The following is a 60,948-nucleotide window of genomic DNA, read 5'->3' on the forward strand; positions in this document are numbered from 1 at the left end:
ATTAAGAAAAAGAACAATTTATAATTTTTGAAAAATATATCAGAAACATGTAATAAAAAAGATAGAGTTTTTTGACTTGTTCTTGTGAGGCAGTTCCCATATGAAATGCATAGAAACACATACAAGTTTTTTGTGGGATCAATAAGGACAGGCTGGAAGGATCCAAACACAACCCCACTCACCATTATTGTCAGACAAGAAACAATACACTCTCTGATAAAGTGTATTTCTACACAGAACTGTTTACCAAAGGTACCACTAACATATATACACAATAAAATAACATAACAAAAAAAAAAAAAGCCTTACAAAAAGCAGAAAAAGGAGGCTTGGTTTTCTTTTCCTTCAGGCTTCTGCTAAGCAAGCATCTTCTTTCCCTCACTTTTTCTCCCTAGTGTTCTTCCTTTCCTTGCTTTTTCTTCTTCTTTTTTCACTAAATTCTCTCCATTATTCAATCTCAATAACCTTCACTTCTCTTTCAATTCTCTCAGATTTCCACTTCTCATCCCTCAAGAACCCTATCCTCTTACCCAAATCTTTCCCTTCTTTTCATTCCAGAAATTTCCCTCATTCATATTTTCTGGGTTTCATTCATCAACCCCACAAGAAAATTCAGTTCCTCTCTCTCTCTCTCTCTGTCTCTCTTGCTTTCTCTCTCTACATATATATAGTACATAACTCATTTTCTTTTAACCTTTGAATTTTTTCAATTATCTATATTTGAGCTTCAAAAGACTCTGAATTTGACACTACCCTGATCTCAAGTTTTGAACTTTGCTGAAATCTTTATTTCTACTTCTTTTTTTTTTATTTTTTGAAGAAATTCTGCACACAGCCACTTTTCTCTCTCTTACAGTAAATAACACTTTTTTTTACTGCGTAATATCTGAGCTTCAAAATGCTCTGAATTGGGGACTTCCCTGATCTCGAATTTCGCTCTGGTGAAATATTTTTGTTTTTTCTCCTTGCTATCATTGTTCGTTGAAGTAATTTGATGGGAATCTGCCATGGAAAACCCATCGAGACCCAGCAGAGTGAGAGAGAAAACCCAGAATTCCCGAGCGAAGTTCCGTCATCAACAAACCCCAAACCCTCGAAATTCCCATTCTACAGCCCGAGCCCTTTGCAGAGTTGGTTTAAAAACTCGCCGGCGAACTCAAACCCTAGCAGCGTGAGTTCCACACCGTTGAGGATCTTCAAGCGCCCCTTCCCTCCTCCGTCTCCGGCCAAGCACATTCGCGCTCTCCTCGCTCGGCGCCACGGCTCCGTGAAGCCGAACGAAGCCTCCATACCTGAAGGCAGCGAGTGTGAGATTGGGCTGGATAAGAGCTTCGGCTTCGCCAAACAGTTCTCGGCCCATTACGAGCTCGGCGAAGAAGTGGGCCGCGGCCATTTCGGCTACACCTGCTCCGCCAAGCCCAAGAAGGGCCCCCTCAAAGGCATCGACGTTGCCGTCAAAGTCATTCCGAAATCCAAGGTCTCATCTCATACTAATAATATTTTCAATTCTTTATATATATATATATATATATATATATATATATATATATATATATATATAATTTTAAAGAAATTTCTGCAAATGCAACTTCCAAAATTAATTTTCATAATAATAATACACTTGTTTCGTAGAGCTAAATTCGAAACGTGAAATAGCATGCCGGAATTTGGTTTCACGAGAGTGTAATAGCATTTTTTTAAATTTATTTCTCTAAATTCTTTATCTTTTTTAATTAATTGTTTGAAAAGAAAGTGGAAAACTTCTAGAATTCGACTCCGGATACCAAATTCTGAAAAAATTTCCGGCGTAAGACGACATTTTTGAAAATTTGGTTAATTAAATTCTGTGATTGAATTGAATCGAAACAGTTTGTTTTTTTTTTGTTTTTTTTGTGTGTGTTTTCACTCGTTTCATTTATGTTAGTTATTTAATTTTGCTATAGTATAGAAATTGGTTAATTTAGTTGAAAATAAATTTGTTGATAGTTTATATTTTATTATTTAATTAATATTTTTTCACTTTTGTTAACGTCTTCCCTCCAAAATACCGAAATACCTGCTTATAGCATCCTGAGACTGTATAATAAAATTTATTGGAGAAAACTCATGTAAGTGTGTTCATGGGGATGGGTCGGGTTAGTGAATGACCCAATTCAATCCGATCCAATTAAATTAAGTTGGGTTTTATTTAATCCACTCTTGTATGAGTTAAGTAACCAATTTAGTATGCATGATCCAAATATTTGAGTTATGAAAAAACAATGTTATGTTTTTTTTTTTTTGTCTTGAAATAGTTTGAACAAACTTGCTATAAGTTAACTTATATAAACAATGAACCTGTTTTCCTCTAATTATATTTGGAGTTTCACCTTAATATATATTTTATTATATGTATTGCATATTAAGAGGAAATTATGAATAGATGGGAGGAACACCTAAAATACCTATATTACTATGTATAAGTTTTGGCCAAAACTTATTACTAGATTAAATAAGGTGACATTATTTACATATATACAGTACTTTCATAGGTAAATGACCCTTGATAACAAAATCAAACGAAGAATTAATAGAGAAAATATTGGCTGAAATTGGAAATATTAGCTTGAAGTTAAGTAGAAAGAGTTGAATGATGAAAAACTAGCCGAAAGTTGAAAAGATAAACTAAAGTGTTTCATAACATTAGTTGTTTAACAAAATTTTATATAAATTAATTTCAAGTAATATTTGTGTAAAAGATTATTCTTCACTATAACTTGAAATAATTACCATTTCTCAAGAAAAAATAAATACATTAAATAACGTAGTATTGAAAAAAAAATAATATTCCATAAAAATAACAATATAAGTAGACGTTAGGGTTTTTTTTTTAAGTAAGATGGTAAAATATAAGTTCATCTACGTAGATTATCTTAAAACACTAATATGAACAACTTATTAGAATAAGCTAAAAGCTATTAAAAAACTACCTGGCCAAACATAGATGAAATAACTTTATCAAAATTTATTAAAAACACTGATATGAAGAACTTATAAAAATAAGCTAAAAGCTATTAAAAATGTTACCTTGCCAAACATGGATGAAATAACTTTATCAAAATTTCATCTATGCAGAATAAGAATATGTACAAGAGAGCTTCTGCAAATTAGCATGTGCCTAAGCTAATTTTAACTGATGGAGAAGTTCATGTAATTTTTTCTTTCTACTTTTCTCTCCTACAAGCCCTTAGAGAGAAACTTGTCCAAACCTGAATACACTTGTTTGTAAATATTAAAGATTGTGAGGAAGCTGCTTCCTTGTTCCTGAGTGTGGTTTAATACCCTGGTTGTGTTAGTTACATGCACCACAGAAAAAGAGTGTGCTCTTTTGTTTATTATGCAAGTGGGTGTGATTGGCAGATGACTACAGCAATTGCCATAGAGGATGTAAGGAGAGAAGTGAAGATATTGCGGGCTCTAACTGGACATAAGAATCTGGTGCAATTCTATGAAGCCTATGAAGATGATGAAAATGTTTTTATAGTTATGGAGTAAGTTGATACTGTACTAGTACCATTTTTCTAACAATGTTGTGAATCCCGTTTACAAACTTGATTTTTTTTTTTTACCTTTCAACGTTGAAATTATTAAGCAAGAAGCTTTAAGTTGTTAATTTGGGTTAAGACATTAAGAGCTTACATTCTTATGTGTCTTGTGCTACTCAGGTTGTGCAAAGGAGGGGAATTGCTAGATAGGATTCTTTCCAGGTAATGATGTTTGTCAATACAAAGAGACATGCTGAGATTTAATTAGTTTACCTTTGCATAGCATACATTAACATTCAACCATTTACAAGTTCAATTGTCGAATGTAGGGGTGGAAAGTACCCAGAAAACGATGCCAGAGTAGTTATGATCCAAATATTAAGTGTTGTAGCATTTTGTCATCTGCAGGGTGTTGTTCACCGTGATCTCAAGCCAGAGGTGAGCAAGTTATGAAGTTTCTTAACTTTAACTTTTATGTAAGCTGAGAAACTTAGGCATCTAGGTATTCTTGTTTTTTGGGATTAATTGCATTATAGATTTATATTTTAGATGACCCGAATGTTAGTTTCGTCTCAGTTTGGGTATCCTATTAGCATATGTCTCAACAATAGGTATAATGTTTTCAAACGTAACTTTTCACTCTAGAAGAAGCAAGTCTTTTTGTGCCACTTCCAGTTCTGGAAATAATAGTTATGGAGTGAATATGAATGGATGACATATACGGGAGTTCATTTCATTTTCATTCTTTATAGTTTAATAACAATTCTGAACGACAACTGTTTGTGTTAATGTTAATTATGAAACAAATAACAAATGCAGATGAATATTTCTTTACATGGGTGTATATATTCCTTCACTTTAGATTGTTCTGCTGTTTTTCTAACCTTGAATATTGGTTTATGCTTCAGAATTTTCTTTTCACTTCTAAGGATGAAAATTCCACGTTGAAGGCCATTGATTTTGGATTGTCTGACTATGTGAAGCCAGGTCGGGCATATTCTCTGCTTTCATATTTCTGTTGTTTTATTGACAGAGATTATAACAACTAGTGGTAACAATCTGAAATTATTTTCAGATGAGAGGTTGAATGATATTGTTGGAAGTGCTTATTATGTAGCTCCAGAAGTTTTGCATAGATCTTACGGGACAGAAGCAGATATGTGGAGCATTGGTGTCATTGCTTATATTCTTTTATGTGGGAGCCGTCCCTTTTGGGCTCGGACTGAATCAGGTATATTTCGGGCTGTACTCAAGGCAGATCCAAGTTTTGATGAAGCTCCTTGGCCTTCTTTATCTGCTGATGCTAAAGATTTTGTAAAGAGGTTGTTGAACAAGGATTATCGTAAAAGGTTGACAGCAGCTCAGGCACTAAGTATGTCTTTCCATTTCCCATGGTGGTGCATGTATGGTATTAGTATTCTTACTTTTTTATCTCATTGATTCTCATGCTTATAGCATTGTTTTATGCACAGGTCATCCATGGCTGGTGAATCATCATGATGATATGAGGATACCTTTGGATATGATAATCCACAAGCTTGTTAAAGCTTACATTTGCTCATCTTCTTTACGTAAATCTGCTTTACGGGTATGTGGTACTGATATTTTTGTTATGGTTTTGGGTTTTTTAGTTGTACAGGTTTTTTATGGTACTATCTAATCATGCATTATCACATGTTAAATTAGTTTATTACAACTACTTGAAAAGTCAACAAGTTTCAATAAATGATTTGATGCTACTGTCACTGAAAACTACTCTCTTCTCCCTTGTCCTTTCTCAATATTGAGACTTAGTGTCTCTTATTGATCTAGGTAGGAACATTCACAAAAGCTATCCAAACAAGTTGATTTTTTTTTCCAATATAATAGTAGTGCTGAAGCATCACAGTGTTAATTGCCATCCCAACTATCTTGACACTATAATTAACAACTATCATCTGTAGCGCCCAAAGCTATAAAATATAGGAGAAATAAAGGTGGGTGGACTAGACAAAAATCCACTGGGAAAATCTGTAACAAGGGAATTGAAATCTATCTCTGAAAAATATCAGAATTAACAAAAGAAGGTTGTCCCATCTTTTATAGCATTGTGAACCAATACCAAAATTGCCTAACTTTATCTGCTCGTGAATCCTCGTGTTTTTTGTCTTCTCCATGCAATTAAGCCATCTATTATGCAATCTCCTAGGAACAATATTGAATCTTTAAAAGCTTGGATAACTAATTGAGAATCACATGCCATTATCCAACGAATGGAATTCCTACTTTTCCATATTCATGCTATTACACTAAAAATGGCTGCTGCAGTACTGTTCTAGCATGTATTCTCCAACTTCCATTCACAATAATCAAGCCATATATCAAGATGAGGTGGGTATGTAGATCATATGATGACATTCAAATTGGTTAGAGTACAATGTTTCAGAGATATTATTTACCATTAGATTCCTCTTGACCACTTCCTCTAGTTTCCTTGGTCCCCTCTTTTCTTTTTCACAGAACTAAAATCTGTGCAATCTACTCTTCTCACTAGTGTCTCTTGTTTCCTTCATTTTACGTGTCTAAACCAACTTAACCAATTTTCTTCAATTGGTATGACACCAATCTCCTAAAATAATTCCCTAAAAACCATCTTATGTTTCTCTTTTCTACTTCTTCTACCGTCCTACCTTTCCATTTTTTTATCCCTTTAAAGCCCAGCATTCACTACCCTAGAGTATGGCTGAATATATAACAATGTAAAACTTTTGAATTTGATAACTGTTTTGCGATCACAACTAACCTCCTATGCATTTCTCTATTTTAGCCATTCTATTTATATCGGCATTCTAGTTTATTTCCCCCTTATATTGTACTGTGGAATCTAGATAGCTATATTTATATCAATATTCTAGTTAGATTTCCCCCTTATAATGGTAAGTTAATTAAATGACTGGCTGAGGAATCATAGAAATCTCTGCACTGATCAATTAATGGTAAGTTAATTAAATGACTTGCTGAGGAATCATAGAAATCTCTGCACTGATCAATTAATGATAAGTTAATTAAATGACCGGTTGAGAGAGAGTTTTTGAGAACTTGCCTGTCATCATTTGCATGTTTAATAAATTATTTCATGTTTCTTGAAGTAACAGTTTGCAATTTGTCTTAGAAACGTGATATTTATTGTTTAAAATTGTCAATTTGTCAGGCTCTTGCAAAGACATTAACAGTAGCTCAGCTAGCTTATCTCAGAGATCAATTTACTCTGTTAGGACCAAACAAGAGTGGATTAATCTCTATGCAGAACTTTAAGACGGTCAGCACATATCTGAAGTTAAAATCTATTGTTCCTTTTCCAAATTTCTTTGAGGCATTAACGGTTATTTTGGCAGGCTGTTCTGAGGAGCTCCACAGATGCTTCAAAGGATTCAAGGGTCTTAGATTACGTGAATATGGTAAGTTTGGGGGATTGTCAGTCATTCCTCATTGACTGTTTTAACAAATCAGCTTCACTGAAAAGTTAATTTGTTATCCTTGTTGCAGGTTAGTTCTATCCAATATAGGAAACTAGATTTTGAGGAATTTTGTGCTGCCGCTATAAGTATGCACCAACTAGAGGGAATGGAGAGCTGGGAGCAGCATGCAAGGCGAGCCTATGAGCTTTTTGAAAAGGAAGGAAATAGACCAATTATGATTGAGGAACTTGCTTCGGTAATTTCACATCCCATGGTATCTAATACCAATATGTTTTTCAAATGATTAAATGTGCTGCAATGCCTAAGGTGCTAGCGTTTCTCTTACTGTCTTTCAATTTGGGACCCTGATTAACTTATTCCCTAGTACTTAGTATCTGCATGTGTTTAATTGTCTTCTTCATTCATCAACATGACAGATACCTCAAATGAGATTCTTGATCAGTTGCATTTGATATAATCCTTCATCACATGTATATTAAACTCTTCATGTTTGACATATTTCAGGAACTTGGGCTTAGTCCATCAGTACCTGTTCATGTAGTACTTCAAGATTGGATAAGGCACTCAGATGGGAAGCTTAGTTTCTTGGGGTTTGTCAGGCTTCTGCATGGGGTTTCTTCCCGTGCATTTCAGAAGGCTTGAACGAATAGTTGCTATTATTTTTTCTTGCCCGTTACCTTTAAATATTTTGATAGGATAATGCTTTAGCTACCCTCCATCAGCAGACCTCAATGATGGCTTCTGCAAGTTGAAGGCAGTGGCTGATAGGAATTTGTTGCTGATGAAGCTGTATGCAACATCTTCATGTATCAATCCCACTTTTCCAAAATTTACCAACACAACCTTCTCCCCACCTTGTTCTCACTCACTTTAGGTTGGTGGTTCTGAAGTTAGAGGCTTGTACAGATGAAAACTAGACCACAAATTGTACCTAGAACCATCAGAACCTCTGAAAAATGATGATTCTCTTCGCATGTTACCCATGGCACCTTTCAATAAACCTTCTTATCACGTGAACTCCTTGATAGTTGACAGTTTTTTTAGCTTTTTTGTTGTTGTATTTACATGTTATTATTCCAGGCCACAAGTGATGGTACCTTTTATATACAATAGCTTTATGGAGTTTTCAATCTATAACTTATTCCAAACTATGCACACACAAAGTTCATTTGCTCTGACATGGGTGGCTTTTGGTTAATCAGCTATGCACACTATCTTTAGATGATTCCAAGCTTCTAACGATATCAGTGTAAAGTTTTGCACTCACTCAAGCTTCTGGATTTCAATTTTCAGCATGTTGGTGATTGACTTTTCATTTTATAGGATATCAATTTCAGTTTTCTGGCATTAAAATTCTAACTGGTATAGTTAGAAGACCATTCTTTTCCCTATTTTAAAATATTTTCCTTCTTTAGATCTCTATATTCCAAAGGAGAATACCTTCTGTTAGTGTACAATTGTGGTCTAGATTCCTATATATCTTCCATGTAATCCTCCATCTTTCATAATAGAATTCAAATTTGTTTCCCTGTATGATATTAGAATTTGATTTAAACCTTTCTTGTTTTAGACACACTATCATCACCTCTCACATGAAGAGCAACAAACCAGAGGGCATTTCATCCAATGGAAAAGGATCGGTTTAAACCATTCTCTAAGTAAAGAAAGACTAAGGGTTATTGTTTCATCTAGTTCCATTTTTCTTCTATTACATTCGATAGTATAAAAGATGAATTATATTTAGAATATAATTCTGATTAATAATATTTAGAACACACACACACACATATATATATATATATATATATCATCTTATAAACATATCATTTCACAAAATCATATTATAAATAATTCAAAAAAAGTTATTATAAAATTAATAAAGACAAATTCATAAACATATCATTTCTTAATATTTATTTGCGTTTCTTATTTTTAATAAATAAAAAAAAAATTATTTCGGTTAAACTTCTTTATTCAAGAAGTCAATAACATGTATGATTCACACACACAATGAATAGTCTTATCTTATTCAATGAATTCAAGATTACAAGAGTATCGAAAACACTCAAGGAAGCTCAAATCTTCCTCCACTGGACTAAGTTCCAGTAACTCAACAAACAAAGAAAATATAGAACGAATCCTGCCTTTTATAACTAACTCTTTATTTATACTTCTATATTCCTCTAACTAACTCCTAACAGAACTCATTGCTTCTCGCCTTTATTCTTTCTCACATATACTTTTAATCCTCTATCAATACCCCTTCCTCAACAACCTTGCCCTCAAGGTTCAAATCTTGGAATTGTTGCCTGATGTACCCCTCATCCTCCCAGGTAGCCTTTTCTATTTCTCCCTCCTTCCATTGAACCAGAACCCGAGATATCTCCTCTCCTTGTGGGTTTCTGTCTCTCCCTTGTAACACTCTTAAAGGTATGTACAATGGACCTTCCACCTGCAATTCCAATGGCAACTCTCCTTCCACTGTATTCTTTCCCACAACTTTCTTCAATTGTGACACATAAAACATTGGGTGTATTCTCGTAGTTGCAGGAAGCTGCAATTTGAAAGCCACTAGACCCAATTGTTTATCAACCAAGAAAGGTTCGTAGTAATGAGCAGACACTTTAGGATGTAGCCTAGTAGGCATTGATACTTGCCTATGGGGTCTAATCTTAAGAAAGACCAATCCCCTTCTTTTATACTAGACTCCCTCCTCTTCCTGTTTGCATACTGCACCATCCTCTCCTGTGCTTTAGTTAAATGATGTTGCAGCTGTTTGATAGCTTTGCCCCGCATCTCCAATCTTGTGCCACTACTTCCACCAATGCTTTTCTTGGAATAAACCTGGTTAATGCAGGTGGCGGTCTTCCATAAACTGTTTCAAATGGAGTGCACTTCGAAGCCCCTTGATAACTAGTATTATACCAGTATTCAGCCCATGGTAACACCGAACTCCAAGCCTTGGGCTGTTTTGAACAAAAACACCTTAGATAGGTCTCAAGTATCCTATTCAACACCTCCATTTTTTAATTGGGTACCCTATATTCTAAAAATTTCCTTCCAAAATGTACTAATGAAGATGGGATCCCTGTCACTAACAATTGATACTGGAATCCCATGCAAAAGCACCACCTCCTTTACGAAAATTTCTGTAATTACCCTTAGGTTTAATCCTTTTCGACATCCCTATTTATGTACGAATGTCTCAATTGGGTCCTCGTTTTCTAAAGTGTATCAAAATGGTCCCTAATTTTGAAAATTGATATCAATTGAGTCATTTCCGTTAAGTTGGCTGGACGGCGTTAAAAAAATTAATGAGTGGATGCTGAGATGACGAACGAACGCTCGTCCACCAGCGAACGAACGCTCGTCCATCAGCGAACGAACGATCGTCCAGTGTGGAACGAACGGTCGTCCAGCAGTAAGAGGTCGACGAGCGTTCGTTCTCTGGTGGACGAGCGTTCGTTCGCTGGTGGACGAACGTTCGTTCGTCATCTCAGCATCCACTCATCAATTTTTTTAACGCCGTCCAGCCAACTTAACGGAAAGGACTCAATTGATATCAATTTTCAAAATTAGGGACCATTTTGATACACTTTAAAAAACAAGGACCCAATTGAGACATTCGTACATAAATAGGGATGTCGAAAAGGATTAAACCTTACCCTTATTGTATGAGGATGTTTTATGGGTATGAAATGCCCATACTTACTCAGCCTATCCACCACCACTATTATCGAGAAACCCTTGAGATCTTGGCAACTTGACCACAAAGTCCATACTCACTTCTTCCCAGATTGTCCTGGGAATAGGCAATGGCTGTAGAAATCCCTGTGGAGATGATGTCATGTATTTATGTTGTTGACAAACCAAACAGGAAGCTACGTAGTCTGTCACCCTCTTCTTCATACCTATCCAGTGAAAGGCCTGGGCAAGTCTTCTATAAGTCCTGTACACCCCCAAGTGACCTCCTATAGTAGTATCATGAAATTCTGCTAGAATTCTCGGTATCCACTCTGATTTCGCTGACAACACCAACCTTCCCTTATAATGTAGCCTCTCATTCTCCAACGTATAGGCAGGGTGTGAGTCACGGTCCTTCTTTACTTCCTCCATTATCTTCTTTAACCCAATATCTTTCTTCACTTCCTCTATTATCTCCTGGAAATTAAGCCAATATGGCCTGATTATCATCAATAGAGTTCTGTCCCCTTCTTCTCCTTTCTTGGACAACCTATCAGCCACTCTATTTGAAGCTCTGGTCTTGTAGTATATATCAAACTCATATCCCATAAGTTTTGCCAGCCAATTTTGCTAATTTTGGGTCGTTATACACTGCTCTATCAAGTACTTCAAGCTCTTCTGGTCTGTATAAACACTGAATCTTTTTCCTAGTAGATAGGGACGTTAATGTTGAATGGCTACCAGTGCCATCAGCTCCTTCTCATAAACAAACTTACCCATCGAACCCTCCGACAACGCCTTATTGTAATAAGCAATAAGTCTCCTATTTTGCGACAACACAACCCCTATTCCCTTCCCCAAAGCATCACATTCAACTTGAAAAGGTTGTGAAAAATCTGGCAAAGCGAGAATAGGGGCAGTGGTTACTGCCTTCTTAAGGGCTTGCATGGCCTTCTCTCCTGTTGTTATCCACTCAAACTTCCCCTTTTTCAAAATATTTGTGAGGGGTCTAACGATTTTTCCATAATTCCTTACAAATCTCTTGTAATAACCGGTGAGCCCCAAAAACCCCCTTAACTCTTTAATGCAACTGGGTGTCAGCCACTCTGTCACTACAGGCACATTATCTCCATCCATCTCCACCCCCTGTTCTGATATCATGTGGCCTAAATACCTAATCTACCTCTTGCCAAACTTGCACTTTTTCTTGTTAGCGAATAGCTTATGTTGGTCCAGCACCTCCAGCACCTGTCTAAGGTGTTTCTCATGATCCCCCACGACTTGTTGCACACTAGGATATCATCAAAGAAGACCAGCATGCTCTCCCTCAAGAATGGTTTCAACAACGAATTCATCATATCTTGAAAGGTGGTCGGAGCATTCGTGAGGCCAAAGGGCATTACTAAGAACTCGTAATGTCCTAAGTGAGTCCTAAAAGCTGTTTTGGGAATGTCATCCTCCTTCATCCTTATCTGGTGGTATCCCGATTTAAGATCCACCTTAGAAAAGTAAGCGGCCTCGTGTAATTCGTCCAGAAGCTCTTCAATCACGGGAATAAGATATTTATTGGAGACGATGACTCTGTTTAAAGCTCTGTAATCCACACAAAAACGCCAGCTCCCATATTTTTTTTAACCAAAATTACTGGACTAGAAAATGGGCTGTTATTGGGCCTAATAATGCCCAAGCCCAACATCTCCTAGACCTGCTTCTTTATTTCAATCTTCATTAAGTGGGGATACCTATAGGGCCTCACGTTCACTGGTTTTGTGCCCTCTTTAATGGTTATCTAGTGGTTGACTCTTCTGACAGGAGGAAGTCCTTGCGGTTCCTTAAACACCTTCTCGAACTCCCCTAATATCTTCTCTAAAATCGCCTCCTGCATGGGGGTTAATCCTTCTGCCCTTGGATTTTCCTCTGTTGTTTCTGATTGATTCAGATCCCACACCACCGCTAGTATCTCAATCCCTGTCTCCTTTTGCAACGCCTCCGGAGTAATCATTTTCCTTATCGATCTGCTATCACCCGTTATCACTACCTCCGCTTTTGTTGGCCCATATTTCATGGTCATCTTCTTCCAATCCACCCTAATCTCTCCCAACTTCGCCAGCCACTCGATTCCCAGCACAACATCAACTCCCCCCAATTCAAAGAGATAAAAATTCTCTTTAATCTCAACTCCCTCCAATGTTAAGGACATCTCCATACAAAGACCCCGCGTTTCCTTTCTCTGGCCGCCCCCCAAGCATACTCGATATGACAATGTTTCTTCCCTTTCTAAACCCAACTCCTCAAGTAGACTCGTCGAGATGAAGTTGTGGCTCGCCCCACTATCTATCAGCACGACTATTTGTCGGTCCCGAATCCAACCCGACAGCTTCATGGTGTTGGATTGAGTTATTCCCCTAGCTGATTATACTTACAATTCCATGCACCTTTGTTGAACCTCGTCTTTCGCCTCAACCTCCTCTTCTTCATCGTCCTCTCCCATGATCATCACTTTTAAGTTTCTCTCAGTGCATCGGTGCCCTGGGTTGTAAGGCCCCCCATAGTGGAAACAATGTCCCTCTTCTCTTCTCTTGAGGTATTCTTGATATGGCAATGTTCGCACTCCGCGATTCTGCCTTCCGCCCCTATCGTGCTTTCGACTTTGGAATTGGCGGTCCTCGACGTCACATCTTTCTACTGTATGAGACCTCCGCCTATACTCCCATGTCCATCTGATGGCTCGCGATAGGTTTTTGTCCTCGTCATAGTGCCCGTACTGGTCGTATATCGCCCCACGCCGATCCTCCCTTAGACGCTACGCCACCTCCAATCATCCTCGGCACAAGCCCCGCTTGCTCCACGTCTTGAGCTTTCTCCATCGCGGTTAACAAATCGTGCAGATCGTGAGAACTGATGAGATCCCTGAGCCCCTCGTGTTGTCTCGCAAAAAAATACCCAAGAAGTTGTTCTTCCGTCACTCCCGTTGCCTGAGCCACTAAAACTTCGAATTCCTGCACATATTCCTCCACCATTCCTTTATGTCGCACCACCGCCAACTTTTCAAAGATTGTTTCTCGATGCCTCCCTCCAAACCTTCTAACCATCACTTCTGTCAACATCGCCCAGGTTGGGTTCTTGAATTTCTTCCGCCAGAAGTGGAACTAGTAATTCGCTCCCCCTTCCATGCATATGTAAACTAATTTCATTTTTTCCTTCTTCGTCACGTTCTACAATTCGAAAAACTTTTCCACCCTCGCGATCCACCCCATGGGATCGGTGCCTTCAAAAGTGGGTAATTCCACTCTTTTCATCCAGCTTCTCTGAACGTCACCGTGCTCTTCCTCCAGTTCATCTTCCTATTCCTCCTCATCTCCCTCCCGACCTCCATTAACGGAACTACGACTGCCTCAGAACTCCTCCCCTGGTTCCCTCCTCGTCTCCGAAGGACGCGACCCACGTCTCGAGCCATCCCTCGCATCTCGGCTTGGAATTCCTCCATCGTCGCTTCCATGGCGTCGAACCTTTCCTCCAAGGCACTCACCTTGCTCTCCATCTCGTCTCTTCTCTGATTGTGATCCAGTAGGTCGGACCAATATTGTTAGACTTCTTTATTCAAGAAGTCAATAACGCGTATGACTCACACAAAACAGACCCATACACAATGAATAACCTCGTTTTATTCAATGAATTCAAGAATACAAGAGTATCGAAAACACCCAAGGAAGCCCAAATCTCCCTCCACTGGACTATGTTCCAGTAACTCAACAAACAAAGAAAATATAGAATGAATCCTGTCTTTTACAACTAACTCTTTATTTATACTTTCATATTCCTCTAACTAACTCCTAACAGAACTCACTGTTTCCCGCCTTTATTCTTTCTCACATATACTTGTAATCCTCTGTCAATTTCAAAAGTATAATTTAACAAATTTGAAACATATTAATACATATTTTCTCATTAAAAAAATTATAATTTCTTTATCCTTATCCTTTTAGTTTAATAAAATTCAAAATAAAAATAAAAATAAAAAACTAGATCAGAATTTGGTTTTTCGAAAATAGAACTTTTATTGGTATTTTGACTATTATTACAAAAAAAGTCTGAATTCGGTTCGAATCGAATTCTAAACTAAAATCAAAAGTGCGTTATGTGTAAATATGGTGGACAAGATAATTTTAAATTGAATGTGTTAAGGTGAAAAAAAAATCGTATGATGTTTTCTCCGTGTTATCTAGTGCAAAATTTGTCTGGTTCTAATTTGTCTGGTACCATTCACGAAGATACTTTTACCAAAACTCAAATTACCATTCTAGAATACTCATTTCAAAATTAGATGATGGGAACAAAACTTAGAATTAGAAAACCATGTTATAAAATAGAAAGGACAAAGGGGCCATTTTAAAATAAACTAGGGGTAGGAAACAAAAACTGGTCATAAGTAGACAAGAGTATCATATAAAAAAAAGTAGGCAGCTGACATGAATTTAAATGTGCTACAAAGCATTATCTTATCAACTGGATTTTGCATGATGAGTAAATAACCAACATCAGCCCCAACGCATTAATCACACATTCTTGAACTATGAGGATACTAAAGTAATCGATCCAGAAATATATGCTTTCCTTCATATTTGCACACCCCAAGTTCTAGTTTGTGACTGTGACAGCTCCCAGATTGGCCTTATTTCTTTAGAAAGGTGAGCATACAGAAAAATGCTACTGTCCGAGAAATTACACCCATGAGAATGAGGATAGATATGCACAAACCCCAATCATGAAGATTATACCCACTTTTCAGTAGTGAACCACAACGAGTTAAGAGCCACACCCCGTGATACCTGCAGTATAGAAGTGATTATCACAAATAGTAGCCATTTTCAAACTAAAAATTAATATGGAAGCAAATTCCTACTAGAAAGTGCTGATATCAAGTACACAGCAAAAATATATTAAAGAGTATATCATAAAGCTTATGGATTATGTGACCTTCTCATTCTCTAACATTCACTTGATGCAAATGCACTTCAATTTAGTCATAATTTATGATTCGCCTGGGATATGTGCTAAACCACTTCTGCTTACCATGAGAATCTATGTTAGTTCAACAAATGTATATGGATTGTTATAAACCTTTTGATACCTGTGTTTAGGTTATGTTGAAAATCCTATATTGACTATAAATAAAATTAAATTACACTATATAAATGGAGATACCTTATCTTATTAAACTAATTTTATAGGATTGAGTTATGCTGAAACTCACTACCTTAATATGGTATTAGTCATAAGAGTCCAAGATGAGTCCATACCAGCTAAGATTTAAACCTATTGTGCCACCTGTTATTGGAACCCCTCTGGGTTCCCACACTCAATGTCTTTAGTATCCCATCTCTTACAAAATTGGACCCTTCTATCTTCTAGTAATTTTTTCTACAAATTCTACCACTTGGCTTCTTAACCATAATTATACTATGCTGTTGATTAAACATTCCCAAGGCATCACGTTACAATCATTTGATAATTTTTTTGTCATCCGTCATTATTTCATGCAAATAATGAATTTTGTTTTTCTCCCTGCCTATTGGTTAAAGAATTTTGTTGATATAGTCAAACAATGTTTCCATTTCTAATGACAACAAAGTACTAACTCCTTTTCTTTCAAGGAATTAGGACATCAAATTTTAGGCTCACATGCAATTTCCAAAGTAGTTTTTCCTCCTCATATTGTTCTAAAACCTTACACCCACCGTGGGCTCTCCTATAATTTTCTTTTTCTCTTTCAACATGCTTGTTTAGGTAATTTATTCTTCTAATGAATTGGTTAAGAGCACCCCCTCTAAATCCACTCAAAAACACTTCATCCAAGCATACTTCAATGAACTAGGTTTATGACAATGATCAGATCATACTTCCTTTTCAACTGTACTCTTTCTTCCACAAGAGAGCCACGAAAGATGATACCCGTTCAAGTCCTTTTGTAATCTCTTTGTGGGAACCACAACTTAAAAACTGAAAGAAAGAATAATGTGCATTACTCTCCAACCTGTTATTTTGTTTGCTGACATAATATATTTATCCTTCTTCTAATAATTGCATCCTCCATCTCCATAGCCATTCCCATTAATGTCCCAAATGGTACAAGTTTACCACTTCCATCTCTTAGCTCTCAGAGGTACTGCATTTGGGCCTAGCAAGCAGCTCATCTGTTACTGGGGATGTCCAGTACAGCAACCCTTGTTTATTTTGCAGAGGGTACCGTCACCCATGGAGATGTAGTAACCTACTTACTTCTCTATAGATTCAGGCATTTAGAAATTCACTTCAAGGGAACAAAACTCAAAAACTAGTGTGGAGTTTAATACCAATTATAATTAGCAGTAAATTACCTTTCAGCATTTGCAATTATGAACGCTTCTAAAGCCCACCTAGGGTAGCAAAAATAAGCTATATCCTTCAAAAATTTACTATCTTTTGGCTGTGTCGCAATGAGAGTAAAAACAACTGGAAGAAGTACCGACCACTGCAAGAAACAGTATCATGTCAGGGGAAATGAAAATATGATGAGTAGTAAAATTTGAATTGGGAGTTAGTAAAAGGTTTTATTATTTGCTTCTAATACTCACTAGCTGGGCTGCACCGGGTTCAAAGAGTATGGCAAATGCATATGCTATGCCAGTCACACAATATACAAGACAAAGCAGCACAATGTAATTATCTGCAAAAGTTGATCTTGGATAGGTAAAAAAGTAGAACATTGACAGGTAAACCACAGGTTTGATCACTGAATTGAAATGATCGATTGTGTCTTTGGAGAGGAAATACGCCAAGCTGCTCATGCCAGAATCACTCTCCCTCCAGTAGTGTAATTTGTCTAGAGAAAAGGATCTCAGGGCAGATATTTTGCATAAAAGAGCTGAAATTAACAATAATAATAAATTAGAATAAAGCACGACACAAATGGATTCTAAAAGTCTATTAGCAATAGCAATAAATTTCTATTAAGTCCAAAACGAAAATCCTATTGAAAATCTTCCATTACTTACCCCGGGTTTCAAATAAAAAAACGGTGAAAGCTTACATGTTTGTTGGAAGAAATGAAAATATAGGTTAAACAATCATGAGCAGTTTAAAATCTCTGTAGTTTGATGATGAATTTTATTAATTATTTGTGGTGAAAATAGTGACATTAACTATTATTTGAGGAGGAAGTAGTGACGTTAACTTATATAATGTAAATGATCTAATTTCTAATCGATGTGTGATCTCCGATAATTATTATAAAAGTGAAAAGCATGTGTATCATCGCAGACTGTATTTCCATCATAAATTAAGTACATAGCAAAGAAAAATTATATAACATGAAGAGCATTACGTAGCTTGATTTAGAATTCAATTGTTTTGGAAAAATGATATAAAGCATCAAGACTGTGTACTAGAATCAATCAACTTACATACAGCAATCACTGTATAGGTGTATCCAGCTGCACCAAAGGTCTGATCGCTAGCTTTGGTAAGTGATCCTAAACAGGCTCCAGCGAGTAATAATATTAAATAATCTATAGCTTGGATCTTAGATTCTCGTAATCTCTGTTTACCAACCCTGAAACAGTACCGCCAATTAACAAAAGAAAATTCAGACACCAGAATGAGTAGACATGTTCATCATTAAAAGGTTATTTACTACTCTCCCTCGCTCTCTAATCAATAGAAAATGATACTTGGTGAACTTCAATAGAGAAAAGACATGGTAGCATTTAATTTCATTTTGTTTCCCAAAACACTAAGACGGCAGTGGAGCAAGGCAATGACACTCGTACTTCCAGTTCTTCAGGTCTCCCTTGATCAACAGAGAAATTCGGACCACCAAAATTCAAATACAATTGTTCAATCTGCCGCATCAAAAAAATCTACTGACATTATACATGCTACATTCTTTTAAGGGTTTTTGGTCCTTTAATTTTCAATGAAAATTGGAATTAGTTCATTTTCAAAACTTTGGCCTAATTTAGTCTCCCAACTTTTAACTGAATTTTGTTAGGTTTATTTGACGTTTCAAATGCGTTTCATGATAACATTTGTGTTGTTTATATCTTTTGACACATTTTTGTTTCAATATTTACTGAGAAACACATTTGAAAGAACTAAATTCACACAATTCTAAAGATGAGTGACTAAATTGATCCAAAGTTTGGAAGAAGAACTAATTTTAATTTTCATTAAAAAAAATTAAGGGACCAAAAACATATTTAACCATTCTTTTAAAAACACTATTTTGAGAAGAAAATTGTAATAATCCAGGGAAAAAAAAACAAACTATGGAAGATATGCGTGACCAAAAGAGTTAAATGTTGAAGTTAACAAATAATTGAAGTCATTGGATGGTTTACCGTATAAGGAAGTACTTGTATTGCTTGAATATACCAGGAGTTTTACGTTCAGATAAATCCTTCGATTTAAAAAAATTGAGTCTTATTTTCTCCCCCTTTAGTTCCATAGCATTTCTCACATCATGCCATAGTTCTCCAGCAAAGCTTCTTTCTTCATGGCTAGAGTCATCCGGATCTTTTTCTCTAGCTGGGTTTGCAGTTTCAAACATACCAAGTTGTGCTGCATTCTGCTGCATATCAGGAGGTATTGGGTATCCATTATGAAGCATCCATCTAAGTGGCAGCTCCTTATAACTGACTTCTGAACTTCCACTAGGTACTGCTATGCCTTCCAAAATGTCAATGAAGTAATCAGGAGGATTAATTCGTTTTGGTATATTTATCCCGAGGTCTGCAAAGTATTCTTCAACTTTCTTGACTGATCCATGATATACAGTAAGGCCGCCTTTTGCCAGGAGTATCAAGTCATCGAACATATTAAACAAAGCGTAGCTACAGAAAAAAGGTTAAGTCATTAAATAATCAAAGGGAAAGAAGTTAGATTGTTCACAATTACAAATTAAAGCAAGGAAACATGAGATCAATTTTCTTTATTCAGTGTCCATGCAGGTAAACAGAGGTATGCAATGAAACTGGATCACAATCACATAAAAAAGCACAGAAACAGAGGTACGTATCTCCCCTTCTATTCACCAAAAGAAAAAAAAATGTTTTTGTTCCAAAATCAATATGATTTCACTAGGGTTTAGTAAGTGTATACAGGTATTGAAAACTTGGAAAGTAAAAAAAAAAACACAAAGAAAAACCAAACACTCAAGGTTCTGGTTCTCCCCCATCAATTTCCATAGTGTTTCTTAGAAGAATCCTCTCCAGCGATGTCGTTCTTTGACCATCATCCTATTTCTTTCAGACCCCACTTATCCAAACAAATATTCAGGTAACAAGTCCTGAATTTCCCCCACAGTACTGGCATATTTTACGCTACGCCCCCACCAAACCAGAACAATAAACCCTAACCCTGGGTCTAAACTTTCTGAACCAGCAAGATTCTATCAGTTGAATGAAATTTCTTTACTCCAGACATGTGACAATGAATAAAAAATTTAGCATTCTATATGTTGGAACCTACTATTTGCTGAGAAAATATTCCCTAATTTTACATTAGAAAAATATAAAATCAACTGAAAGATAAATCCCCATGACGCAGAAGACATGGAATTAAAAGTCACCTGGGTTGGTGAACCACTATGCAAATGTTCACTCCTTCAAGAGCTTCCCGTCTTAGTGCTCTAAGAAGGAGTTGAGATGATGCACTGTCCAACCCAGAAGTGGGTTCATCCAAGATCATGAGTGAAGGTTCCATGACCATTTCCAATCCAACATTTACACGTTTCCTTTGGCCTCCAGAGATTCCTCGCTTTTCTACAGTTCCAACCAAAGAATTCCGCACAGATTGAAGCCCCAAGAATTCAATAACTCTTTCAACAATCAGAACTTTTTCTGGTTTTGGCAAGTCAGCAGGTAGCCTTTCAAAGTAATAAATTTTCATTTTATTACAGAAATATTCAAACTTAGAAAAGCTACAGAAAACAATAATATGTACACAAGTAATAGAAGAAAAAGTATGGAATTAAAGCTCGGTATATTGGAGAGTTTTACATTGGCTATAGAGGGAAAAGTGTTCAAGTTATGGTTTTGAACGCAGTATTCCATGCTTTAACAGAGCGCATTCGAACTACTAGGATACTTTGTTTGGTATATAGGGGGCATGATATTGCATCCAGACAAAGAAAACTGATATAGAGACAATTGCAATAAGTAATAAGTTTAAAAATCCTCCTTCTTTGCACACTACTTAAAAATAGAGAAGAAAACATAAGGGGGCATCTGCTAGATCTTTCATTTTCTGTTTTCAGTTTTTCATACAGAACTGACTCTTTTTTTCAGTCTGTTTGCTGTTATCAAATATTTGTCCAAGAAACATTGAAAACACCTCTGTGTTCAATGTTTCCTATACAAATCATTGAAGAAAAAAAACTGATTGTAAACGAGGTAGCAGTTTTGTAATTAGAAAGTAAAAACAAAAAATACTATTTAATGACAGAACTTAAGTATTCCATTTATGCAATATAGGCTCAAATAGAATTATAATCATTGTGCCACCAATGCTTAAAGCATGCGGCAAATAGTGATCAAGAAACCCATATTGTTCCTCTATTCAAAAAATTAACGGCTTCAATTTCTCCATTTTCCCACCTAATGCAATGTATTACCAAGAATTTAAGATACAATTATAATAAAGTTGCATATAAACTATTTCAGTCTCTTGTATTTAAACTAGGATAAGTCAAGCGGTCAGAAAAAAGGACAATGAAAGAGTCTCAATGGAGCTGAAATTCGATCCAGGATTAAATAGGAAAGGAGGAGAGTCGATCAAATATAAATCAGATGACACCGAGTTTAAGCACATAACATGAATTAAATAAATGAACTATATAATGGCAGGAATTTCTAATCGTGTGGTTTACCTGCACAGTGCACTGAACCGGAAGTTTTCTTCCACAGTCAGGTTTCCATGAACTATATCATCTTGTGGCACAAAACCAATAATTTTCTTAAATGAGTGGATTGATTCATTCTTTTCATTTACAAAAATCGAACCAGTCACCTTGCACCCAAATGCCTTCCCAGCTATTGCAGAAAGAAAAGTTGTCTTTCCAGCACCTGATGGACCCATGACAGCAGTGATGCGTCCAGGTTTAATCTTCCCCGTGACACATCTCAATATAAGTTTATTGTGTGCTTTCAAAGTAAGAGTCAGATCTTTGAAAGATATTTCAATCAAAGGCCTTTTCCTTTGTTCACTTTTGGTAGCCATACTAATTACTCCTGAGAAGGTAAGGTTCTTGTTTTCTTCTTGTTGAGCCTTTTCTTTCTCAAGTTGAGCGTATGCATACTTAAAAATTTGGCTATGTGTATTCGGATGTTTTTCCTTAGGCACTTTTGCTGTAACATTTTTTACTCGAATTTCTGTTTCTGCAAGAATGTTGCTCCTAACATTTGCATCCTTTTCCACTTGATTCATTGTCTGCATCAAATCACTAGGTTCTTTTCCCTTTCTCTTTGGCCCAGCATATGAGCTACCAATCATAGGTGAGGTAATAGGATGTGAATGTGAAAACAATTCTATCTTTGTTTCAGTAGTTGGTTGATTCAAAATTCTAATTTCTTCCGGATCTATGTCCTTTTTCCGAGTAAATGTTCGAGATAGTTGAGCTTGCAGTCCACTTGCACTCTTTTTAGCAGCATCTTTTGCATCTTTCCATCTTTGGCGAGCATTTGCAGTCTTTCTTACACTTGTGGCTGCTGCTTCTCTGGACTTTGCCATTCTCCTTTCTCTAGTAGTCAGAACTTGGTCAGAACAGCTGTAGATAATGAGTAACAAAGTACTTAAAGCAACCTGCATAAACAGTTAAAGACTGTTGTTAATTAACTTTCTATCAACACAGTGTGCATGGGTGAGCTTGGATATTTTACATCTGTGTATATGACAAGGACTTAAGCATTAGGCATAATTCCAAGATCATCCATGCTCATGACGGAAAAGTAACAGAAAGCAGGAAGCATAAAATATAAAAAATTCTTTTTCTGGACAAGTATCTATATGACCAAATTAGTTAAAATTTGTTAGTATGTGGAACTGATTCCTCCATAACCAATGGAAAATACAAGGCAAAGGTCTAAATAATCCAATGGGTATGGGACTGATAGGTCACCCAGTAAGAAGCTAATAATAAAGAAGAGAAGAGCAAAGGGCAGGCTGAGAAATTGGAGGGATTGGTAGAGGTGGCAAGTCATGAGTGGAGAGAGATGGAAACAGTCTATATAGTGGGAAGGTGGGGGGCAGAGAGAGGTCCCAAGAAGTTTGTGTTATTGGTTTCTTTTCTACTATTAATCTTGTAACAGAGATTTATACTTTTGAGATTACTCTAATTCGGTGTCAATATCATTTTTAGTTTTACTTGTCTACTCCTGTTTCTACCAGGGACAAAAAATTGGAAATTAGAATCTAAAAGGGAGAGTTAAAGGGAGAGAAATATGAAACAGGTTATAGTTACGGATGGAGAAGCAGATAGAAGTGTAGGAAGATTTTCATTCTTAATTTCCTAGCTTACGTCTCTAAAACTCAGTACAGACTCATCCTTATGTATGCAGACCCAGATTTATAATTAACCAATTCTATATATTTGAAACAGACTGGACCTGACTAACTCCAAAAAGATGGCTCAGGGGAGACATATTGTGTAGGCTCGACTCCATATTATAAACAGACTAGACCTAACTTACTCTCAAAGTATTCTGGCCAATGTCTGACATGTTTAACTCTAATTACTGAAAGCCCTAATAAACCCCAATTTATAAAATTACACACCGAAATAAAAATAGAAATCTAGGATCTGAATAAATGCACATATATACCTATTTCATACTCCATCAAATTAAGAGGCAACAACTTACAATGAGCATGATTCCATAGGCTTGAATATTTTGGGTCACGGTGTTTGAATCACATGAACTCAACTTGAAGCAACCTACAAGAAAATCAGGAAATGGTCATATATACTCTCGAAATATTTGGTCAGAAGCTCACGAGAGAAACTGAGGCTGAAACACAGATGTGTTATTGCCATAATTCACAACACAATCCATGACATCTTACTTTGCTCAGATGTGGAACCCATCCTACAGTAATGCCTGGAATTACAAGAGAGAAATTTCAAGGAATCAGGATAATAAATAAAAAGGTACCATAATATTATAGCCATTATACTTGTAAACTAAAGTGCAACTATGAAAGGTCATGCCATCCAATATCTTCAATACTTTGGATTACTTCATCAAGGATCCAACTTTTGAAGTTTATTGAGTAACCACAGGTTGGAATAAAACAATACCCACTACTACAAGGAATTTTTTTTGTAATGGTGGAGCAATATGATCCTGCCGAACAAAATATTTCACTACTGCTACTAATATCTGCCCAAATATTTGCTCCTCCACAGGTATGATTTGGCTGCATTGGAGGCAGTTGATAAAGATATCTGCAAAAATATATCAAATCAATAAATATTCTACACAAAAGCATGCAAGTAATAACCGTAACATAAATAGAGCAACAAATCATAGAGCAAGAATTAGAACTCACGGTTCACAAACACCAGTTGTTTTATTGAGTACAGCAGTAGGGCAATAAGATCCAAGAGGGCAAGCTTCAAGAAAAATATTTCAAATACCACAAAAAGATGAAAGAATTAGAGACATCATTTTCATAGAAACTAGTAATAAGAATGGTTATAATACTTGCTTTACTCTTGCTACAGATATCATTGCTGAAAAGGCATTGAAATTTGTTTTATTTTATTGACTAGCATAATAACCAAATTTAATTACTCAGTAATCAAAATTTCTGATGGTTCTTTCAAGAGGGATTCACTAAATAAGAGATTGACACCACCTCCAACCCAAAACCTTAAAACAATAAGTTTGTGGATATTCTTTTTTATGTGATACTCAACTTTTTTATTTTTACTCAATGTGGGTCTGATTCACACTTGAATTCTCAACAATTTAACTAGATACGGATCTTTACTACAGGAAAAGAAATCTAGTAGTTTTTTGTCAGGGTGTCTAGCTAGAATGAATTGGCCTTGTTGTAGACATTTGGATAGATAAGTGGTTCCCACTACTTTGACTTAACAACCACCCTTGAACTTTGTCAATTCTCACTGAATAATGTCATTTTTTTTGGTTGTGTATTCCTACTCCTTTATAATAATAGACTTATGAAAAGCAGGAAGATGCTAATGTGTTGAATTAAAAGTTGGTATATGGTCATACAGCAGGTATTTGCAGTTCAGTAATGAAGAAAAACATATTGAAGTTATACTTACGTATCATGCATGTGATACCATGGGGACAGAAGAACCCATCACAACATGCTTCGCAGTTTAGAGTTCTGGCAGGCATCTCCTGTGAATTTACAAGGTCAACTTGCTGGCTTGTGGGAACACTACATGCCCATCCTGGCTCACAACCTGATACCCATGAGTTTAAATTGCAGTTCCTGTTAGGCTTCAAATAGTTGGCACTCCTAGTGCTAGACCTCTCCAATAAGCTATTTAAGTAAAATTTTATTTCTGCTGCTGTACAAAACCGTTGCAAAATATCTCCTGTGTTTCCATGAGGTTCCAGATCATAAGAATAAAATTAGAATTAAAACAGTGGGAAAGAAAAGAAGTTCAGAACACTGGAATGAGTACATTCAGAGTTTCTAAGAAAATACGGTAAACATGTTTAGCTGGGCGCTGGGGAACAAAAAAAAAAGGAATAATGAATGAGAAAAGAGAAAATTTGAGTAATCTATTTTATTCACTTCTTTAAAAAATGAAATGAACAACTCGCATCATTTCTTTTTAGTTTTTGGAGTTCATACCTTTAGTCTTCCGAATGCAAGTAGACACAAAGTCCAAATCAGAAGAAAAATTAAATGCTTTATTCCAATCAGCTTCCCTAAAATAAGAAAATTAAACTTCATGATCACATCAGGTTCCATGTCTACACAATATTATGTGTCCATTTTAATGCATCACGTCTGTTATACTTCATAAGTTGTATTTACCATTTTATTAAAAGGAAAAAGTTTGATTTACTTGAAACTAAACCTGAAGCCACAACTTTTAAATTCATCATCATTACTAATTCAGTGGACTAACAGACAACTATAACCTTCAAATGTGAAATAATTATTCCACAACCTCAATCAGAGACCCTAGCATAACTAGTAAGAAATTCAAAATAAAATATTAAAAAGCAACAAAGAAGAACCATCTTCATCGGTATAACTTATCGAACTTCTTTATCAATCATCACGAAATTACTTTTTCCTTCTGCTCATAATTTTGAAGACATAATGGTTTTAATGCTTTAATTTAGTCCGACAAAAACCCTCCACATTTCTATCTTTCAGGCCTTGTTCACTTGAGTGGATTTGAGGGAGAGTAATTGAGGGGATTTGAGAGGATTTGAAAATAAATTTTTTTGTTGATTATTTGAGTGAATTTGGAGGTAAATAAGATTGGATTTGGAAGTAAATTTTTTTAATCTGTCACGTCAATCAAATCCTACACTAATTCTCACAAACTTTACTTCCAAATTCATTCTCACTTACCTCCAAATTGACTCAAATAAACAACAAAAAAATTTATTTTCAAATCTTCTCAAATCCCCTCAATTACTCTCCCTCAAATCCACTCAAGTGAACAAGGCCTCAAAGACGAAAGTTGTGATTGTTTTATCTTTGAAGGCTAATATCTCCGATCTAAGATCTTTAGAAATGAAATAATATTTCCATGCCCAGTTTTTTCTATCAGCTTCAGGCGTCCAAATAAACTGAACACAGTTGAAGTTCTATTATTAAGCTGTGTTGTTTCTCTAAACTACAATTATATATATTAAAAAAGGTTAAAATAAAGAGAAACTAATATAACATTGATTTACAGAGTAGTTTATGAATTTATTTAGTTAGAAACTAAAAGTGTTTTTCAGAGCTTTGTTTAATTTAGATAGAAAACTAAGAGTGTTCATGAGAGTTTCTTGCTGATTTTAGAAGAGAAACTCTAACAAGTAGTCCCAACTCAGTTCTAATCAGAAAAAAAAACGTAATTTTGGAACGCCGATCACAAAAAAACACACGTAATTTTGGAAGTAAATTTTATGATTTCAAATTTGGAAAGATAGAAAATAAAGAAACATATTTACAGAGATTGAAACAAAAAATTCATAATTTATAAGAATTAAAAAATTCTTTAAAATTTTACAGGTTGAAAAGCATAAAAGAAGTAGCTGAATGATCTTTTCAGTTATTCGAAAGTTCAATAGTAAATGAATGTTAATAAACAAATAAATCTATAAAATAATTTTCGTTTGTTACTTTCGTCTGTAGTTTTAAATAAATAATTACATATCATCATTAAAATATAATTTAATAGAAACATATAGTTTAAATCATATTTAAATGATAACATTAAATTACATTTAAATAATAATATTAAATTTTATTTTAATATGAAAAACAAAAAAATTTAAATTTTGAAAATATTTATTTGAATTTTGGGAATAAACTAAACTTCCATACACTTCAACAAATTGATCATTATACCAAAAGTATTACAGCAACAAACAACCAAGTTGAAAATTTTGCTTGTTTCACATCAATTAAAACATATTGATTCTTCTTTATCCTAAAGTACTGAGCAAAAGTTCATCCATGCGTAACTTCACAGAGATGTTTAGACAGGTAAGTAAACTCACGGATCTTTGACGCAGAAACCGGAGCTAGCTTTGATTTCGTGATTGAGGAGCGAGGTCATGTTGGACATTTGATCATACACAAGACGGGTGACACGTGGCATTACCACAGGGTTATCGAAGTCGCTTAGCTCCTGGCACTGCATGCGGCGGAGCAGGACCGAAGCCACCGCCGCCGCCACCACGAGGTGCACGCAACGAAGTACCGGCAAAGCATTCGGAAGCATTTTGATTGTGTTTTCTCTTCACGAATGTGGAAGAAAGTAAGGAATTAAGTAAACTAAGTCATTGAAATGAAAGAAGAAGAAGAAGGGTTCAACGAAGGGTATGGTTTGAAAATGAGAGGAACAACGTCACGAGCAGGACCACTAGGAGGTGGTGAACCCAACGTAAAGACAAATGTCGTTGAGAGACGAAGAAGACAGGCTCATAAATTAATAGTTTAAGGTAATAAATTAAAAAAAAAAACCTTTTATATAGATAATTGAATTGACCCTATTTATTTTTAATTCGATTATTTAAGTTTTAAATATTCTTTAACTTTCTTTTACTATTTTATATTAATTATTTATTAAAATATTTTATTTGTTGAAATAACTCAATTATTATTTTTTATTTTTGATAATTTTGTCATTAACATGATATAATTGTTATTGTTATTTTTGTCTTCACTTCTTTAACTTTTTTTCTTTTATTTTTTCTTTAAATTTCATAAGAAACTAGATTTTAAAGAAAAACAAATAACTGAGTAAAGTAAACCATCTAATTAAAATATATCAAAGAAATATTAATAAATTAAAAATCAAGAAGAATAAAAAAACATGATAAACAAAATAAAATTAGTTTAAATATTTAATAAAATAATTTTTTGAATAAAAATTCAATTAAAAGTTTTAAAATTTATAAAATAATTAAAACTAAATTAAACATCTTATTTTAATATAAAACTTTTAACTAACGCTCAAGTTTCTATTAAACATATTATTAAAAATGTATATTGTTGTACTTGTATTTTTTATTGGTATCTCTTATGATTATTTTATGCTCAGATATATTATTTTTTATTTTATATGATTTTATTTTTAAGTAAAAATAATGAAATACATTATTTATCAGTATATTATATTGAATTTATATTATATTATAAAATAACTAATTATATAAAAAATATTTTAAATATTTATAATATAATTGTGTTTCCTTTATTTTTTTTAAATTATCTTTTGGATAATTTTTTAGTTTATTTTTCTCTGTATTTTAGTAGTTGTTTTTTCCATCTAAGTGAAATTCTCCTTTCAATGTATATTTTAGTAGTTGTTTCACCGTTATATCTAGTTTATTTTTTTTATTATAATTTTCTGTAAATTTTTATATCACAAATTTAAAATATTGTTAAAAAATATATATATATTTTGTAGACATGAATTTGAGAAATTTCATTAGTTGGTATTGTGATTGGTTGGTAAGATAAGAGGTAGATTTTTCTTTTGGAAAAGTGGGGCATTGACCAGCAGCTGAATCAGTCACTAGCTTCAAAAAATATTTTACTTTTCACTAATTAATCTTTGAAAGTAACGACACAAATCCTTCCGAAATATTCCTTTCATTTTTTCTTTCTTTCTAAATGTTGCTTAAAAATATTTCTTCCTTTTTTTAAGTGTAGTTTAACTAGTTTAGGATTAAAAATATATAATAAGGTTTCTTTAACCTTAATATTCATAAGATTATCTTTCTATTTCTATATCATAATAAAAATAGGAGTCAAATATTTTTTTATTATCTAAATAAAATTGAAATTCATTTCTTTTTAATTTTAGTATATTTTGGTCTTAAATTTTAAAAAATAATAAATATAAGCTTTTCAATATAAAGATATCAATTTTTTTACGGTTAAATAATATTTATTGTGATTTGTTTTCAAATGTATTAAATGATATAAACAATTTAAATATAAATTTAATGTAATTCAGTTAAAAGAATATATATATTGTAACATCCCATCTTTAATAATAAAATAATACTAAAATGAATATTACATATATGATAAACTAACTAATATAAGAAACAAACCTACAAAAGATAATATCTACACATATAGATTCGTCCGACTTTTTTACTAGATTCTCTTGATCACCTATCGCTGAAATAACTGAAACAGATGTCTTCCTAAGCTCACATCAATCAGGTGATCATCGCAAAAGAGAAAACATACAAGGATAGATGACAGAAAAGCAGGGGTAAGCTAGTTTAAACAAAGATAATCATATACTTATTTACTAAGTTTCGTACAAGCATACTTATTCATTCACACCACATAACTCTTCATACATAATACCGCACTGACTTTGAATGTCCGAATTTAGAATGATTGCCGAGCTATGGCGGGTTGTGCACTCGTGGTGGCTTCTACTGCTTTGCAAAATCATTACCAATGGGTTTCACCCTACCACACTCACGAGGTTAGTTCGTACTTGAATCTCAACAAGAGAATTCACTGTGGATCACAACATGAGGCACCACCATGTAACCTCCCTGTGAGGTCCATGAAATTACGTCCATAACATAGGGCACCACCATGTAACCTCCCTTTGAGATCCATGGAATTACGTCCATCAAACATACTTTGAAAATCACATACTTTCGCTTTGAAACCATACTTCAAGTCTTTGATAATTATAAAATCCATTACATATAATCTTTCACTTTTACATTGCATACAAACATAGATATAATACTAATTATACTTCAAAAGACCACAAACAACTTAATAAGTCATCAAAAATCACATGAAACCATTTCATGTACATTAACAGGCAATAACAGTCCAAGAAGACCCACTAAACAATACCAAAACCCCTTAAAATCATACTTAGACAAGGAAAATAACTTTGAAACCATCACCAACAGTTTCAGAAAGGTCCAAAACCCCAAAAACGACCTAAAGAACGTCCAAAAATGGTACCCGAAACCTCGATAACCACCCAAAACGGGTGTAGTGGCATCCAGTACGACAATAATCGATTATCACATCTGATAATCGATTATTGACGAGAGCATTGAAGAAAATATGACCCTTTGACTAGAATAATTGATTATCAAGTGAGATAATCGATTATTCTTATCAGTTTTTGACAGCAACCTGATTTTTCTAGTTTTGGTGCATCTTAGACATATCCAAATGATCAATTTAGAATTTGTAACACTAATATTGATATGAAACATATTTATAGATGAAAGTAGAGTATTGCATTGGTCCTTTGGATAGGAATTTAGATGTACCAAACCAACTCAACAACTCAAAACCTCCAAAAAAGACTAAAAACCAACCTAAGATACAACTTTCACCTTTATGACAGATTTTCACTTATTTGAACCTATATCAAAGTCCTAATTAGTATCATAACATGTTCAAAACTCTGCAAAACATATTAAACCTCTTACTTCAAAATCTCACTACTCAAACTCACATATGAAAACCCCCATTTTTAGGCTTAAAACTCAATAATGTGACCAACTCTCACTCCAATCACTTGAGTTCAGTTTTCAAACATCAAACCAACATTATCACACAAAATCTTAACAACATAAAACATCAATTTCACACCATTCCAATCATACACACATCATACTATCAGGATCACAAATTAACATATACATTATACACCTAATCATACATATTTCTCAAAATCATCTATAAATCATAGAAATACTAAATTTATAATACTAACACCACTAAACATGGTCTAGCTTCCCTTACTTAGAACTCTTCTTCTTCACAGCAGCACTTAAGATCAAGGGACGTGGAAGGAAACCCTCTTTGAAACCCTAAACCCCAAATCACCACAAATCAGAAAGAGGAAAAAAACCCCAAATTCAAACCCTAAAACGATTAGAAAAGAACGTCGTGTTAGAGTCACCGGAAACTCACTGTGAAGAAGTCGCAACTCCACTGTCGTGAAGAGAACGACGTTGTCGTCGCACTCTCAAACAGAGACAGTTGCATCGCAAAGAGGAATGAGTTTCCTCCTACAACTCCTTTTCCCTCAAACCCACATCCTTATATGACCCTATGATTTTTCAGAGAAATGAAAGAAGAAAAAGGGAAAGTGATGAGAGAAGAAGAAGACAAGAAAGAGAGTGATAAAGGAAAAGAAGGAAAGATAGGGTCTTTACATATATTATTTTTAAAGTTTAAGAATCAAATTATTTTAAAATTTAAAATACATATAAATTTTAATTTCATGACTAAATTTAAAAATTGAAAACATGTTTAATCTTAAAAATATTATATAAATTAACTTATATTAGATAAATAGTAAAATATATGATAAAAATGTCGTGTTTATAAAAGGTAACGATGACTAAAATTATCGTTAAAAAACACAATGACGAATAAATTTATTATTTTGTAAACAATTATTATATATATACTTTTTTTAAATAGTTATTACGTGATACATAATGACAATACATAGTGATGGAATAATAAATAATAATAATATATATTTTATCTTTTATAACACATCCTTAATCACATTCTTTTTTTTTCTTTAACTTTTAAATATTACTCATAATTATTTATTTTAATTCCATTTTTTTTAACTTATTTTTTTTAATACATGTGGGATATCAGAAAATTAACTACTAAATTTTGAGTTTTATTTAGTAATTATCTCAAATAAGGTATTATGTCTAAGTAAAATGTTTGATAACAATTGTTAATGAAAGTCTTTTTGAATTTTCAATTCACTTAACTATGTCATGAATTTTTTTTTAATCTTTCTTTTATTTCTTCTTATATATATATATATATATATAGGTATTTATGGTCAATACGAATTTATTCCCATTGCATGAATTTATTTGTCATTCTAAGTAGAATTAATATAAATATTAAATTTCAATTTATTCTCTAAGAATGTATAGCGATAATTTTATTATATATTACAAACAAGATAGATTTTTATTTTGAATTTAATAATAACTGTATTATTTGATGTAAAAGAAAATAAAATCTGACAAGAGGAAAATAGCAAGTGGCTGTATAAATCCAATTTTAAATAAATGAAAAATATATAAAATCTAAGAACTATCTTAATAAAAATGGCCAGAGTCTCTGATCTCACTCCATCAATGACAATGACAAGGCACTGAACACTGTATTCAACCCTCTTCTCACCGTTGCTCGGTGAACATATCAATGGCGTTCCACAGAGCCCCAAAGCCAAAACCTAAATCCACGAGATCCCCAATTCTGCTTCTCGTGGCAGCAGTGACAGCAATCGCGCTTCTCTTCCTCTTCTCCTCTCTGCTTTCCACCGCCGGTTCAAAACCCAGCCTCTTTCAACGACGCCAGCAGCAGTTCGAAAAGTACCTCTATTGGGGCAACCGCATCGACTGCCCGGGAAAACACTGCGGATCGTGCGAGGGTTTGGGCCACCAAGAATCCAGCCTCCGGTGCGCCCTCGAAGAAGCCATTTTTCTCGGCAGGTACTTTCCAATCTCGCAAATTACCTCATTCCCCATTTCAATCTGTTATATTGCAATACTTTCCAATCACATGCAGTTAGTTAGTTTTTTACTTTAAATTTTGGTTAATTACCATTTATCGATTTGAATTTGGATCCTTAGAGTGTGAAAATTTTCATATTAATCCCTGAACTAAAGAAGTTCAAAATAAGTTCATAGAATATGAAATGAGTTCATAAACAAATGTTATTATTGAAGTGGCGTTAGTCCCATGAGAATGTTTTCGTGATAAACTTGGCCAAAATCCACTTCCGGAAAATGTTGTTTCCTGGGATTGTTAAACCCCAAACCAAATATGGAAACATAGTTTACCAATCTCAAATTCCTGGAAACTTCCCGTCTACCAAACGCTCCTAGTGTGACTTTAGTAGCTAAACATATGTTAGTATTATTTAGTCACATGACTGTTTAATTTTTAACTAAAGTGATTGACATATTAGGTTTTGTTAGATAATCCCCGTTAGTAGCTAGTTAAATTATTTTCAGAAATACAAGGTGTTATTTTGATGGGTCCGCAACTAAGTAGGTCCGTTGAAGGTGGGCTTATGCTAATAGACCAGTAGCTGTATATAAACAGTAAGAGGGAGTGAGATGGATGACATCTTGTCCACTGTGAAAAAATTTACGCCTTTGGGTATTGGGAGGTGCTAGACGCTCAAAGTTGTGCAGGTTAAACATTGTATTGAGGATGGGAGGAATCCCATATTCTTTATAGTAAGATACCAGAATTCCATCACTCTTCCAAGTTCTTTTTTTAATTTCTTATTTTCAACGACTAAGGTGAAAATTTTCAAGGACTAAGGTGACAATGCATAGCGTTTCTAGGACTTGAATGGCGTTTTACCCTTAAAATTTAGGTCTTTTCTGGAAAAAATGCTCTATAAGCACGTATACACCAAAAGGGTTAAAATTAATTGACCTTATTGTTAGAAATGAACTTTAAGTCTAACTCAACCCCCCAAAACCATCTCTAGTCGATGTGGGACTTCCAACACACCCCTTCATGCCGAGGTATATACGTCTCGAGCGTGGGATTAGACATTTTTAATGGGTGGTCCGATAGCGGCCCGATAGTGGGTGGAACAATATGCCCAACAAACAACAAATATCGCTAGGATAGGCTCTAACCATGACTCTGATACCAAGTTAGAAATAGATTTTAAGCCTAATTCAACCCCACAAAACCGGCTTGTAGGGTGAGGTTTGCATCCACTTATAAACTATGAATTGGTCTTATCTCTAGTCGATGTGGGACTTCCAACACTTATCTCTTAATTTAAAAACAACTTATGCACCTTAACTTTTAGAAAAGTTATGTGAGAGAACTCCAGTAAAAGTTCCTTTTATTAAAAGTAAGAGTGTTAACTCACTATGTAAGAAGTAAGAGTTGTTAGTAAGAAATTCAATTCATTTTACCTTTTAATTTATTCTTTTATAATATCTTACGGAGAAAATTTTCAAATAAGACCTTAATTACGACTTTGTTCCTTCTCAACAATAGTATTTAAGCCAAGTTGATGGTTTTGTCTTTTCAGTTTTCAATTTAATTTCATTTTTCTTATTTCTTTGTTTTCTCTTCTTGGATTTCTACCACGTGTCATAACATTTGCTGAAACAAATCTTATGGATGCAGTAATGTCTTTATTTAAGGTATGTAACTATGTGATTTAAGTGAATTTTGGCCAAGAAGAGAGAGTGTATTGTTTGGGACAATAACATAAAGCCTTAAATTAATACAACTGAAAGGTCTGAATTGCAAAAAATGAGTTAAGTTGTTATGTGGTGATTGCAGAACTTTTGTGTTGCCATCAAGGATGTGTATCAATCCCATACATAACAAGAAAGGCATTCTTCACCATTCCGCTAATGGTAGCTCTGAAGAACTGTGAGTTGCAGCATTATTGCTAGTATATGTGTCTGTTATACCTTTCCATTGCTATGCTATCTGAATTAACTGGTCTTATTTATTTATTTGTTTAATGTGCTAGGTGGGATGCAAGTTCTTGTGCCATGGACTCTTTATATGACACAGAACTTATGTCAGGTACTGTTCCTGTGATTTTTGACAATTCAAAAGAGTGGTATAGGGTTCTATCGACAAGCATGAAGTTGGGAACCAGAGGTGTTGAACATGTGGAAGGAGTTAGCCGTTTTGATCTTAAAGAAAATAGCCACTACTCTGATATGTTGCTCATAAACAGAACTGCAAGTCCTCTTTCTTGGTAGGTTCTAAAAGGAGAATTATGGTTAATTTATTTTAGGGTAAATTATGCTTTCTATTGAATATAGTAAAATTAAATATAGGATTAATCTCCCTTGTATAGCAAATACACATGCGGTAATATATTTATAATAATGAGAAATTGGATTAAGCCCAAATACAAATGTTTCCCTAATTAACATAAAACAATCTATCTAATACTTTCAATTCCTATAAAATAAGGAGGTTATAGAATTGTATATGTTCTGAATGTATTGTGTCTAATGCAGACCACATAAAATGTATTTATAGCATAATGCAGAATCAATCATAATAAATACATCTAATAATTAGGAATCAATCATCCTAATTTCCTAGAGTATGTAATGCTTAATTTTCTAGAAATCTGTAACAACTGATTTCATTCTAACAGAGGTCAATAAAATCATCCTCAAAAAAGATTTTGTATTAGTTTAGTCCCTATAGAATATAATTATAGCTTTTGTGGTCCTCATCGTTAATGGCAGTGGTCGGAAACATAATGCGGCTAATGAACTCCCACTCTTGCCACACTGCCACCCGCAGTTCCTCGGCCTCTAATCCAAATTTGACTATGATTACGTCATTGTTGCATTCTTTGACACCAGTGTCTGGCTGGAGTGGATCAACTTCTCTGATTTGAAACTCGGCCCTGTACCCAATGCTGAAAATGCGTGTCTGAATTTGTTTGTGCCAAATTCTCTCCCAAAAACTGAAAGTGCAAACTCATCAATGCCAAATTCTTCTCAAAGGTCACAAAGCAGGTGCATCCCCTTACAACACAGATGGCCACAATACCTGCATTGCAACCACCGCCACAAGGCACTATGCCTTGTAAGCCTATATGTGGGGGCACTTCAGGAATCGTGAATGGCTTGCCTTGTCGTATTACCTCAAGCCAATCACAATTGGATCCTATGTTGTTGTTCTAGAGGAGTGTTTATGTCTTCTTCTTCCTGCAACAACAAACCAAGTGAAATGTTAGTGATCAATCTCACACTGGTTAACAAACAATATGAGCAGGCACCTTTGGGGTAAAGGTGATACAGGAAGTAACCTTGGGATTACGAAAGGGTTGGTTGTGAAGAAAGCTGGTGGTATGGGAATGATTCTATAGAGCATAATCTCCAACGGTGAAGGACTTTCGTGAGATTGTGTTAGCAATGTTATGTTTTTCTCCACCGTTGTTAATGCTGAGGACCACAAAAATATGTTTACATTTCATAGGGACTAAACTAATAAGAATGTTTTTTGAGTATGTTTTTGTTAGTTTCCCCATTTGACAGAAACTACAAGCATAATTTACCCTTTATTTTATTACGTTGCAAAATAAGGTTGGTTTGTGTAGCAGGTAAATTGGAATAATGAATCTTATTTTGGTGTTTTTAGTCAATTTATGCAAGAAACAATAATGATTTCCTTTTAGCTGGGAGTAAAGTACATTTTTTCTGTATTCAATTTGTTATGCCTCTCAAGATGCAAGTATGATCATGATAGTCCTTATTTTCACGTTTTATGTAACTGTGAGCTTTATGAAATTTCTCATCCCCATTAATGTGTCTTCACCTTCAGTTCACATTGAAAAGTTAAATGTCTATGTAGTTAGTGTATGTTTTCTTGTTAAAGGAATTCAATTTAAACTTGTAGGAGTGCAGGACTTTTGTTGATAGGAAGTTGAGAACTTCTGAGCTATTAAAACTGATGTACATGAGTTTAAAATATGCCCAATGTAGTTTACAAGTTTAACTGTATCACATCACAACCAAGTTGGTTTACAATTCTTGCCTTGGAATAACTGCCATAATGATGCTACTATGTAGATGATTGCTCATAAAGTTAATTGTTATATATACCTTGGAAAGATATTTTTCTTTAAGTTTTGTCCATTTTTTGAGGTGCTAATGACTTCCCAGGTTTATGGAGTGCAAGGATCGAAACAATCGCAGTTCCATATTGTTGCCATATTCATTTCTACCATCAATGGCTGCTGGGAAACTTAGAGAAGCAGCAGAAAAGGTCCATCTACTATGTTGTCTTTTAAAGTTCCTTAATCATCAAAGGTTTTATAATTTGTTTGGAGATGCAAGTGCTAGAACTTTGATATGTTTTGGTATTCCATGTTGGATTGGGATATATTGTATCAATGAGAGCCTAAACGAGTTATTTCAAGGGGAAATGCTGGACCAGGCTCTCATGCGTTCATGGTTAGTAGATTAAATGAAGGTTGCATACTTGCACTCTAGAGGATTTCTTAAGCCTAACCTTGAGCATGTATCCCTTTTTTGAGCTAGCTTGTTTCATGTCAGCAATAAGTGGACTTAACTATATTAAGAAGTGAATTTTAAGTCTAATTCAACCCTATACAACCGGCTTGTCATATGAGGTTTGCACCCATTTATATAGTATAAAGTGACTTCATTTCTAGTTGATATAGGACTTCTAACAATCTCAAACGTGAGATAAGACATTAATAAGTGGTCCAATAGCGACTTGATAGTGGATAGAACAATATGCCCAACAAACAATAAATTTCGTTAAAATAGGTTCTAAATCATGGTTCTGATACCATGTTAAAAAATGGAATTAGTAAAACCGGCTTGATAAGGTTTGCACCCACTTATATAATATAAATTTGCCTTATTGTGAGACTTCTAACAAACTACATAGAAACTAACCCCTTGTTATGTGTAACTTCTAAATGATGTATAACTAACGTGACTAGGCACAATCATAGATCTTCTGGTTGCTTGATTGTTTCAACAAATTACTTAATTGATCGTAGAAAATTTCATTTGGAAGCACAATATAGTTAACATACTATTTTTTGGTTTTTCGTTTGTATGTTCATTTTATAAATATTTGTTAAGCAGTTGACTATTTGGTATACTGTGTATACACTATATATCTGTCTCACTCATTGAATAAAAGTGAAAACTCTCTAATCACTTTTTCTGCAGTACGTGATTAAAGGATATTATGTTTCGCAAGTCGTCAATTTCCTCAGATGATGATCCATCTAAGCTTTCATTGAAATACTTCCTCTTATAATAAGGATATATATTTGAGAAATGATTATTGAAATTTATTTTTGCACCAAGAGATGACAATTTGCTTGGACTATCCTATTAAATTACAAAACTTGTAATGCATGGTTTATTATTATATCTGTGACATTGCAATAAAACAGTATCTCTTTGTTACACATTTTAATTTTTTATCTGACTATTGTTCACAGATCAAAGCCTTACTTGGTGATTATGATGCCATCCACGTTCGTCGTGGGGATAAAATAAAGACCAGAAAAGATAGATTTGGTGTAGCGAGGAGCCTGCATCCTCACCTTGATAGAGACACCCGACCAGAGTTTATTATTTGTAGGATAGCGAAGTGGGTCCCACCTGGAAGAACCTTGTTCATTGCTTCAAATGAAAGGACTCCAGGGTTTTTTTCACCACTTTCTGCCAGGTAACCGTTCTCATGATCACACTGTGGGGTAAACGGGGAGGGGATTCCTATGCAGTAATTTCCTTTGCTTCAGAAATCGTACATGATAGATTAACAAGAATTACAACATGGGTTAAATATGTTTTTTTATTTCCAAATTGTTTTTAAAAATTGTGTTTTGTTTCTAAACTAAATATATATGTATTTTGTCTCTACAGTTTTATGAAAGTTACGCAAATCATCATTTTCCGAAAATGGAACGTTAAATGTTTATCATGTGACGAACTGAATTTTTCATTAAACTATAATATAATCTCCAAGTAGTGTTTGTTGGGAGGATATTTTACGTGAATTTCAAGGATGAAATATGTATATATTTAATTTAGAGATGAAACACAATTTTCAAAAATAGTTTGTGAATGAAAAATATATTTAGTTCTTAAAATATTTATGTTTAATGCTATATGAGGCTGACCCTGGTTATTCAATAGTCATGGAAAACAATTACTTAAGTTTATTATTTATTTTCTACAGGAAAGTTGTGTTGTTTTTAGGTTGATGTCCAGATTGATTGAAACCAAATTGCAATAATTATCATGTACAACTTTATACTCTTTATGACTCAAATGCAGGTATAGACTGGCGTATTCATCAAACTATAGCCATATATTGGACCCATTAATTGAGAACAATTATCAATTATTCATGATCGAGAGGCTTATAATGATGGGTGCTAAAACGTTCATTAGGACGTTCAAGGAGGATGAGACAGATCTTAGCCTCACCGATGACCCGAAAAAGAACACTAAACTTTGGCAGGTACCTGTTTATAATGCGGATGAAACATGCTGACGACTAGAGCTGACTATGCAATCCACCACAGTAAATTAAAAGTTGCATCCCCAAAATTTTTAGGAAGCTATTCTTGCAAGGAAGAAATGATAGGTGGTTGATTAGTTTTTGTTGTAAATTATGATGTTAGCTACGTTAAAAATTCCATTAATTAATTCATTAAATGTATGTACTTGTCCCATAGTAAAGTTGAAGTGATCACTATATTTTTGCCTTGATTAAAATTTTAATCCTTAATAAAACACATATTTTGTTGAGTTATTACGAAATATTTTGTTGGGTTGAGTAGATATTAACAACCATTGTAATTATTACAATTGATATATTGTAGGATTAAAAAATTGTCGTACTAGTTTACAAAGTATATATATAAACCTCTCGTACTACTAGTTTACAAAGTATCAATTTAAACCAGATTTTTCCCACTCATTTATATATTTTCCCGTCTTCTCATCACTGCTATAACATCCGTATTAGTTTCGGGAAGTTAATTTAGTGTCCAGTGTAAAACATTTTGATATCACACATTCAACTAGAGCCTTTGTTAGGTTAAGATCCCTTGGGTCTAGTTCATCAATATTCACATAGTGCTCAATATTGATTCGAATTGGGTTGTCCGAATGTGGAGCATAGGAGATAGCACCAACTATCACACACTCCAGCAGGAAGACAATAGTTGAAGAATGGATAATAGAGCTAAAACACATACCTAGCAATTCTCACAATGCTCATAAGTGGAAGAGATAAATTGTTCCAGTAGGCCATTGTTGCAGGGAAGAAAGTTGTTGGGAAGCTTTGGCACTGTTCTCTTTTGACGCAGGACTAGTTTTTTTAGAAAACCGTAACTGTTTGTTGCATGGTTTTGGCTTTCAATCCACTTGTCACATCCCATGTACTCAAGAATATATTGTTTGCATTCTCAACTTAAAACGTAGGTCCAATGCATGTGCAGTAAAGGTCTGACGTTAAGTCATCATAAATTAAGTGTACCCAGTCCTCTTTGTTTAGTACCTTGTAGATGGTCTTTGATTCATGAAATAAAATTGTAGACACTGCTCGGAAAAGTTTCTTGCAAAAGGCCTTTTAGACATTATAGGATTGTTTAATGATTTTTTAAACAAAATTAACAAGTTAAAAATGTTTTAAATAGAAGTTCACCGTACACATTATCTTTTTATGAAACCTTCATGAGAAGTTCTTTTACATTTCTAAGCTATCATTTTTTTCATTCTAGCTTCTATTGCTTAAGAAACTTCGTCTTTCAAACGATTTGAAATAGAAAATGCTTACATTTATATATTTTACGTTGGTGTGAAGTTAGAATCTAGACAATGATTGTTGTAATTCATATTCACTAAATTGAGTGTGAAATCTTGTAAAAGCTTTATTATTGTATAGTTTGAAGAAATTTTATATACTTAGCCTAACGTAGTTGTTGTTAAACTTAAGGGGGGAGTTTAATCGATAATTTGAAAATGTACTCAACATAAAGTTTGTAATAAAAATACTTATTAACATATTTGTTTATTTAGTGGAACCCTTTACAGTTTACATTGGAGAACTCAGAGTAATTCATGTTTAGAGAACCAAAATAAATGTTAAAGTAATCATTTTATCTTTCTATTACTTGTACATTGCTTCTATTAGCCTTTTGTCAAAACGTTTTAAGAAAACCATTTTTAACATGTTCATAAAATCTTTTAATGATCTTGTTTAAGCATCTAATTGTATGAGTTTCAAAAATGTTCAAAGCAGCATTTCAAGTTATATTTAAACTTCGTTTTTAAAGTTAACATTGCTTTCACATTGGATATCAGCTAATCACTCCGGAAAATTAATCATTTAATACAAAACACTCTCTAGATCAGATACACAATCTCTCTTTGTTATACAACAAAATAGTTATTTTATTACAAAGTTCACTCGCAACACAAAGGATACGCTTAGGTTTGAGAAGATAGAAAGAGACATGAATGGAAATAATAATAATAATAATAATATTAAGGGCACTTAGGCTTATTTCCGTGAGTCTTGAGGCGTGCATAACAAGGGCAAAGATCTTTGTTACCATAGGTACCAGGTGGCACGCAGTGACATCTGTGACAACATGACTTACATGCTCTTTTGCATCTCTTTCTTTTTGATGCTTTGCTGCATCTTCTAGAACATTCATACTTGCAATCTACTTCCACAAAATCAAATCATTTATTATATAATTAATTACACCAATTTACTCAAATTATAAAAAAAAATAACAAAAAGACTCAAATTTATTAGTGCTTTTGAATTAAAACAGTATTATTTTCCTCGATCATGAAGACCCTGTTTAAAGATGTACTACTTACTGATTTTGTGCAACTGGAAATCTTGGTTCTTCAGATCCACGTTCTTACTTCCTCCATTTGTCTGTAACCAAACACAGTGTTCATGTTTTTGTTTACAATATTTACTTTTCTTATAAATTATTTACAAATGAAGAAAAACAGCTAATGTGATGTATAAACTCATTTAGGTAGCCACATGCATGAATTAACAAATCAAAGAAATTGCAGACTGGTAATAACATCAACAATGCCATGCATGAAAGCAGAAAATTCGGATAACTCACATTTTCAAGAAAACTGGCCACTCCAGTGCTGTTGGATGAAGCTTCTGCAAAAGCCTGGAATGAGATATTACACACCAAAGCACAATTTCTTTGTCAGATTTTAATCATCTCAACTTTTGTAAAATAAATATGAATTGAAACTCTCATGCAATATAAATGATAAAATTTAGTAACATATAAGAAAAATCCATGAAACATGTGACATCATGTTATTTTATATAGATAACTCATAAAAGGTGAATCTTTTTAGAAAACCTGACTTTACGTAGGTTTGTATTTATCCTAATTCTATCTTATCTGTAATAAATATGAAATTTAAAAAAAAAAATCCTATAGAAGAACTGAAAATGTACAGAAATTGAGTGTACCTGTAGCAGCAGAAGAAGAGCAAGAATAAAGAGTCTGAAGTCCATGTTGTGGTGGGTTGATGAAGTGAAGAAGAGGTGAATTTATATATGAATTTTTACCTTTATCTCTTAAAAGACTTTACAGGCAACAGAAAAAGGAAATTCACAGGATTGAGATGACGAGTGCTCTAAAATGAGCTATTTTGGAAGCTTTCATCACTTTTGGTTTTATTGGTTAGTATGGTCAGTGCACAGCTGTGTGATGCTTTAGCTGCATATGAGATCACAAGAAAAACTCAGAGATTATTGGTCCCCTCTCTGTCTCTCACCAAAATTTTATCTCTAATTCTTAGTGTCAATAAGAACAGTAGCTAGGTAACAGAAATAAAAAAGTGTTTTTTTTCCCTGCTATGGAAAGAACCAAACAAAATAGAACTCTCAAGAAGTTGAATTCTGGAGTTAGTTTTGCCATCAGTTAGAAATTGGTTGGGGAGACACAATTATGCCTTGATTTTCTTCCCCTTTAAAAGGAAGGAGAGTTTGAGTGAAAAGTTTATGTTAGTTAAACTAAATAATTAATTAAATAAACAAGTTAATGTAAACTTAAGTTATCTATATAGACTATGGAATAATATATACATAAAAATTAATAATATGTTAAATTGAATTAATTAAAATTATTAAAATGAAATGAAATTTAAAATAGTGTTTTTATTGATTTAAATTGTTAGTATTTTGCAATTTCGTTCAATATTTATACTATTTAAATATATTTATTAACTGAATTGTATATTATATTGATAATTTGTACAAAGTTATATGTTAAATGAATTTAACATTACTTTTATGTGATTATTAATAAGATAACATGGTCTAATTTTTTACTTTTGAATTGGTATGGTACTCTCGAAAAATAAGAATTGTTATATAGTGAAATTGTGTGATTTTAAAAATAATTAATATTGAGTGATTTAATTGTGACATACTTATTTGTTATTAAAATTTGAAAATTGTGTGTTTGTTTAAATCTTTGAATATGAGTAATTTATGAAGTTTTCAAAATTTTAGAATCAATATTAAAAATGTGAATACTATAGATTCAGATGTTAAGATGGAAAATTGAAACTAAAACACATTGGAGAAAACAACAACTAAACATGAAAATGTAGTTTAAAATTGGCAAACTATTTCAGCTCACTATCATCGTTTGTTGATGCTCATGTATGAAGACATAATTTCTTGGACATACCTTTAAAATATAATAAAAAATTCAAATTAATCAAGTGCAAGACATGTCATCACTACATAGGTTAGGTAAACAATTCTTCAAATTAACTAACAGAAAATATCACCAACCACTTCAAAACTGAAAGATGAAAAATTATTTCAGAGAAGATAAATGGAAACAAAGTAAATATTTTCAAAGTTTCTCTAAGGAAAAGCTCCCGCCAACACTAATGGAATTCAATTTCGGAAACAAAAATCACGTGCATGAGCCAAGTATATCTTTGTGGGTTAAAAGATGTTATCTGCCATATGAAATTATTTTACACATTGCTATATTTATTTATTTATTTATATTTAATAAGAATCTAAATGTAGTTTATTAAGACCGGATGGCGATGACTGTGGTTTTCATTTTCAGTTGGGAATGGAAAATTATATCATGAAACTAAGAAAACACTTTAATCTTTAATACAAATGCATAATAATAGACTGGTCAAGTTATCACATTAATTCTTTTTCCATTTTCCATTAAAAATTTTGAATTGTAAAATATAAAACAGAGTAACGCCGCACGAGAATGAAAACGATTCAAGAACGCCGCACGTGCAGGACTTTGGTTTCATCAAAATTCATTTAAAACGTTAAAAGCAAAAGAAAATAAAAAATTATTAAAGTAAACCAAGTAGCAATTGTACAATCTTTTTCTGTTTGTTTTTTCTTTTTTATGTCAAATGTAATTGTTATATTTTAGTCCTCTCTCTATCTTACATTGAGTTTATTGAGGTTTCTATAATGCATTATTGTAGATAAACCAGAATAAATAATTACTTTTGTTTTTGAAAAATAGTTTGAAAATATTAAATTAGGAAGGTTTGTTATGAAAATATGAAGAGGCAATATTAATAGGTAAAAAGTGTTTCCGGGGTTTTAATTATTATTATAAAATGAAAGGAGAAGGCACTATATATGTATTATATGTACCGACAAGGAGATGAGGAAACATATTTTGCACAAAAGGGGTGCCCCAGAAGCATAAGCATAAGCATATGTTGTGGGTGTTCTTCTTCTAACTCATTGCATATTTCTGAGTCCAAGAACGTGCAGTGCTCTCGTACTTTGCTCTGTCTGTCTTGTACATGTGAGCAATATCAGGCACCAAAGGATCATCTGGGTTCGGATCTGTCAGCAAGGAGCATATTGACAGTAGCACCTGTAACACATTATTTCATTAATAATCAATTAATATCCACTTTCATTCCTCATAACACTCTTCTTCTGCTTCATTCATACCTTGGAAACTGTAAGGGCAGGACTCCACTGCTCTTTCAGAATGTCCAAACAGATACTGCCGTTGCTGTTTATGTTAGGATGAAACACCTTCGTTCGGAACGAAACCTACAAAACCAACATTGTAAATACGTGAAATTAGAAAAGTGACAATTTCATCCTAAAGTCCACATTAAAGTTTCAGTATCACATCAGAAACTAAGGCGACTAATCTCTTGAATACTTATGTGGTATCACATAAGAAATTTAGGCCTAGTTAGTTACCTTTGGTGGCTTAAATGGATAATCCGGTGGGAAGTGAATGGTGACCATGAATACACCTCCAGCATAAGGGCTGTCTGCTGGACCCATGATAGTGGCTTGCCAATGAAACATGTCATCACCAACAGGGCCTAATAAAGAATGGAATATACAAGATTCGTGACATCCTTCCCACAGAAATAAGATAACTTTAGCTGCATTTGATACAGGTAAATAACTACATATAATGTTATTAATGTTATTTTATATTTTATACATACAAACAAGGTGGTATTTGGCTACATGAAGCTGTGACCAAAACATCATAATCAATTCAAATCTGCATATAGCTTCTGTTACTCTCAACCAACCCTCTAATTCTTGTAATAGCTCCCTTCTCTAATCGCTAGGCATTTGCGGTCTTATTCTATAAACATGCATCTATGCCCAAAATTTTTCTTCATAAAATTGACAAAAAAATATCCATATTATAGACCCCGTCTCATTATAGTTCTCAAACTCAAATAGTGTTTTGTATACACACATACATGCTACTGAATTAATACTAATTATATGCAAATATACAGAAAAAAAAACTCAATTCATGAAATAATTGTAATTAACAAAAAAAAATTAACTGAGTGACAAATTTGAACGAAGAAGAATGAACAGAGGAAAAAAAACATAGCAATCTTTGCACACAAAAAATGAACACGAACAATACAAAACAAATGAAAAAGAAACGGGGAAAAAGAATTAAAAATGAATAAGGATTGGGTTGAGAAGGTCCTGGCCAAGAATCTCAGGAAAGAAGCCTGGGATGTACACAGAAGCCATACTATCCATGACAGGCCGCAAATCCAATCTGCCACAGTGATCGCAAACACTAAACAGCAACACTACAATGGTTAAATGCTCCTACTCATCATCACTATCGTATGCTCCTAATAACTTGGATACAAAATTATTCTATTTGTTAAACATTACAAAGAAAATCTTATACTTTATACCATTACAATTAAATCCCTCTATTATTGTAAAAAATGTGAAATTATTAAATTCTTAAATAATAAAATTTTCATACAAGAGTAACTTAAAAAACAACTAATAAAAAAATTATCATTTTATATAGAAAAGAAAAAGGCTTATTTTAATTTTTGTGATAAAAAATTTGCTATTAACTTAGTCAAGAATTGTAAAAAGATAAAATAAACCAAATTTTAAATTTCGAGAATTCAATAATAAATAGTATAACTTTTTTCATTTTATTACTATTATTATTATTACTAACAATTCAAATGATTAAGTTATTTGATAATTGTATGATTAAGCTACTGCATTTCTTATAATAATATTCTGAATCAATCCTAGAGATTAATAATTTCAATCTTTCCCTATAGAGATAACTAATTGTAATTAACATAAAATAAAAGGAAAAATGTATAATGTTTAAGAAATAGGAAGAATTTTGTGAAATTAGTCAAAATCTGTAAAAGGGGATTTATATTCATTTCTATTTAAAAAAAATAAAGGTTCAAGATTTAAGTGTACGTTTTTATATTTATAAAATAGGAGTGATTGTGTAAGAAAGATAGGTTTGAATAATTTTCTTTTTCTCTAGATTAAATTTGAATACACATTCATACCATTAAACTCTCCATCATTGTATCCTTTCTTCACTTAAAACAAATATCAATTTCCTTGTCCAGATATGATGAATGTTACCAATGGTGGATGACAACAAGCCAAAACGCTGCCACATACACCAAGCAAATGGCATGGTGGCCTGGGGCAGAAGCCATGACAAACAGACAACACAAACATACACACATATGATATAACTAAACTAAAGAGTATAAAAAATTAGAAAACATAGTATGCTTGACTTTTATTTTTGCTTGACATTGTCCTAGAAGGGAGAACGACTGGAAACAACATTATAGATTTAATCGAGAAAGTTAGAAAACAAGGAAAGATGGACTGAAATTCTGAAAACAGAGAAAACTAAAACAGAGAACAAATTGTGTTAAAAAATAACAGAAACAGAAAAATGAAGATAACAGAACAGAATAATCACAAGAAGAACAAGATGTCAATGTTGCAGAAACACTGAAAAAGAAAAGAGAAATGAAGAAATAACAGAGAAAAAGAAAATAGCAATTGACAAAGAAAGATCAATCACTCAGAACAGTAAGAGACAAACAAAAAAGAAGTCAACAGAAAGAACATGCAGAGAAAAAGAAAGAGGTGGTCACACGAAAACATTTGCCAGAGCTCTGGGCGCTATCATTCAAGTTGCCAGCAAGAGGAAGAACAAAATGAAATGAAGAATTGAAGCCCAACAATGAAACAGCCCTAAAATGAATACAAATAAAAGTGGTCCACATGTGGCAGAAATGGTGGATGGCATCATAAAAGAATTTGGCAGCTAGCAAATGGCCGCATGCACAAAAAAACACCACATCATTGAGGTATGGTGGCACCATAACTGCATTTTCCTAATTAACCACTTTAAATCAGTTTTGAGAACTATCAGGCCTGTTTTATAGTGACAATTTATGTTATAAAATAACAAATAAATTAGAAGATAATAGACTAAGATGAGAAGTAAATAGTGTATATAAGAAAACACTTCAAATCAGTACAGAGCTATAAGCAAGTTTAAAAGCCACCGGTTACGTAACAAAATGATAAATAAGATAGAAAAAAACACAAAATATATTAGAGTCAAAAGAGAACACAAGAAAAGCATTTCTACTCATGAAAAAAGCTCCAGAAATAGAAATATTAATTAGTTTACTTACAGATGTATAATATAGGCACAGATCATTCTGAATTATTAAACAACAGCATTAAACAATAAGACACACAAGGGTGAAGAAAGGGGAAAGTAAACAATAGAGACAATCTCAGGCAAACAAACCAGCACTGCAGGAAACAGGAGGGTCCTTCTGCAAATCCTTCAACTCCTTAGTAATGCGTTTCGAAGCCATCACAAGTGTACAGTGCACCTACATTTAAGATAAATTTCAGGCTTCGTTTACCTTGTGGGGCAATTTGTGAACCAATATAAACATGAATGCATTTAATATTACCTGTTCCTCAGTTTAAAAAACAGAATGAATACCATGAGGACCGAGTATAAAAACTAATTCAATTTACAACTTATGAAGGTAATACAAACAGACTATAAATAAAATATTTCGTTGCAGTTTTTTTTTTTTCAAATCACGTAGACTATATCAAAAAAGGATTTAACAAAAGATAAAAAGTTCATTTCGAATCAAACACCATGCAAAATAGTAGATAAAAGTTTGACAGGTAAAATGTAAGTTGTCAGGAAACATAACTACCTTAAGTTGTCAAAAAACATAACTACGATGGAAACCATTTTACTCCATTAACGTTTTTATACTTCGAAATAGTGAAAAAGCCAAGACACAACAATAAGAAGAAAACAGAAATGGGATGCCTATAACATGAGGAGTTGGGTCTGGGGAACCTCACAAGCAGAGAAGCTATATTGCAGGAGTGGTACACCTTAAACAAGAGACCACCATCAATTTTTTTTAAAAGTTCATGTTTGATTGCTTTGATGTTCTAAAATATCAGACAATTTGAAACAAGAAAAACATCTAAAGTGACAATTCTTTTCGAAAGGAGGGGGCAACATATAAATAGTCTTATTCAATGCACAAAAACGAAACATTAACTGATATAATGTTTCACTTTGATAGCATTAGCATAATAGCCAATTCAAGGTGGGAAATATCACAGAAACAAAAATATGATTTCACTTTGATTTGATCAAACATATTTGACTAGAGAGCAAAAGACTTTGCAACAGAAAAACATGAAGTCAATTTTCAGCCAAAATATGAAGAGTACAAAAAACTGACTTAAATCACAACCAACCTATAGATTTCACCAAATTAAAAATAACAACAAGAATAAGTGAAACCCAGGATTTAAACCATTAATGGTTTGCAGACGGATTGCTGAGTGCACAGCAACATAGAACATATCTCTAAGCACACAACCGAGTAAAAGGAAAAAAAAATCAAAAACAAAAACTACTGAGTCCCGCTATCAAACAGAAAAAACAAAACAAAATCAGCAAAAAAAAAAAGAAAAGCGAAATCAACCCTAAAATCGGCAAAATAAAATTCGAGCAGCGCAATAATACGATCAAGCAAAGCAAACGCGAAGAGGAAACGTTGCAGAGAGAAAGAAGTGAGATAAGAAAAATCGAGAGAATCGAAACGGGCGTGAGATACCTTCAAATCCTAGGGTTTAAAGTTTGATCAGCGATGAGAAAACGTTGAGGAGTGTAAGAGTGAGTCTTTGAGGCTATTCCTTATATAATCTTCCGTGGTATGCGATGCTTGCCATGCACGTGAGGGACCAAAATAATTAATAAATTAATAATCTTTCACACTCTTTTTTCTTCTAGATTTTTTTTATTCCTTCTCTGTATATAATGTATAATTAATAAGTAATAATTAATATTTTATACTTCACACTTACGCCCAATTATCCTCTTATCTGACAAAGATTAAATTAATAAAACACTAATCATGAAATAACTATTTTATATTATCACTTTTTAGCTTACAATAAGTCTGCTTGAAATCAATTCATTATTCACACTCTTAATTGTCATTCAAGTTAATAAATAATATATATTAGAAAATCAATAATAAATTTCATTAATTGGTTTTGTCAGTAGCTTTAGTCGGTCATTTAAATTTAAATTGACTTATGCATCTTCAATAATGTTATAAGTTCTTAAACCTCAAAATTAAGTTATTAAACATAAAAATTATTATGGATAACACTATTGACCAAAAAAGTGAAAATTTTAAGTTTAATTTCGTCTACAGGTTGATTATAATACTATATAACTTTGATGTTATCTATGATGTATAAAATTGTGAAATAATACATTTTGGATCATTAATTCAATTTCGTCTTTTATAGTAAAGAGTATGACATAATTAATAAAAAGATTTGACAAATTTATTAAGTGAAGAATAGAAAGAGTATTATATAAAATTGTATGAATTCAAACAATGATTTAAATCATTCACATATTTTGAAGGAGTATTATATAAAATTGTATCAAATCAAACAATGATTTAAATCATTCACATATTTTGAAGGTCGTGTACAAAAAATTGGAAGTACATTTAATGATATAAGCAATTTTAAGAAAAAAAAACTATGTGATTATTTCCTTAATGAATCATATTATTTGGTTAAAGGAAATAATGTTTATGGAAAAGAAAAAAGGTTTGGTATGTACATCTTGTGGATACTAAACTCTATATATGATCTTTTGATAAATGTATAACATGGACAACTAGTCAAAGTAATTTATAAGATCCGAGAAAAATGTAGAATTTAAAACTTGAATTTTATGTTATTTATTGATTTTGTATAACACATGTTATTATATGATTGTTGAATTTGTGATGCGTGTAATTACTAGTATGTATTGGCTTGTTGGAAGAGATGTTGTCTAAGATTGAATGAATATGGGTTCAAATCCTAGGGAGAGAAGTTTTAAGGAGAAACTTGTGTTTTACTTATATTTTTACACAAGGGCAAAAATTTCTTTTTCTTTTATTAATCGAGGTGTAGAAATTAGAAATAAGAGTGTAGGAAGGAAAACATGCAATTGAGATAATAGAAATTGAAATTTTGAAAAGATGAGTATGTGAGAAAAAGAGAAATCGAAATCCACATTAGATTTTAATTTAAAAAGACGTTATAGTTAAAGTGGAAGGAGAAGAAGGGACTCCTAGCTAGGTACCAGAAGTGTGAAAGGCTTGGTGTTGGCTTAATCTTGAGTTTAGAGGAAGTCCTAGTATTGACAAAGGTATGTGAAAGCTTACCTAAGTCTTTATTGTATGATGAATATGGGTATGTTCTTGTTTTCCTTGAAGGGTATATGATATGCATGAGAATGTGATTTCTTGCACTATGGTATGATGTATACCATGAATGTGATGAGGTTTCCTTATGATGATAGGGTTCTCTTAAGGGTTATGATATTTGCATGGGTGTGATGGTGGTTTTGGATAATGAAAGAACAAGTTTTGCTTATGTATTATGAGACATGAATTAAGGTTTGGGATTGGGTGAATCTATGTATGATAAAGATTATCCAGGTTATGTTTATAATGTATATGTGAGAAAATCTAATGTTAGGTTAAGTTTATATATGATGTTTTTGTCTATGAGAAATATGTAGGTTGAGAGATTGTCATATGAATATTGTGTTGTAAAGGGTTGTGTATTGGTTTATATGCAATATATTTGGTGATGTTAGGTTAAATCTGCATAGTGATGGGTGTTGAATAATTCTTTTTGTATGATGTAAGTATCTTGGTGTTTTCCATGTATCTAGGATGCTTGGAGGTGTGGTTGAGGTGCTAATCTCATTTTTACAAAGTTTAAAGATGATGTATGGATTATATAAGCCTTTTGAATCTCTCTTGTGTGGTTTGGTTTCGGGAATAATCGACTATCTTCAGTGATAATTGATTATCTGTGAGTCATTTTAGAGTTGGATATCTAGAATAATCGATTATCATGACTGATAATCGATTATTTGAGCATCGTTGTTGAGTCTCTTCCCTAGAATAATCGATTATCTTCGCATAACTTATAATCTGAAAGTTTTATATTGTAAAACTTATTGGATTAATCGATTATCACAGGTGATAATCGATTACTCCAATGTATTTTCTGGAAAGTTGCATTTTGATGAAGAATGAATGAGGGTCAAGCTGGTTGGGCTGCAATACGTGTTGTTTAGCAAGGAAAATGAGTTAAATGCTGCAATTAGGGTAGATTTGACTCTTGATTGATGTTGGACATGGATATGTGATTGATTGTACCAAGATGTGTGGTTACATAAAAGATGTGATGGATTTCACTCTTGATTAAAGAGAGTATTACATAAAAGTGTATCAATTCAAACAATGATCCAAATCATTCACACATCTGAAAGGTCGTGTAAGAAAAATTAGAAGTTCGTTGAGTGATATGAAAAGTTATAAGCAATTTTAAGAAAAAAAAACTATGTGATTACGTTTTTAATTAATCATGTTATTTGGTTGAAGGAAAGAATGTTTATAAAGAAGAAAAATGGTTTGACATGATTTTTACATTTTGTGGCATACTGGGTCGTGGGTATGGTCTTTTGATAAATGTATAGTATGGATCGATTGGGTGATTAGTCAAAGTCATAATGTTTTGAGTGGTTAGATGTTGAGTAGGGTAAGTGCACAAGACTTGAAAACAAGGAACTTAGAGCATACCAGCTCAAAAGATGAAACATAAGGTCGATCGACTATCAAGGTTACTAACTGGTTGAACGATCGATACAGTTGAACTAATCTAAAAATAGGTTAATGCAAATCAGTTCAATAATCATATTAAGGTATGAGTGGGTTGTGATTAGGTCCATGGTAAGTAAAAACCTGTTACAAATAGTATAAATAGAAAGTCCAATTAAGGTAGTTGTTTATATTGATTACTGCATTTAATACTGTTGCATTCAAACATCTTTTGACTTAAGCATAAGAATGCTTTGTGTAGGTACCACCCTAGCGATTTGGACGAACAAACAACCTTGGAGACTAGCAGAATAAATAGTAAGAGGAGTGACATACATGTTATTTGAAAATTAAGAGTATTAAACCAACTCTACAAAAATATTTTGACGCCCAGCATGGGATCGAGTGAGCACTTATAAACTCACATGGTGACCACAAAAAACATTGTATTAGAGGAAGCGTTGAATGAACAACAAATGGATACCATGAAGAGATGATAAGGAGTACATGCAAAAGCAAATGGATGTTATGTAGAGGAAGTACGAGGGTGAACCAAAAGCCTTGCACAAAGAGAACACATTAATCAAGCGAGAAAGGAGAATTAGGGAGCCAATACTTTCCTCTCCCACCTAGCCTGAACCGACCAAGCAATTGTGTAACAAACTAGGCTAAACAATTCAAGAAAGCAACATCAACAAAAGTAAACATCTTAACCTATCTGCCTCAATCACAATTGACATGTTGAGAATGCATTCGTTCAACACCTACATCATGGAGACCCATTTGTTTGATAATAGAAGGATGCTAGTGTTTGAAAGTTATGATGGGTCCATTGATCTGGACGAGCATGTGTGCATGTTCATGACTCAAATGGCATTGTACACAACAAATGATGCCATCTAGTGTAAGGTCTTCCCTACATCATTAAAGGGGGCGACTTTAGCTTGGTTCAAATGCTTGTCAACCAACTTCATCGACTGTTTCGCCACAATCTGATCGAGATTCAGAGCTTAGTTTGTTAGCATTCGATCACATCATTTGACTTCAATTTTCCCAATCAACATCGGGCATGAGAAAGATGAGTCCCTCTAGACATTCATGAGGGCTTGGAAAGTTGCTTTACAAATTATGAACTTGAGTCCTGAGGTGGCTATGTACCACAAGATTACCCGCTGCAACCTACACCATTTGCTGACAACTTGTGAATGTAGTCGGTAAAAGACATGGACAAGTTACGACAACAAGCAGCCAAGTTCATCTAGATCGAGGAGTTGAGAGATTTTTGTTAGTACATACGATCGGAGGTCATAAGAGAAAAGAAATGAACAAATAAGAAATCGTTAAGCAAAAGTAGCAATTCTCGGTCCAAAGAACCGATTAGGGGACAACGCTTTCACTAGTATACCTCAATGAATGTTCCTCGGGTGAAAATACTAGAGGAAGCCCTCAACACAAACTTGTTACATCCTCCCAAGAAGAAAACACCTCCCCTGAATGTGGATGACAATAAACACTGCTTATACTATCTAACTTAGGCGACACTACTAAGGAGTGTGCCACCTTGAGAGATAAGATAAAATATTTGATCCAAGTAGGGCACTTGAAAAAGTTTGTTAGGGCTAACTGGTATGAGAGAAGTCCATTGTGTAAGCACACCCAAAATTCCTTGAAGGTTCGTGCTGAAATTCGATCAACGGAGAGAGCAACCCCGCTGACAAAGTCAGCGTAGAGTAGAAGTAGCAACAAAGATTTCCCACTGAGGGACATTATCAATACCATTTTAGGTGGATTTGTTAAGGGGACCATCATCATCTTCCTAAAAGAGACATATTCGGATACTCAAGAAATGCACTTGGTCGAGAGGATGGTCAGGAGCATGCCCCCATCACCTCCACAAACGAAGACTTCAAATCGCTTAACCTTGATCAGGATGACCCAATGGTCTTATCAATCAAGCTCACCAACTATGATATCGAAAAGGTCTTGGTTAATCAAGACAACTCGATCAATATCCTATATTGGAAGATTTTTTAGAAAATGGATATATTTGAAGACCTTATCATGTCGCACAATGAACAAATTATTGGGTTCTCTAGTGAATGGGTGGACATAAGCAGATACCTAGATTTACGAACCTAAATCAGGTTCAGGTGAGATAATATAAAGATCTAGGTTACATACCTCTTGGTCAAGGTCAACACATCTTACAATGGTTTAATCGGTTGGCCATGTTTAAAAACCTTTAGAGCCATATCGTCTATACCACAGATGAAAATTAAATTCCCTTTTGATAAGGGTAGAATAGGCACCATACATGCCAACCAAAAAATAGTTAGGGAATGCTATGCAACTAGCTTAAAAATGATTCTCTATCTCCCACTTAGAAAGGCCTAATGGTCAAAAGTACTTGTGGCTTGCCTAGACCCACGAACTAATATGGAGGATAGATGAAACTTCAAACAGAAATCAAGGAGCTAAAGATAGGAAAATTGGATAAAGAAATTACCCGATTGAGAAGCGATTTAGATCAGGAACAAGAATGGGCATTGATAATCATGCTTGAGGGCAATAAGGACCTATTTGAGAGGACGTCAGTTGACATGCCAGCTATACACCTTGGAGTGATATCCCACAAATTAGCAATCTTCCAAGAAGCCTAATCGATCGCTCAGAAGAGGCGATGCTTGGGTGAGGAACGACAAAAGGTTGAAGAGGCTAAGGTAAAAAAACTGCAAGAGTTTGGCTTCACCAAAGAAGTTTAAATACACTAGTTGGCTGAAAAATGTTGTGTTGGTTAAGAAACCAAATGAGAATTAAGAATGTGTATTAACTTCACAGACTTCAACAAGGCATGCCCTAAATACTCGTAGCCCCTGTCTAACATCGATTGATGATCGATAATGCGTCTAGCCACCAAGTGCTTAACTTTTTAGATGCCTATTTTGGGTATAACTATATACCCATGTACCACGAGGACAAAGAGGATACAATATTCATAACCAAACACACAAATTATTGTTATGAGATCATGTCGTTCGACCTTAAGAACGTTGAAGCAACGTATCAAAGGGTCACGAAAAAAATATTTCAAGAGAAGATAGGCAACATGGACAAATATATGTACAACATAATGGTCAAGTCTGAACTAGTTAGCAGCCATGTGAAGGATCACACTAGGATATTCAATTAGATTCCGTAGTATAACATGCAAATAAACCTTACAAAATGTGTTTTTGGTGTGGGAGTTAGAAAATTTCTAGACTTCATGCTAATAGCGAGAGACATAGAAGTCAATGTTGACAAGTGTGCAACCATTATAAACATAAGAAATCTTATAACTAAAAATAGGTGCAAAGGTTGCTAAGCATGTTGACCTCTTTATCAAGATTCCTACATCGATTGGCTGAAAAGATAAAGTCAATCTTTTGGGTTATGAAGAAGCAAACAGTAGTCAAGTGGGAGGAGTAGTGCCAACTTGTCTTCAAAGATGGAAAGGTGGTCCTAGCCAAACCGCCTATCGTGGCAAAACTAATGAATGATAAGGACATTTAGGTATACCTTCGGTAGCAGATGAAGTCATCAATGCAACCCTAGTTCAAAAGGATCCCAAACAAAAACCTATGTATTTCATCACATAAGGTGTTTGTTGAAAGGCTTTTTGGTCACACAAAAAGTCAACAAACCCTAGTCCCCATTAATGTATTATAGGGGTCAACCTAGGTATCAATCCAAGGACTCAGTACAATTAAGTTGAGATATGTAAAGTTTAGTCTTGTATTTTATTTATTTACTACCTATTAACTAATGCAACGTGGGGAAATAAAAATGAAAGAATGAAATTTATAAAGGAAAAGAGAATTTAAAATCTGTAAACTGTTTAAAAGAAAATGAAATTATTCAAAAGAGAAAATGTCAAAACTGAACTATTCTAAATGAACAACAACCTATATGAAAAACTATTTAACTGTAACTCATTAAATTGGATCTATTACTATTTACACACAACTGAAACAAAACTTAAGACTATATGTATCATGATCAAAGAATTAAATCTGAAATTGAAAATAAAGAAAAATATAAACTAAAACTATATTAATTTCCAATCCACAGTAACATAAAAAATGAAATTAACATGGAAAAGAATTTCTAATCTATGAGAAAGAGTTGCAATTTAGAAAAATAGAAAACAAGTAACTAGACCTACAGGTTGCAGATAGAATGCTCAAACTAAAATGAAAAACAATTTAACAAGTAACACCTAACTAAGGAGCAGAACAGACTCATTGGTTAAAATCATGAATCAGAAACCAAAAAGCAAAGATTAGTGCAGAATAGTATTCAATTGCAACTTAGGAAGACATCTTGTAAAATCATACCCTCTTTGGGGTAATTAAGTTCCAATTCAGAACTTAATTTGTGCAAATGTATACTCTCTGTACCAAACCATAACTTGTGACTCTGATGCAAGCTTTTAATCAATATCAAATGTAAATGCACTTAAAACATACAATCTAACTCTAAAAACCTATAAATTTTCAATGAAAACAAACTGCCAGAAACAACTCATCATGAACAGCAAATGAAATCAAGTAATAAAACCTAGACTATTCTCAACCAATCAAAAGAATCTATAAAAGGAATCAGAATTGCATTAAACTTTGAAGATAAAAGTACACGATACTAGAAATCACCGAAAATCACGGTCTGTCACCCTCGCAACTCAGTGAAATCTAGAATCGAAGAAAAGCGCGATAAACCCTAGCCTATGAAAGCGATAAACCTAGAACGCAACATCTGTCACCCGCCACTCTCTACTCTATGAAACTAAAGAATGTAAAAGTTGTCTCTCGCTCTCGCGAAGTCTGTCACCCTCCACGTTCCAACCTCAAAAATCTATTTACATGCCCTTTTATAGGGTCGGAAAACGTAAGGGGAAGAAAATGTAAAAAAAATGTGAAATCTAGAATCGAAGAAAAGCGCGATAAACCCTAGCCTATGAAAGCGATAAACCTAGAACGCAGCGTCTGTCACCCGCCACTCTCTACTGTATGAAATTAAAGAATGTAAAAGTTGTCTCTCGCTCTCGCAGAGTCTGTCACCCTCCACGTTCCAACCTCAAAAATCTATTTACATGCCTTTTTATAGGGTCAGAAAACGTAAGGGGAAAAAATGGGAAAGGGGAACCTCATAGCCTTGACTACGCTTCAAACTCATCGGACGACCTCTCTTTGTTTTGCTTTGAGCTGCAACTTCAGCCCTCCAATCAACTTTTCATCTCCACCGGTCAAGGTTGCACCAATGGAGCTCATCTTCCTTTCTTGTTCTTTCTCGTGCGTCAAGCCCTAACTCCTCTTCAACCTCTTCATTCTCGCCAAACATAGCTCGAGAGAATGCTTATGCGTAATGAGGCATGTCTTTGAGCTTTACTCCAAAAGCAACAACAACGCCACTAAAACGATGTCGTTCTACTAAGATGCAGGCCCAAATAACACAGTAGAGCAGTGGCCCATTCTTCCAGTACAACAGATTTCAATTGCAGCAGTGCAACTTCTCAAAGCAGCATCAGCGTTGCACGACCCAATCAAGCAGTCCAATTCAAAACTTGTTTCTGCTGGCCACAGTAATCCAATGCAGCAGCCCATTTTCACAATATCAGTGGACCAGTATTGCTTCTGCTCAGTCTAATTCAGATGGGCCCAAAATCTCTCCTGTTTGTAATAGCCCAATTTCAAATGTGGCAGCAACTTCCATGGCCAGATCTGCAGATAAATTAATCCACAATTAAAGGAAATGAAGTTTAGCAAATAAAGAAATTGAGAACCTATTTAAACAAAAATTAAAGAAAAGAATTTTTTATTAAAATATTTTCCAAAAATTCTAATTTCCTATTTATTAACAAACACTAAAAAAATAATGCTAAAAACCTAATTTTAACTACAATTTTATAAAACTACAGTTTTAAAGAAAAATCCTAAAAATAGCCTAATTCTAAAAGATTAGAAAGAAAAACAAGCTAAATTAGACTCCTAAACACATAAAAGAATGCAAATTTAGGGAGTTATCAATGTTGTAGGATGCGGAGACCATGTACTAACTGATCAAGAAAGTCGAATCGGCTTTGTTAATTGTAACAAGATAGGTTAAGACTACATTTCCAGAGTCATTAGGTGGTCGTCCACTAAATCACCTAATTGTTAATATCTTGTGAAAGCCTAACGTAACTAGAAGAGTGATTGGTTAGATAGTGAAACTTTCATAGTTTGGCCATTATTTCAAGCCACATGGGTTTGTCAAAGGTCAACAACACCTTACAAACTTCTTGGCAAAGTTGCACTATTAGATGGAACCCACCAATTAACAATGGATTATGTTCATGGATAAGTCATCGGACAGAAAGGATGATGAACATGAGTCATTCTTGAAGGGCTGAACAAGATAATGATTGATTACTCCATGATCTTTAAGTTTAAAGTGTCGAATAATCAGACAAAATATGAAACCTTAATGTTCGATTTCACCCTAACTAAGGACATGGGTGCTACCAAAGCCAATTGTAAATTGATTCACAGTTGGTGGTCAACAAGGTTAAGAGAACATTCCAAGTTATAGATGAGAGGATTTGAACGGTCAACTTAAAGCACATCCCTTAAAAGGAAAACACTTAGGCCGACTTATTGTCCAAGTTGGCGAGCGACAAGGAGAAAGGACAATTAAGCACTATGATACGACAAATCCTGAAAAAAATGATCGTCAAAGAATGCTTGAGTGCTTCAATAACCGAATAGGACGATGGAAGAGTTGAAATTAAATCACTAATGAGTTAGCAGTATGATGGCCAAAATATAACACCAGCTTACGCTTGACGAGTCTCACAATTCATCACGATCAACAAGAACTTATACAAAAATGGATTTTCAATGCCTCTTCTGAAATGCATCTTAAAAGAAGAAACTAAGTATGTTATAAATGAATTGAACTACGACGTCTGCAACATGCACTCTAGACGACACTCAATGAAGGCTCAGATCCTAAGGGCAAGGTACTTTTGGTCGACCATGAAAGCCAATTGTAGGCACTTCGTGGATAAATGCAACAAGTGCCAAACTCATGGTAACGACATGAAGCACTTGCATTCGAGTTGCACAATATAACTACTCTAAGGTCGTCGTGGGGGAGTGAATATAGTCGGTCTCTTTTCAAATGGTTGGGCGCAGAGAAAGTTTATCTTTATAGTAGTAAATTATTTCACAAAGTGGGTGGAGGCGGAAGCCTTAGCCACTATAACCGCTCGACAAGTACAAACATTCATTTGGAAAAAACTTATATGCCAGTTCAACATTCCAAGCACGATCATCACAAATAACGATTGTTAGTTCATAGACAAGAAACTGGATGAATTCTGTAAGAGTTCGGAAATAAAGCATGTAACGAGCTTTGTGGAACACCCTTAGAAGAACGGAGAAGCTAAGGCCATGAATAAGATCATAGTCACTAAGATTAAACGTATATTAGGTGAGGTAAAAGGAGCTTGGATGGAGGAGCTGATCGAAGTACTTTAGACATAAAAATGTACACTACATGGTTCAACAAAAGAAGCCCCTTTCAAGCTCACATATGGTGCTGATGTGATGCTACCCATCAAGGTGGACCTTAGAGTGCATACATGGCATGAATATTAACATCGATCAATTACGGGTCAAGCTTGGTAGTGTAGCCAAACAGAGGGAAATCATAATCATATGGGTAGAATCCTACAAGCGGATGATAGCATGAAGATATAATAACAAGGTCAAGCTAAAAAGCTTCATTGAATGAGACTTAGTGTGGAGAAAAATCAATAATGCGAGAAAAAAAGTCAACATATAACAAACTTGCACCAAACTGGGAAGGTGTATGGTTGAGAACTTGAAGAATGATGCCAACCAACTATGACATCTAGACGATAATATCATACCCAACATTTGGAACATTTCATACCTCAAGTTTTATTGTAGCTGAACAATGTAAATACCGAACGACACACTTTTTTCTACCACCGACGTTTTTTCCTAATAAGGGTTTTGGTTGAGGTTTTAATGAGACGCCTCTATTAATAAAAACATATTTTTCTACATGCATTGTCTCTTTCAACTTACGCATATACTCAATTGGCCAAGGGCGCGTTCAAATTTCAACCCATTCGATCACGCGAACCAATCAATTAGGAGGGCAAGTTCAAGTTATGAACCCTTCTTGATCGTAGTACTTAGTCGATTAAGAGCACGTTTTAGCAAAAACACCTCCTAATTGCATAGTTACCGATTAAGGATGCATTCACCAGTAAATTCCTCTCGGAAAATACTTAAACCTTGGTTAAGGTTGATTATCACAAAAGTGAATCCCTACTAAGTGTTAAAAGAAGACCGATGTATATTTTGA

At 34.0% G+C, this 60,948-nt stretch overlaps 5 protein-coding genes across 7 annotated transcripts; 2 read left to right on the forward strand and 3 right to left on the reverse strand.

Moving 5' to 3' along the window:
* The first annotated feature begins 287 nt into the window (after nt 1-287).
* Nucleotides 288-8,133, forward strand: LOC108326229 (CDPK-related kinase 7). The gene is made up of 11 exons (XM_017559602.2): nt 288-1,477; nt 3,400-3,530; nt 3,705-3,746; nt 3,854-3,962; nt 4,433-4,511; nt 4,600-4,896; nt 4,997-5,112; nt 6,715-6,822; nt 6,899-6,961; nt 7,050-7,217; nt 7,487-8,133. The coding sequence occupies exons 1-11, from the start codon at nt 995-997 to the stop codon at nt 7,622-7,624; spliced, it is 1,734 nt and encodes a 577-aa protein (XP_017415091.1). The 5' UTR covers nt 288-994; the 3' UTR covers nt 7,625-8,133.
* Nucleotides 8,134-15,035: 6,902 nt separating this feature from the next.
* LOC108326263 (ABC transporter G family member 28) lies at nt 15,036-27,796 on the reverse strand. 3 transcript variants are annotated; one of them, XM_017559654.2, is made up of 14 exons: nt 27,415-27,789; nt 25,538-25,614; nt 24,996-25,274; nt 24,251-24,314; nt 24,000-24,146; nt 23,765-23,799; nt 23,563-23,636; nt 21,573-22,504; nt 20,274-20,570; nt 19,045-19,536; nt 18,109-18,257; nt 17,281-17,570; nt 17,044-17,177; nt 15,036-15,495 (listed from the first exon to the last, which is right to left on the reverse strand). In XM_017559654.2, the coding sequence occupies exons 1-14, from the start codon at nt 27,636-27,638 to the stop codon at nt 15,339-15,341; spliced, it is 3,351 nt and encodes a 1,116-aa protein (XP_017415143.1). In that variant the 5' UTR covers nt 27,639-27,789; the 3' UTR covers nt 15,036-15,338. The 3 variants fall into 3 exon arrangements, with proteins under 3 accessions (XP_017415143.1, XP_052730653.1, XP_017415145.1); XM_052874693.1 differs by lacking the exon at nt 25,538-25,614 and having other exon boundaries at nt 15,087-15,495; nt 27,415-27,543; XM_017559656.2 differs by lacking the exons at nt 15,036-15,495; nt 17,044-17,177 and having other exon boundaries at nt 17,404-17,570; nt 18,113-18,257; nt 27,415-27,796.
* Nucleotides 27,797-32,497: 4,701 nt separating this feature from the next.
* LOC108324028 (uncharacterized) lies at nt 32,498-39,744 on the forward strand. The gene is made up of 6 exons (XM_017556815.2): nt 32,498-32,901; nt 34,733-34,825; nt 34,929-35,162; nt 37,093-37,195; nt 38,415-38,644; nt 39,256-39,744. Exons 1-6 carry the CDS (start codon nt 32,612-32,614, stop codon nt 39,473-39,475), a joined length of 1,170 nt encoding a protein of 389 aa, XP_017412304.1. The 5' UTR covers nt 32,498-32,611; the 3' UTR covers nt 39,476-39,744.
* A 1,549-nt stretch (nt 39,745-41,293) lies between these two features.
* LOC108325541 (cypmaclein) lies at nt 41,294-42,726 on the reverse strand. The gene is made up of 4 exons (XM_017558628.2): nt 42,452-42,726; nt 42,084-42,137; nt 41,821-41,881; nt 41,294-41,657 (listed from the first exon to the last, which is right to left on the reverse strand). The coding sequence occupies exons 1-4, from the start codon at nt 42,494-42,496 to the stop codon at nt 41,476-41,478; spliced, it is 342 nt and encodes a 113-aa protein (XP_017414117.1). The 5' UTR covers nt 42,497-42,726; the 3' UTR covers nt 41,294-41,475.
* A 1,830-nt stretch (nt 42,727-44,556) lies between these two features.
* LOC108326655 (ubiquitin-conjugating enzyme E2 28) lies at nt 44,557-49,560 on the reverse strand. Its single transcript, XM_017560259.2, has 5 exons — nt 49,462-49,560; nt 48,108-48,195; nt 45,209-45,336; nt 44,948-45,052; nt 44,557-44,867 (listed from the first exon to the last, which is right to left on the reverse strand). Exons 2-5 carry the CDS (start codon nt 48,175-48,177, stop codon nt 44,724-44,726), a joined length of 447 nt encoding a protein of 148 aa, XP_017415748.1. The 5' UTR covers nt 48,178-48,195; nt 49,462-49,560; the 3' UTR covers nt 44,557-44,723.
* Between the last annotated feature and the right edge of the window lie 11,388 nt (nt 49,561-60,948).

This window comes from Vigna angularis, chromosome 3 (assembly GCF_016808095.1).
Source record: "Vigna angularis cultivar LongXiaoDou No.4 chromosome 3, ASM1680809v1, whole genome shotgun sequence".
Lineage (NCBI taxonomy): Eukaryota > Viridiplantae > Streptophyta > Magnoliopsida > Fabales > Fabaceae > Vigna > Vigna angularis.

Coding starts and splice junctions, on each gene's coding strand:
- LOC108326229 (XM_017559602.2), top strand. CDS start 995: ATGGGAATCTGCCATGGAAAACCCATCGAGACCCAGCAGAGTGAGAGA. Junction 1,478..3,399: donor AAGTCATTCCGAAATCCAAG/GTCTCATCTCAT, acceptor TGTGATTGGCAG/ATGACTACAGCAATTGCCAT. Junction 5,113..6,714: donor TACGTAAATCTGCTTTACGG/GTATGTGGTACT, acceptor TCAATTTGTCAG/GCTCTTGCAAAGACATTAAC.
- LOC108326263 (XM_017559654.2), bottom strand. CDS start 27,638: ATGCTTCCGAATGCTTTGCCGGTACTTCGTTGCGTGCACCTCGTGGTG. Junction 25,275..25,537: donor TTGCATTCGGAAGACTAAAG/GTATGAACTCCA, acceptor ATGGAAACACAG/GAGATATTTTGCAACGGTTT. Junction 15,496..17,043: donor ATAATTGCAAATGCTGAAAG/GTAATTTACTGC, acceptor TCTATACTGCAG/GTATCACGGGGTGTGGCTCT.
- LOC108324028 (XM_017556815.2), top strand. CDS start 32,612: ATGGCGTTCCACAGAGCCCCAAAGCCAAAACCTAAATCCACGAGATCC. Junction 37,196..38,414: donor TTAGAGAAGCAGCAGAAAAG/GTCCATCTACTA, acceptor TATTGTTCACAG/ATCAAAGCCTTACTTGGTGA. Junction 38,645..39,255: donor TTTTCACCACTTTCTGCCAG/GTAACCGTTCTC, acceptor ACTCAAATGCAG/GTATAGACTGGCGTATTCAT.
- LOC108325541 (XM_017558628.2), bottom strand. CDS start 42,496: ATGGACTTCAGACTCTTTATTCTTGCTCTTCTTCTGCTGCTACAG. Junction 42,138..42,451: donor CTCTTCTTCTGCTGCTACAG/GTACACTCAATT, acceptor ATCTCATTCCAG/GCTTTTGCAGAAGCTTCATC. Junction 41,882..42,083: donor TGGCCAGTTTTCTTGAAAAT/GTGAGTTATCCG, acceptor GTTTGGTTACAG/ACAAATGGAGGAAGTAAGAA.
- LOC108326655 (XM_017560259.2), bottom strand. CDS start 48,177: ATGGCTTCGAAACGCATTACTAAGGAGTTGAAGGATTTGCAGAAGGAC. Junction 45,337..48,107: donor TCCTGTTTCCTGCAGTGCTG/GTTTGTTTGCCT, acceptor ATTCTTTATTAG/GCCCTGTTGGTGATGACATG. Junction 45,053..45,208: donor ATCCATTTAAGCCACCAAAG/GTAACTAACTAG, acceptor TTGGTTTTGTAG/GTTTCGTTCCGAACGAAGGT.